The 66,093-nt window shown below is 31.6% G+C and overlaps 1 protein-coding gene across 9 annotated transcripts; it reads right to left on the bottom strand.

The window, feature by feature from the left end:
• Positions 1 to 1,099: 1,099 nt before the first annotated feature.
• LOC148615075 (dynein axonemal heavy chain 1-like) lies at positions 1,100 to 54,306 on the bottom strand. 9 transcript variants are annotated; one of them, XM_088589739.1, is made up of 73 exons: positions 54,201 to 54,306; positions 51,751 to 51,924; positions 51,513 to 51,585; positions 50,959 to 51,044; positions 50,577 to 50,665; positions 50,028 to 50,311; positions 49,581 to 49,742; positions 48,640 to 48,892; positions 48,171 to 48,328; positions 47,772 to 47,986; positions 47,349 to 47,516; positions 46,907 to 47,037; positions 46,606 to 46,756; positions 46,104 to 46,297; positions 45,164 to 45,389; positions 44,752 to 44,954; positions 44,304 to 44,445; positions 43,780 to 43,935; positions 41,915 to 42,113; positions 41,406 to 41,518; positions 40,944 to 41,084; positions 40,367 to 40,744; positions 39,870 to 40,097; positions 39,519 to 39,698; positions 38,761 to 39,176; positions 38,403 to 38,493; positions 38,160 to 38,257; positions 37,747 to 37,852; positions 36,608 to 36,721; positions 36,105 to 36,341; positions 35,727 to 35,833; positions 34,715 to 34,794; positions 34,439 to 34,530; positions 34,140 to 34,294; positions 33,741 to 33,918; positions 33,291 to 33,485; positions 32,910 to 33,029; positions 30,211 to 30,258; positions 28,658 to 28,816; positions 28,371 to 28,487; positions 26,760 to 26,900; positions 25,875 to 26,035; positions 25,451 to 25,608; positions 24,999 to 25,172; positions 24,585 to 24,614; positions 23,162 to 23,334; positions 22,005 to 22,955; positions 21,454 to 21,645; positions 20,862 to 20,981; positions 20,515 to 20,640; positions 20,090 to 20,239; positions 19,667 to 19,840; positions 18,821 to 19,099; positions 18,486 to 18,617; positions 17,944 to 18,189; positions 17,654 to 17,803; positions 17,343 to 17,503; positions 16,991 to 17,216; positions 16,565 to 16,760; positions 16,127 to 16,278; positions 15,461 to 15,660; positions 14,916 to 15,219; positions 14,604 to 14,735; positions 14,120 to 14,293; positions 13,693 to 13,872; positions 13,222 to 13,398; positions 10,945 to 11,115; positions 10,281 to 10,556; positions 9,831 to 9,926; positions 9,428 to 9,538; positions 8,270 to 8,281; positions 4,319 to 4,553; positions 1,100 to 2,009 (listed from the first exon to the last, which is right to left on the bottom strand). In XM_088589739.1, the coding sequence occupies exons 2-73, from the start codon at positions 51,916 to 51,918 to the stop codon at positions 1,888 to 1,890; spliced, it is 12,693 nt and encodes a 4,230-aa protein (XP_088445865.1). In that variant the 5' UTR covers positions 51,919 to 51,924; positions 54,201 to 54,306; the 3' UTR covers positions 1,100 to 1,887. The 9 variants fall into 9 exon arrangements, with proteins under 9 accessions (XP_088445865.1, XP_088445866.1, XP_088445869.1 ...); XM_088589740.1 differs by lacking the exon at positions 37,747 to 37,852 and adding an exon at positions 37,360 to 37,465 and having other exon boundaries at positions 54,201 to 54,287; XM_088589743.1 differs by lacking the exon at positions 30,211 to 30,258 and adding an exon at positions 31,569 to 31,598 and having other exon boundaries at positions 54,201 to 54,287.
• Positions 54,307 to 66,093: the final 11,787 nt, after the last annotated feature.

Consider the following 66,093-nt stretch of genomic DNA (forward strand, 5'->3'; position numbering starts at 1 on the left):
ATGGCTGTGCCTGATTATTTTGTATACAGAAAGGCAATTTTGGTCCTAAAACTGTTGGATCCACAGAACATTTATATGTATTCACCAAGTTAGTGTGAGATCCACCAGACAGAGCAATCAAAATTAATTATAAGTTCCAAAATATATAAAAAATATAAAACAGAATGTTATAAGCGCTCTTTCATTATATCTGATAGCTATCTATGGAATGTGCCGAGCAACGATTTAAAAAATTGTACATAGGTGGAATCCATTAAAAAGTCATATTTAGAACATTACTTTGGTTAATTAAAATGTATATATCACCTGTATCATTTTTTAATTAGTATTATCATGTAATTTTAACAATTTTATAATTTAGGTTGTAAATATATATATATTGCAGGACCATATCATAAACTAGTTAGGTAACTAAATATGTCATACTGCTTAAAAAATAAACATCATTTTTAGATAACTCCTTGTTCCTAAGGTTTCCAAATTTCAGACATAATTAACAGCATTGTAAAAATATCTTTAAATATATTGCAGTACTATTTATGAAAAAAAATTATTTCATTTCATTAACACTGTAAAAACTGTTGTAAAACTTTTGGTTTGAAATGATTATATTCTAAAATAAATGTTTTATAAGCTTTTCCAAGTTTTTCACTATTTTGGAAAAATTTTGCCATTTTTCACCCAAAAAATCCATGTTCCCACTAAGATATATTGGTAGACTTTTAGTATGTTACAAAGGAAGCCTATTAGAATTGAAAAATACCAAAAATAATTCTGTTGCAATTTGTTTAGGTTGGCCACATTTTTCATCTATTTTGACAAGACTATATGACTGACCTTCTAAATATAAAAAAGGAAATGATCATTTATTAGTTCTGCATTATAATTCACAAAATCTTACCAGTAATGGTCAATATTAAAAGTAACTTTCAGAAATAATTTTTTTTTGGGCAATATTTGACCTGCTTGCAAAACCAAAGCTTGGTTATTATTTTTCTCTTGTTCACATCAGCAAAATGACATGGTAGCACCCTCCACCATGACATGAAGCCATTTTGGTTAAAGACAGAACAGGCAATACACAGATAAAGACAAAGAGTGTAGAAAAGACCAAATTTTATTATTCTTTGTTCAACATATTCTACATTGATCATATGTAGAAAAATATTTATAGTAAGTAATAGATATTAAAACAAAGTTAACAGTAACAAAAAAGTAAAATGATGGACGGAAAAAAACTTCTTAATACATGCTAGTACATACTGAAATTTTGTCTGCAGCATAAAAAAATTAAAGGAATGAATTAAGATAGATTTATAACAATACATAACCAATTACAAAGTGTAAAATATAAATTAGGCCTAAAATAGGGAAATAAAATTTTATCATTTTTGTTTCGACCTTGAATTTTACAATCAAATTAAATATAAAAAAACCGTTTAACAAATAATGTATTTTATTTTTTTTTTAAAAAGTTAGTTATTCAAAATTTAGAAATAAAATGAATGCCCTGCATATATAGGAGAAATTGAGTTAAGTTCAGAAATACAGATTTAGTGGACAATAAATAAGATAAAAATAACAAACAATAAATAACTGATATCACAGCAGTTCCAAGTTTAAGGCAAAGAACAAAAAATGTTCTAAAAAAAGTTAAATATATATGCCATGTCAAAACTAATGGCTTTTCTTTTTCATTAAAAAAAAAAATAATAATAATTCTTGTAAAATACATTGTGCTTTTTAAAGCTGTATATGTTTTTCAATACCCGGTACAAGTTTCTTCACATTAGTAACAACCTTGTTTAACTAAAAAGAGAAAAAGTTTCTTATTGGTCAATCTGTATTCTACCAATAGCTATTTATCCCAAGCACTGTTCAATAAAGTTAGTAATTAAGAGCACACAACATAGCAACACCACGTTTGATCCAATGTTTCTGTTCCCTTTCTGTTGGAAGTTCCACAGAGAAAACAAAGTTGGTTGAGTGGCCAGTAGTTGACAAGGTACCTGAAATTAAAAACAAAGAAAAAAATCAAGGAGTGGCTAAAACACAGTTATCATCCTTGTCAAATTGGGGAGTACATTCCCGGATAAACCAGCACATAATGAGAAAGATCTTGTAGTCACCTACAATTTTCTTACTGTATCTAGTACATATACAACAAAAGTTTTAGTAATCCTGCAATTGTGGTCTTCTTCCACACCTACAATGTGCAAATATTCAAACATGAAAAGCTTTCAGTTTAATAGGGGAGCCATCCCATATAAAATAAACATCAAGAGCTGCAGACACTGGTATTAACAGTTTGTAACAAGTGTGCATGTTTCAAACTGTTAACACCAATCTTATAAATTTTGTTGAAATCATCAATAACTTAATTGAAAATAATTGTTGTGAAATACTACTAACTTATTAAGAAATGACTTTATCAAAAAGCTATATCCTCCAAAAATTTATCAATGCTAGCTAAAACTAGCTAAGGTGCAATAGGGTTATTCAAATTTCTACTTGCATGTAAAACATATATAGTATACAAAAACATATTTGTGTAAGGTATATAAACTTTGTCACCTGGGCTTATTCAGAAGTGCTGTTTACTTAAATCTCCTCAGATAAAGAGTTTAATTGAAGGACTGCTAACAACTAAGTTTAATGTTTCCAAGAAACCTATAGTCTGTATCTTGGTATAAAGGAAGCATTTGAGATTTTTCTTCCCTACAACTGTGCATAGTTTATGCCGACAAATGGTTCCTTTGCTTTACAATGAAAAATAAATCTAGTTTTTTATGTCTAGTCCTTAACATAACTACCATTAATCAAAAATGGGTTAAAGACAGAAATGGTGAGATTGCCGTAAAGTCGGTAAACATGAAGTAGAAGAGCAGACAGATCTGAAATTGCATCCAAGGATATGGGACCCCATACTGAAGTTGCGAACCAAAAATCTATTGGATGTGATTTGTAGTTGCTGACAAAAATGCTACAAAAATATTTTCCCTGCGTGCTTGCCCACCCAACTGACATTCACCAATCTATTAGCCGATTTGCTGTGTAACTCAGCCAAATATGATTTCACAGTCCAGCATTATCTTGGTCACTTTGTCATCAATCATCTTTCTTTTTATATGAGATACCAATTCCAAACTTGAAATTAACTGCTCATAGACTAAGGGTTCTAACTTAATTTCAAAATAGGAAAGTCTCAAATTGCTGGTTCACTATAGGACAACTAGAAGTCCTAAATAAAGTGTCAATTAAAAAGGTTGAAGATTGAGGACCCAGGAAAATGATTTTTTTTTTCACATCAGGAACTGATGATCATCGACCATGGACCCACACTAAACTAAACATCTGCTGAGGTATATTAGAGCTCTGAATGATGATTAAAGAACATTGAAATACCTTACTTTAGATTCAAAAACATGGTTTCAACAGCTAAGTTAGGGATTGACGTTTTTTTCTGAATTTGTTCAAGTTGTTCTAAAGTGTCAGTTAAAAATAAATTCATTTTCAGTTGAAAAATCTCATACTAAGAACTTTTGTTTGGAGAATTCCATAATAAAAATGGTAGCACTTTTAAATATTAGACTGTTTATAATCTGCCAGTAGGAACAGATTATCAATAAAACATGTGCCACCAAGCTATACTAACTAATGTTACAATCAATATACATGTAGATAAATATCGAATGGATTTCTGTATTTATCAATATAAAACATGTATAGTGTCAAATTTGTTGGCTATTTTTCTTTGCATGGGAACTTGCTTCCTAACATAGGCTAAATACAGTTTCTTAAATCATTCAACAATAAGTGCTCAAGTACATGTACATAGTATGAATTTATTAATTCACTGGGAGTGCAATGTAAAACTTGAAAATTTATGTATCTTCCTAAGTAGTAAATAATCTTTCCAATTTTTAGCGGGTGACATTTGTTATACATGTACTATGGACCAACTTCACCATCAGAAAGTATAAGGAACAACAAAACAAAACATGACAAAGAAACCTCATTTAAATATTCTAAATTACAGTTGACAAATTTGTGCCACAGAATTTTAAGAAAAGAGCTTACCAGAAAACCTACAGAACATAACCGTAAAATAACAGTAAAACTTTTGAAAACTAAACCCTGAAATTTCAACCTCAAACCCATTTCATACATAATGAAACTTATTTGAGGGTTACCTTATTCCACAACATTTCAATAAACACTTAGTCCTATTTTCTCCCTATCAATATCAAATAGTTTAAAACACCAAAGTCTACTGCATAATGCTTGTTAAAGAAAATCTTATTTCATGAACACAAACCTGCTCTCGTAAGTGTCTTGTATACTGGACATTCATAAATTCCTTTGGTAGGAGGCTTCCTGTTGGACTCGGGCTGAAGCCAGATAACAGGCATCTCAGTATACAATTCCTTTGGTCTTGACTCGCCTAACATGTGACGGGCAAAGTCCCAGCGGCAACCTTCAGCAAACAAACCATAGATAAAACAACCGTCTTCGGGACTTTCCTTCAGCTCATCTTTGGATTCCCTCTGGACCTAAAATTACAAAAAAAAAATATTATATACAATTAAACGACAAATATACCAGATATACTTAATTCAGCACAAATAAAAATAAGAATGTTTTCTTTTAAAAATCATACTAAAGAGAAAAAAAATAGGCATAAATTAATTTTATATTTGTTTGCCCTTGCCTACCTAGCCCTCCCCCCAAAATTTATGTTTTAAGATATTACATTGTTTCAAATCCAAATTTTGGGTTATGAATGATAACATAAAATTATTTATCTACCAACACTGAATAGTTTGTGCCATTTAAGGGAAAACAAACATTATTTTAATTCAAACCTAATCACAAAACTATTATAAACAAGTAATCAAAAACAAAATAACAAGGCTTACACAAATATTGTACACAGCATTTCTTAAATAATACTAACTAAAATTCCCCAAACAAATTTCAGATTAAAAAGTTTTAAACCATTTCACCAAGAAGGAAGTCAGACCTATAAAGCCTAGTAAGCAGTATACAAATGCTGAGCTTGCAAATATCATAATGGTTTGAATAGCTATACATAAAAATAATTATGCATTCGCTTCAGATTTTATCTGTTGTGCGAAAATTTAAAAAAGATCTAAACTTAAATTAATTGTTAAATGGGAATATTAACATTATAAAAATATATGAAAATTGATCTAAGTGTGTAACAGATTGTCCTATTGTGAAGGACAAAGCAAATTATCTGAATAAAACTTTTCTGAATCAATTTGTCCAGTGAAACTAAGCAACAGGATGAAGGTAACTCCTGTTGGGCCTACTTCTCATCCTTGACAATAACAGAGGATATAATTCATGACCTAATGCTTAAGCTTTGTTCATTATAATCATGAAAATAGAAATAATAAGGACAGCAGCTGTGAGACTGTCAAAGTTATTGGTGGTGTGACATTTGTTTATTCCTGTCTCCTGTGGTTGATAGGTGGAGACTACTGTGATTAATAGTTCAATCAATAAAACAATCATTTTTCACGCCAGAGTCAATGGAAATAAATCGGGCCAAGCAAAGATCATCTTAATAAAAAAAAAGTTATAAGGGTTTTGCTTTTAAAAGTTTAAATCTATTTAAAAACTGTTCATTTAAGAACTGATCATTTTCTAATCAGTTTGATAGACTTTATTTTATCAAAGGATATATATATGAAAATAAAACTGAACTTAAAACAAGTCAGTGAGTAAATCTCTGAGCACTAAGGAAACTCTAATTTGAAAATCAAACTGTTATAATAGAAGAGATGGTGATCCTTTCTGGATCACAACATACAATCATGGATATGAAAAAAAACCTTATTCACAACAACCTTCCTTTAATGGGATAAAATGATGTTTGAGCTACCACAGTACTTTGCTTCAATGAAAAGAACTACTAAAAACCATGTGTCAAAAGGTATGCAAGAAGTTTGGCAGACAGACAGACTGATTGATAATTGAAGTGGTAAAGCCTAAATGAATACAATAATTTCTTTTCATCCCTTTAAAAAGATAACTCCAAAGTACATGTAAAGATTTAAGATGTGATTTGAAGTCAATATAGCCCAAGGAATCTGTTCTAATGTATTTTTAAAGAATACATAACATTGACAAATAAAAGTATTGAAATATATCACATCATGATATCTACTTTCAAATTATAGTTTCGTACATTTACCTTAAATGAATCTTAGTATAGTTACTTTTAATGACTGGTGAAAAGTGTGCTAAATGGAATGTGTTTCAATTCAATCTGAGTATAAATGCATAGTTTTCATGGATACCTATATACATGTGGTAGCTAGGAACAACAGCTCAATCCATATCTTCTGAAACAGGTCTCATCAAATCTACATCCCCCCTTTTGTTTAATGTAGTATGTAAAATGCAAACCAACAGATTTTTCCTTAACAAATTCTAATTTTTGGTAGGAAAGAAACAAGTGACACAATTTCCAGATGATATTATGTAATAGTTGCAGATTTGTTTTGAACAGCTGTATTGAATCATAACTTCTCCTTTCCTAACCACAAATCCTACAAAACTTAATAACATTCTATGGGAAAGTCACTGAATAATTCACCTAAAATAATTTAGAAGAATTATATGTTGTATAATCAACTAAAAAGTGATCATGTTTACTTATACATTAAATGCAGTTCATGATTAAACTATCAACAAATTTAACTTTCCACAAACAACTGGCTCAAATATCAAATAATACTGTTATCTATTAAAATAATTGATTCTGTATCAGGGTGGAATCAAAATTAAAGTTTTCCCATGTTGACGGACATCAGATTAAGACAACATATCCTGCTCTAGGCTACATGTAATTATACTTTAAAATGTCAAAACTGGGACTGATACCTAATTAAACTTTCAACTATAAATCTTTAATACATTAACAGTACGCATTTCAAATAATATTGATAATTTCTTTGTTCAAATTAACTACAGAACTTAAGTTATTACAAGCCTTAAAAGAATAAAATCAGAATCTCTTAAACAGTAATGCAATAATGAATTGATGCCAATCTAAGAAAATGTACAGTACATTTGTAATATGTTATCTGTATATATGAGGCTTTTCAAGAAAACTGAACATCAACCCTACAGAGAACTTATCCAAGTTGTTGGACTTTTATTTAGCACTTTACAATAACTTATAATGGAAACATTGTAAAACTGCTTTGGACTTTACTGTGAAGCTATAGTAGTATAAATTTGAATGTTATTCTAGTACAGAAAAGCAATGCTGAACCTGAAGCAAATGGGTCTTAGATATGTAAAGGGATTATCTTTCTGATCCAAAGCTTGACCCATAAAAAAGGTAGACAACTCATTAGTAATAATTCATGTTATGACCAATATCTTTTCTATGAGGAAGAAGTAAAATGCTAATTTCATTGTACATCATTATAAAAAGGTAACATTCAATTCTTCTTTTTTTTCATTACCAGGAAGCTATAGTTACCTATTTAGTGTCAGTTTTTGTATCAAATCAATATGTTTTCAGTTAAGTAACATATGATCTATCAATATATGATTTACATTTTTCAAAATTTGTAGAAAAATCATGCTGAACAAAGAACCTTAATTTCAAGGTTTATGCTCACACACTTATAAACAAGTTATAACAATGATAACCTGATACCAAACAAGCAGGATAACAAGGCATGACCTAATATAAATGCATTATGTACACAATTGCTTATGAATGCAAGTGAGCAGGATTAAAATCTTGAAAATGTGCCATTTTTGTTGTTGTTATAAATTTCAATGGCCCCTACTTCTTTACATATTCCTCAATATGCATCTTATAACAGAAGTTCTACATAAAAATATGATATCACAAGTATTGTATCTGATTTAGAAAGAGCTAATATATTCTGGCTAAATATTGAGTAAAAAGCTAACTACTCTAGTTAATAATGAATTGATTTTTTTTTATTAAATAAGAAAAAAATTAAATAAAAGACAATATAAATATAAACTGTTTATATACTAAAGGAGAATACATAATGGTATGTATAGTTCTAACTAAGTTTAGCATTTTAAGTGCTGTTTATGATACTATATAAATAAATTTATAAGAAAAAAGTCAGCAGGAAAAGTTTAAAGTATAAATATAATAAACCAGAAATTCCCAAAGCATATAGCTTTATATCTTCTGAGTGCTCGGCCAGCAGTATGGCATGCACTGTATTCTCATGCAGTTTACCTTAGGCATAATCTAAAAACAAGTCACACTTATTAAATAACTAGAACATCATAGTTTGTTCAGTGATCTAGGTCCAATTTCAATGAAGGGTAACATGAATTCTAAAACTTTCAAGCTATACATAAATTCACACTTGTCATTTTGCTCCGAATGACCCCAGATTAGTCTCCGAATAACCTTTTGATGTCAATAAAACAATGTAATTTTAAATTGAGACGTCATTGATCTTTAAGTTGACAGAGGTTTCAGTACGAAAACAATCGGAAAATATATTATTTTTGTCAATGGTGTCCACAAGTGTAAATTCGTCTATTGCTATAAAGAAAATACAAAGCATAAATGTCAAACTGGATTTGTTCTTATCCAAAATTAAAGTCAAATGAAAAAAATAATGTTCATAAATCACTTTACATGAAGTGTCTTATATTTTTTAATCATTGGACATTGAACATGGAATAGAATAGAATCACCAGCAAAGTCTTTGGGCAACAGATAGCTCAAATAGAAATAAATAGGATTCAAAGTATGATAGCCAGTGACACATGAGCACAGGAAATTACAGATTTGAATAGCTGATATATATATATATACATCATTAAAAAGAAAATATATCAAAAGTAATGGGGATATTTCACAAAATAAGAGCAGTCTTTTCTGGATATCAGCAGAACACAGTGCTTCAGTAAATAAATATATAAAATCACATCTATGAAGTGCTGGGAAATGATTAAACACAAAATTAAACTATATCCATACTTAGTTCATTTAACCAGGTATGTCATACAGTTCTTAAAAAAATACTTCAGTCTGAGAATCTTCAATGGTAACTACAGTCAAAGACTTTGAAATTCTCAGACTTAAGTATATTTTACATTTTGTGGCACTGGGATCAGGTATACAGTGTTGAAAAATAAACAACATTCTGAGTAGGGGAAACAGCTTATCTTGTAAACAGTCCAAAGATTATTTCTACAGCCACAAAAACTATTTTTATTTAGGTTACTTTAAATAAGCTACTAGCCATTAGCTATCACAAATAATGTTGGAGACCATTTACAAGAAATTTTTATTAATTTTTTTCAGTCATTTCGAATGGAAATGATTTATATAAGAAAATATAAAGTAGTACCCTTTTAAGTATAAATATAATAAAAATACCTTGAAACCAAATGATATCGTATCTATGGAGATGACCTTGCTTCTTGCAAAGTTCTGGAGGGTACCAGTCAGGAAAGCTTGAGGGAAGAAGAATCCTGATATCCAGTAACACTGTAATGAAAGAATACAAATATGACCAAAAAATTCCAATAATTTCAAAGTAAAGTTACCAAAATAATACTTAATAGAAATAATAGTGGTGATTTCTCAGATTATTCAAGCATAATATATTTTGACACTACACACATTGGTAAGATATATGTAAATATAAGGTATTTATTTTTTTCTTCACAAAATGTTATTAGTTTAACAAATTGCTGAAATTCTAGAAAATTAAGAAATAGGCTTCTACTCTATTTAATCATTCATCAAACCCGATTAATTCAGCAAAACATTTACTCACAGTAGGATTTCCATTGTCTATCCAGTTTGTAATGAACTGCATCCTCATTTCTAAATCTGCCACCCACTGTGCCAAAGGTTTTAGTGATGGGTAGGCCTAAAATGTATTTGATAAATAACATTTAGAGGACAGATATTTTATGTATCATACAGTCATTTTGATTATGTCCTTGAACAGTTACTTGTCAAAGCTGCTGCTTGATTAAAACCTATCATCCATTTTATTGTCTTGTGTGACATTTTTCAATTTTTGGATTTGGATATTTTATTCAATGTTACTATCAGTTTTGTATAATTCATAAAGGAACATAAATCTCTTCCGAAAGCTTGAATTATATTGACAATTAATTTCCACTTCTTCCGAAGTTGTGTTAGACATGTCACTTTCATATTCTTGGTTTGGTATCTTGTGATATTTTCCTACAGACATATTTAACTATACATCACTTACCTTCTTAGACCAAAGTCCAGGAACACTGTTATCATAAAGACTATTAGCCATCATTTCAAGTTCTTGTGACAACACAACCAAACCCTTTAATGCCTTCAGAAGGGCTTGTAAACTGTTGTGAATCTCTTTCAACAGTTTGTTGTATCTAATGACTTCTTGTGTCAATACAGTATTCATGGACTGTTCATACAATACAGGATACTTCTCAATTACAGAATTGATGTTGATAGGTTTGGGAACTCTTTCTAGAATATCCTTAGCACTTTCTTCCATTACCTAAATAAAGAAAACAATGCTTGTCTTGTATAAATATCAAACAAACTTTAATTTTGCCAGAAAGTTGCCAAATGTATGAATAATCTTTTTTTAATGCTATATAAGTTCCCCATCAATGTCAAGTTTACTCATTATCTATGTACTTCGATTCATTAAAATAACTACATGATGGTTGGGATTTTTATCAACCTTGAATACCAATACTGGTCTCTCACGGTGGTGGTTAGTGGGATAGTAGAACCACCTGGTGTTGGTAGCGGAGTCTAGCCTTAGGTACCTGACCAAAGAACTCTACCAGAGTATGTCCTACTACCAGCTGCTGTGTAGACATCCTGGCCTACTCCCAGACCCCTCACTGAACACAGAGTATTTTTGTACAAGGACTTACCTCTTCTCTGGATTTTCCACCACCAGCAGCTGTCTTGGCCTGTAACTTCAGCAGGGAACTCAACATTGAATATGTCTCATTCTGGGCAAAGGTGATGTTAGCATTGTCATGGAGACCAAATACTTCAGGTGTGTCGTTAATCGGCAATGATCGTATGTATGACATGTATCCCTGTTAAGTAATTTATACATTAGCATACATAAAGCAGTTAAGTACATTTCAAAGAGAATTTAAGCGAACATCTGATTGAGAAAGATGAACATTATGAATTATGGATTTCTTGGTGAATCCTTGGTTAAATATTTCAACTAGTACTAGACTCCTGAGTGGCTTGAACCAGTATATTTAAGTACCATTCCATGTAAGAATCAGGCAAGGGGTGGCACATCTTAATTCTCAAATTGGTCTTTTTTGCCTCAAACATATTAAAATACATGTAGAAAACAACTACAATTAAGCTATTTAAATTTCTCCTGAAGCATTGTTGAGGCAGATATATTTTTACTGCTTATAGAAGGAAAAACTTCAGGAAAATTTTCCTGCATTTTTCCGTAGTACATTTCAACTAAATTTGACCTATAAATATCTTGAAAACTCTACAAACACTCTGACAGTACTTTCTTGAGGTGATGAGGTATAAATACTTGGATAATGCAATAAAATATCTGTATTTTTTCTTCATGTGCCACACCTTATACACATTTTGCCTGACTCTTAGATGGAGGAGTACTTAAATATGCATTTGAGTGAACACACAACACACTGTTAATAGAAATCACAGAAGCAATCATTTATCAATAAACTGTTCAAAATCTGAAGACTTTCAACATTGAAACTTCATATAACACTGCACCTACATAAAATCTTGGTATGAAGATATAATTTCATATTGAAACATAAGGGGAAAGTTAATAGCATTCCAGGTTAAGACAACTATTTCTATTACTCTATATTCTTATCTTTAAATATGAAGTTTCTAGAGATCTGAAATCTGTGGCATGAAATTAAAGCTGATCTTAAGTAATTTGTATTTCACTGTCATAATCAATATTTCTTAAAAAAGATTCCTTTTTTCTGAGAAATAGTTCTGCCCTGAGAACTATACCACAACTTAAAAGTTTACTAAGTTTTATCCAGTGATTTTATAGTGTAAGCAGTGGTACTTAAGGTGTATATCATGATGTACACATTTAGAATCAAGAAACTACATGTACAATGAAAGAAAAATATGTATGTATACAGGGCTTCATTTATTTGTTAACTTTTTTTTCACTTATAGGAAGCCAAAACAAAATCTTATTTGACTACTGAAGAAAAGATAGAAATATACAAATTCTTTCAAATGAAAGAAGACTGGTATTCTAGTTACTTCAGACTACACTGCATACATCTTTATCCTTGCACGCATATTTCACAAAACCCCTTTGAAAGAAATATAAAGAATCTAATTCTAATATAAGAATCTTGAGAACTACAAAGATCTAGTGATAGTACAGTATTCTATGTAGAATCTAGAGAACTACAAAGATCTAGTGATAGTACAGTATTCTATGTAGAATCTAATGCTAAAAGTCTGAAAACAGCCTAAGAATAAACGAATTCTATGTTGTTAGTAAAACAGCTGAATGCTAAATATTAGCCTCATGGAGTTTAGTTTAATCTTCAAGAAAAACGGTTGTTTTTATTCTGATAGAACAGCTTTTGAAATATACTCACTATTTTATAGAAAAAAATAACTTAATTGTAAGGTTATGTTCCATGTAAAAAACTGAGACCAATAATACGGTTTTTTGTGAGACCAAATATTTAGCATCAACAGCAAGATATAGATAAAGCAGTGAACTAAACTCTTTCACACATATAAAAAAAACATTCATTTACAAATGCCAGTACTGTAGATCTTTATTTGATAATTCTTTGACTGTACTGATTGTATTCAAAATTGAAGCAAAAATCCTTTACAATCAGGAACTCAAGTTCATTAATGTACTTTAAAAACTGTCTAATTTTTTAGCATATTACATAAAAAAAAAACATTTAATCTTAAAGGTTTTTTTTTTTTAAATTAAACTTTAATGAAAAGCCATTAGCACTATTTAATGTCTTTAGCCTAGATAATTAGCCACACATCTTCGATTAACAGAAGACAACACACAACATCAACACAATGGTTGATCTCTCTCACACCCATGTCCATAAGATAACCGTGATACATGGCTACTAGAGAAGTATTAAGATAGTACAACTATGTGTACATTTCATGCATCACATAATTACATTATGGTCATTGGTCGTGGGGATCTGGTGATAAATTCCAGACTCAGAATACTTATAATCCTCATTCAACACGTCAAGGCTGTAGAAATCTGCAAGAATGTTCATCATACAGCGTCTGTCCCAGTCATCTGATACACGACCACCATAATTAATATGTCCTCCCGTGTACCTCAACACCTAACAAAACATAAGATACATTTGGTTGAATAAACATTCTTTAAAGAAGCTTCCAGTTCAAAGCTGTATTTATTTTTAAAAAATTGCCATAGGTAACTGAATATTAAAAAAAATTAACAAATGACTAAAAAGAAATAGTGACAGAGGAGTACAGCTGTCTGAATCACCAAATGGTTAATCAATTTACTAAAGAATCTTTTCTTTTCTAGTTATACATTACATATATAAAAAAAAAGATTTAAAAGCATCAAAAGACAAGTTATGAGTTAATCACATAGAAGACAATTAACAAACCTTCAGTGGTATATCTTTGTAGTCTGTTAAGAACATTTTTAGTTGACTAACACAGATACGCAAGTCACCATCAGTAAATTCATACGGAATGTTGAATCCAAGAGCACCAAACTTTCTCCTCTCTAATAGTACTCCGTGGAACAGACACAGTGATAGCAAAAGGTGTTTAAACTCTGATGGCTGCAGAAAGTAAACAAGGAAGAATTTAGAGAACACATATATAAGTCAAAGACATATATCAGAAAACTATACAATGCTATATTCAATAAATCACGAGTCCATAAAATCTTCAATATTTCCCTAAAATAAGACCATAAAAAATGTCCTGACTGTTTATAAGTTAAATTTAAAATACAACAAGCATATATAATTCAGAAAGATATTATTTCATTTACTAAGCAATCTACTTATATTACATTATACTAACCCTGGCTTCACAAGAATTAAGGAAATCATCAGTAAATCCTGTGTAAGACTTGAGAAGATTTGCCTTGATACCTCTAGGTGGTTCCACTGTCATCTTAGATCCATTCTGTAGGATGTATACAGGGAACTTGTTACTAGGCATACTAGTCAGCCACAATCGGAAATCTCTGTGTACCTGTAATAACAAAATAATCAATTATAAATCAAATATCTCACAAATCAGCAATTTTTTAACAAGATGCTCAATCAAGTATCAAAACCAGATTAAATATCCTTCTTGGATTTTTTCTGTACAGAATCATAAGTTGATTAAAAGAATCAAAATGATGTTTTGTAAACATATTTATGTGTGAATAATCTTCAAACATAGTTCAGGTATGTCCCAACAACCAATTCAATTTACATAAATAAAGTAATAAGCAAGCATACTCCTTCAGTACAAAAAATTACCATATGTTCTAGATCTAGACTAGTTTTATCCTTACTTTATCTGGATCAATTTGTTCTACAAGTCTTTCTAATGTTGGCATAAAACTAGGAGCCAAGTGACAGTTCTGGAAAAAGACCCATTTGCCTCTCTCCATGGCACTTCTCATCATGGCTTCAGCTCTTGGTCCCTAAAACACAATATGTCAACCGTTATAGTTTTTTTCCATTAACAACATTTACAAAGTCACAAACAAGGACAGAAAATATGATGGAGTTAACCAAAAATTAGTATTAAAGACATGAGAAAGTAAAATGTTATTCTATTAAACATGGTTATTAAGTCATAATAAAAAATCCAGAGTACAGACCTGTCCCTGACCAAGAGAAATGGCACTCAGTTTCTTGGAGAATCTCAATTTGTCAGCAAATTTATACAAATCAGATGCTGGATCAGTACCAGCAGACAAGACAAAGATAAGTGGAATGGTTGGTGAGGAATCTTTAAAGACTAAGTCCAAGTCAGCTGTCTGAGGCTCAATAAATCTCTGGCCTAAGAATTTAGCAACATAGTTCTGCATGACATCAGTCACTTTATCTGGACGCAGACATTTGAGAACAATCATTTTCTGGAAGTCATCCAAGTCATCATTCCAATTTCCAGGCAAATCCTCACTGAAATGGAAAGGTGCAAGTATCTTATCCCCTTTGCATGATGTAGAAAAATTGTTTCATTTATGTAAACAACATCATTTGGAAAGCGTAAGTTTTAAGTTACTTCATCTATCTGTCATAAATTCTGCATTTAAATGAGTAAACAAACCTATCTATCTGAATTCATGAAAAGTATTCTTTAGTATAGTATCTGAGATAAACTGTTTCATAAATGAAAAGCAAAATGAATTAATATAATTACGTATGAGGTGTCTGGCTGTCGAATATTCTCTTATATCCATCTAGATGATTTTTGAAATCTTCTGAAAATTTGGAAAATTTATCTAGGACTTGAGTTGTAGTGATTTCTAGCCATGATCTTCCAGAAATCCATTCAGGTGCAGGGTTAGGAAGATCCTTTATTACATGAGTACCACCGGCTAACATAAAACGCCATTCATCCTGTAGGAAATACAAACATGTAACAATGATTGATTGATTAAATTTTAATTTCATTCATTTCAGAACGAGAACATTTGACCAATCAAACAGACCCTGCTTTTCAATAGTCTGATAGGCTAAGCAGGATCTTTATTGTGCTAGTTAAAAAAAGCAACAGCCTGGAGATAGGCATGTCACCCCACTCTAACATATTATTCTGACTCTGAGCCAACCAGTCACCTCCCTATCTTCTAGTAAATCTTGTGTGCTTAGTTGAGAAGTAGTGACTATCATTTTAAGTCATTGGTGTGAATCCGCCATGGAACAAACCCACAATATTATTCACTTGTGATGAGCACACTAACCTAAGACCAAACTAGTTACAAAACACAGATATATATAAAACATTACTTGCCGTGACTAAAAGATCTCTTTACTTACTAATGTTGTATTTAAAACCAAAAAAGAACAAGAATTTTCTGCTTACCATGTTAATTTCTCCTCTATACATCTTCATCCTAGTACATACAAGGAAGGCAAACAACAACTTATCCTTCTCAAATAAAGATCTGCACACATTGGAGTATAAACTGAATGTAAAGAAGTTGTTGATGTTGGTCACTCTCTGTGGAATATTGTCTAAAAGAGATGTACCAAAATGTCAGCTTTGATCAAGAGAGTCACAATAAAATGCTTATTTTATGGCACAGATTATGTACTGTGGTTTAATCATCTGATACATGTGGGATTCTTTTTAATCATGAAAGTCCTAATTAAAATTTGCATGATTCAACAAATTAAACTTCAATAGAAATAAATTGATTTAAAAAGTATCTATCACATTTTAGAAGTTGTGACACACTTTTGATAATAAGCAAAAGGATAAAAAACATGTTAAAATTTCAAATTGATGACATATGATTACCTGCTCTCTCAGCCTGTGCTATACCACCAAGGAATATAGTAACAAACCATTCCAGAGAATATTGGTACATAGGATCAATATTGCCCATGTCTGATACACAGAAAAACAAAATCTGTGTGTTAACAGCCACTGGAATATATTGACTTCTGGTCTGGTCAATATCTTTCTCTGTTTGCTCAGCCACTAACACTTTAGCCTGTTTAAGAAAAAAATATTACATTACCATAAGACAAAACCAAACCTTTCCTAAAATAGATGTCCATAAACAATTCATAATATATACTTAAAATTATATTTTCCCAAAAAAAGTTGAATACTAAAATGAATTTATTAAATTTTCTCAATACTTAGACTATACATTTAAATTGTACAGCATGACTTTTTTTTATGAAATATTCAATTTATTAACTGAATGCAGGAATTTACCTGAATTTCCATAGATTTGATCTTAGAAGCATCCAGGGTGGCGATGAGATCAATATCATCAACCGGGCTGCCTTCTGATGAACTGAGTCTCTCCAAGATTCTGTCCTCAATCTCCTTCAATTCTTGCTTCATCTTAGCATTGCTGATAATCAGCTGATTCTTGGCCTCCTCTAAGTCAGGACGTTCCTCTGCTACTACTATACCTAACATCTGATCTTCTAATCCACTGCAAATATAAACATAAATATACATAAAACTTGCTTTGTGCAATTCAAAATACATTCAGTTATTACTTCATCAATAAAAATAAGAAGGAAAAAAAAAAGATATGACATCATCTAAGTCAACTTACCTTGGTGACAATGTGAAGTTGACTAGTGTGACTTTAGTGGACACCTCTGGTGTGTAGTGAGGATTAGGTAACTTGGTGGTGATGTAGAACTTGAAGTCATGATGATATGGAATAACAGCATCTCCCAACTTGATAACCAAGCTGCCTTGCTGTTTAAAAGTCTGAAATAAACATAAAATCAATAAACTAATATTCAACTAGTTCCATAAAAATTTTGACAAAAATATCCATTTTTTATTTAGAATGCAGATAACAGTAGAACATTGTTGAAATAATACTTTTCTGGCAACATAAATCATTACTAAACTAACCTGTTTAAGGAGAATGGGTTCAAGTGCAGGATCCAACTCTACTCCAACATTCTCCAAGAGACAAGGTTTACCAAATCTTACAGCATTCTCCAATGATCTCAAGAAATCTTTGTCTGACAATTTGATTACATCCAAACCTGCATCTCTTTCCTGGAATGTATATTTGAGTAAGTTATTTCAAATTCATAAGTTGCTTCATTAGATCAAAAACCTTTGATAATGTTTTATTGTCATTGCTAGTTTCTATTTACAAAATATACTGTATTTAAATGACTTGAAAATATTCTCACCATATTCTTGACCCATTTGTTGGCTTGTCCTTGAGGATCTATAAAAAGAGGCCATCTACGGGAGAACTGTACAATAACACCATTTTCTACTGACAAATTATCCTTAGGGAGCCCAGCAATCTGCCAGCTACGAACTTTGACAGGATCACTCATTGTAGTGATCAGAGAGGGATCATCTGTTCTTGGTACTTTGTTGGCATCAACCTCTTTCTTCCAATCTTCAAACATTCTCTGTCTGAAGTCACCCTGTTTACAAAATAATCAAACAGTGACAACTGTGTAAAGAACATTATTTCATTATTGTTTCAAAAAAAGAAAAGCAGAAATGTCAAATTGTTCATCAGGAAAAAAAAAATCAAAGGATACTGAAAAACTTAATGGGAAATAGGAAAATATCAAAAATTTTATTACCAGATACAAATTCTGGTTAAACCTTCTTGTTGCTATGAATTAAACCTGTCTTTTCCAGACCTCAATTGATATATCATAATTGAAAGAGAGAACAACCAGACTCTGCATGGTGACCTCTTGATTTAACTTACAGTGAATGGACCAAGATAAGCAACATATGCTGATGAAATGAGTACATCTCCTACAAAGTTGTTAATCACTGATTCTAATTTTTCCACAGATTCCTTCCATCTCTCTTTCTCATCAGCTAACCCACCGATAAGCTAAAATTAGAAATTAGCAATATAAATAGAAAGGCATTTCCATGAGACTACTATGCTAATGCAAACATATTGTATACATTATATGGCAGAAACCCAATCAAAAAAATAGTACAAAAAGAATTATTCATCATAAATTTGATTAATTTCCATCTTAACTAGTACAAAATGTCTATCAAACTTTCTAATATCTATTAAATACCTACCTTATCTGCTCTGACCAGTCTCTCTTCACACTCTTTACATTTATTTTCTAAGTCATCCTTCTTTCTGACGACATCTTCATATTTCTCTTGTAAGGTTGCAATACCCTCTGTAACCTCCTGTAACCTTTTCCTAGCAGCATCTAGAATTCTCTGGGTCTCAGCCAATTCTTCAGAGGCTACTCTAAGCCTTTCTCTCTTTGGTGCTACACCTCTGGCAACAAAGTGGTACTTGTGCATAGCTCTGGCCCACATGCAGATGGAAGTACAAGCTTTGGATACCTAAAATAAACAAACATGCCTTTTTAACAGTTCACTAAAATACAAACTCCGTAGGTTACTATAATAGGTTTTTAAAAATAAATATACCAAAATTATTGACCAAGCTTGAATATGAGACGCTGCTTTCAGCTGCCCTACTTTAAAACCTGAATATGAGCTTGAGTATGGACTTCTTGATTGGACTGATTGATTGATTGTGGTTTGACTTCCTGTGCATTTATATTTAATGCATTCAAACATGAGAACGTTTAACCAATCAAACAACCCTGCTTAGTACTAGTCCAACCCACTGAGCCAAATTTTTATTGTGCTATCTCACAGAAGCAATAGCCCACGAAAGGACACAATATTCTGAATCGGAGCCCTTAAGTTCTCACCCTATCCCCTGAGTACTGTGTACTTAGTAGAGAGAAGCAGTGACTACCAATTTTAAAGTCTTAAGGCTGGGGATCCAACCCACAATCTCCTGCTCTCCAGACAAGCACAGTACCACTTGACCACTGAGGCAGTTTCTTTACTGGAAAATCTGACTAAGTATAGTACAAACTACGCTTTGTAGATGTTTACCTTAGCAATGGCAGCTGGAGTAAATGATTCATCATCAATGTAAGGCTGGATCCTCTTAATAACATCATCAGGAATATTATCCTTATCATATTTGAATAAACTCTCCAAGAACTTGCTAGGTTCTGTCAGCTGAGCTTTACCAACATCCCAATAGTCATCTACCTTCTGTCCTGGCTGATCAAAGAAAACAAAATTAATGCAATTACCCTGAAAAAATTCATAGTTGTTGAATAAGTCTCTTTTTGAACTATAAAAAAGTTATTGCATGTAGAAGTAATATCATTTTTGGCTTCAATACAACAAAAAAAGCCTAACTTAGCAAGAGCATTTTTGAAATTCATACCACATTTTACTATACAGTAAAAGTTTAAGATAATGTTATGCCACTACTATCCCCACTTGACCTATCATAAGATCACTGACCTTTTCACCTGCCACTCTCTTTGGTTTGATTCCTTTCATGATACAGACAGCCTCTATAACCATCCTGACACCCTGAGGTGGATTGTTCAAAGACTTCACTTCTACTACATCTGTCTTGGACAACGATTTCAAACTGGCAACAGCAGCATCCTTTAAACAAAAATTGTCAATTGTAAGTGCATATTACAAGCAATCAGCTTTTCTATGATTACATCAGAGAATCATATTGTAGTACATTAACAATTTGCCCAAGCAAACTTGCAGCAAAAAGGTAATTACACTTTCATTCATACAGTTTTCAGCTAAAAATATTATCCGATACAAGACATTGTTTAAGTACAGTAATGTCTTTTTTATTCATTGGTACTGTCACTTTTATATCCATTTTAAATTTCTTCTGATGATCTATAAATCTATCAACTTACCAAAGCAGGTAAAGCTTCGTTTAGATCTCTCTGAGCATCGTCAGCGATGGCCTGGGTTTCCTTTGCTTTAACAGTAGCAGCAGCTTCTTCCTTTTCTACCACTGCTTTAGTCTCATTAGCAACCACCTACAATGGACACAATATATGAGAAACTAACCAAAGAAAGTTCCATAAGAAATCACAATAACTTATTATATCTTTGTAAAGTAGCACAGGAATGAGATAATGAAAGTCTAGCAACAAGAAACAAATTCTCCAAAACATTTATTATTTATTTACTTCTAAAAAAATTGAATTGGTATACATATCTACTACTTGTGACTCTATAATATTAATCAGCTACTCACGGTGTCCTTAGAGATCTGGTCCATGGTAGATACAGATTCTTTAACAGCCTCTTCCAATAAAGGTTTCATTGAAGCCAACTCATCCTGTAACTTGTCTACCTCTTCAGCAGTTTTCAGCAACTTATTAAAAAAAGTTCACAGAAAATTTAGAAACTTGAAGATGCATGATTTACTATGTCAAGAAATATTACACACATGTAATCTTCTATTGTTGGCATTGTCAAGTCAGTGATGTTGCAAAGGGTAAAGCTATATATATTCCTCATTGACTTGCAGTTAATTTTCAGATATAATAAAGGAATAAAAAAAATTTATAAGAAGATTTGCTTGCAATCTTAAAAGAAAGAGTACAAGTTGACTACTGTGAATGTACTATCAATAGTTGAGTACCAGTTTTTGTGGTTTTCTTGGGTTGATCAAACCACAAAAATTTTGTTCCCATTGAATAGTAGATTCCCACTGATGTGTATACTGAAAAGTTCAAAACCATGAATTCAAGAATCCATGAACTTGTATTTCTTCCCTGATCCAAGAAAATTAGTATCCATGAATTAAAGTACTTTCACAGTATATTGTACAGTTAAAAATGTACCTTATCAAGACCAGTTTTAAGTCTGTTCCTAGCAGTGTTTAGTTCTGTTTTCTTTAGTCCCACCAGTCGTGAGAAGATTCCAAGCAATTCCAAATAACTTGTTGGTGTGACATAGTTATATCTTCCCAATTCTGCCAGGAACTTTTCTGTATATTTAAACACTGACATCTGTATCTCTTGACACATTACAACCTAAAACAAATAAAGATATGTTTTTAATGTCTGCCACTCAGAACTGAACTAGTTCTTTTAAACCATCAAACCAAAGAGAGTGGAAGGTGAAGCTTTTATTTCCTATAAGCATATGTTATACTCCCAATATCATGAATCTAGATAAATCAATAAACTCAAAGGTGTGACTGATAAAAGATGAGCTGTAGCTCAGTAGGTGTTGCTTGGTGTGGATAATGGAAATGTCTTCAAATCTTCTTGTTAGCTTACCCTATTTTTCTACCAGGAATTTTTGTCAATTATTTTTGCTTCTTACTATAAGCACATCAAAATAGGCTTATTCTGAAAAGCTCAATTCTTCAATATGTACATAAACTTACCAAACCCTCCATAACTTGATCAGTGCAGTCCAATTCAGGAATATCACTGAGGAACCTTAGGGCCACAGATCTGAGAGCATCGGCTGGCCACTCACTAAACCAGTCAATTGTACAACAGTTCACAAGGGCAGGGAACTGACGTAAACGAGCACGGAAAATCTCACCAAGGGGACTCATTGTGATAACAGTGTGTAGATTACTCTTCACTCTCTTTGTGTAGGCTGAAAACAAATTAGTTTTAGTAGGTGGAAGACCCATATCTTGTACAATGGGTTTCATAGAAGTGTATATCTGTTCAAGGTCATCAAATGCATAAATGTTTGGAACATCACCAGCATTCAGAATATTATTTACATCCTCAAGGAAAGATTCACTCTTAATCTGTGTGTCACTAAACAAGAACACCATAGCTTTGTTTTCAAGACCAGCTTTCATCATCACTTTCTTCAAATCCTCTTTCCATTCATTGATGCCATAGTTCTTAGCCAGTTCAATCTGGAAACAGTCAAATTCAGCAATATGAGCTGAGAGCCTTGTTAAACTCTGACGACCACTACCACCCATACCAAGAAGTAAGGCATTACCCAGTGGCTGTCTTATAACTCTACTAATTCTACTGATGTGCTGTACAGCATCCATAAACAATACAAGTTTCATCTGAGCTGTGTTAATCTGGTTATAGTCATCTAAACTGTCTTCAAGAACTTTGACCATTTTAGAATGATCATCAATCTCAATGTATGGTTTGTTATCACCCATACTGGTGGACATAAAGTCTCCATAAATAACAGGTTCTTTTGTAACAACCTCCTCAAATTCTATATTAAAATCTGCCTTCATTTTCTCCTTGATGAGGTTTAGGAACCAACTTCGATCCTCATCATTAACCAAACGATCCTGAAACACCCTAGAACTCTCATGGTACCATAGTCTCAGTAAGCTTGGTAAACCCTGAAACCAGTTAACATGATACATTGAAAATATTAAGCTGTAGAAAAGAAAGAATGGTACACATTCAAAACAAGTGTTTATCTAGTAAAAATTATCAGAGAACAGTTGTTCTATTGTATAAAAAAATTTCAAAAGATACTTCAATTTTACTTTTTAACAAAAACACACCACAGCTTTTGGATGTGTTTTTTCTGCCTGTAACTTACATCAACCTTGCCTGGATCTACCATTAGCATTCCTTGGAAGACTTTGGACAAATCTCTCAAGTTGAAAGTGTAGTGTGACTTGACAGGAGTTGGTAAGAGTTGTGTGGTAATGGTGTTATACACAGCTATACATGTGTTTACCAGTTGGTCTACATGCTGTGACAAAGCAGGCACTGCAAAATAGAAGCCTTGTAATATAACATACAATACTGATAAAAAGTAATTCACTTGTTAATTGTTTCCTTTCATAAATTTACATACTGTTTTTCATTGGCACATTAAATTCTAATAAAATATTATTAAAATTATGTGTAAGAACAGAACTGTAAAGGCAGTCAGAAGTTACAATTAACTCTGTTTCTTGAATAGAAAAATGATAAATTTCTAATAAACATACATTTGTAGACAAGTTAATATAATAATAGATTTTACTTCAATGACCTTAATCTATCCATGCTAATATGTTAAATTCATGTTACATTGTCATATTTTTTTTACAGTAGAGAAAATACAACAGCTACAGCTAGATTTCTAAAATACTTGAGTATACAAAAATAAAGTGGAAACCAAAAAAAAGAAATTTCCAACTATTTCAAATTAGAGTTCATTTCTTACATGAGTTCATATCTAAGAACAGTTCAGCTCACTATATAAAGGAGACGTTTGCTACTCTCTTGGTCTAGCTTAATTTTAGTTGACTATACAAAAGTTTGGTTCAATTAATGGCAATAAATTGAAGCCTTGTGAACCAAGCTAAAGTATATCAAATTAACCTATATTTCAACTTTCTTTTAGAGCAGGCAAAGTGGTAAAATGAATATATTTTGTATTCAACAACATTCTAGACAACTCTCCTAATTAAATATCAAGTTTTTGAAAGAGTGATAGAGGCAACAAATCAGTGCTTACAGCAACTACATTGACCTGACATCTGAGATTTAGAATAAGTTAACTCAGGAGTCAATCAACAAAAGAGTAGCAACACACATTGACTGGGTGATATTCTAACTACTATCTAATAGGGATTGGTTATTCATAATGAATACTCAGACAATGAAGACTCTTTACACTGGACTTGGATCATATGTCCAGTAAATTGTGGTTTTCTGTTTCAGATCAAGGTCACCTTTACAGATCACAAGTCCTCTTATATGTATATCAAATCACAAAATAAAACAACTTAAAATTCAACCACTAAAAAATTACATGTAACTTAAAATTTTGAACATTTTACAAAAATATTTGACCTGTCCATAGTAAACCAACTGATGACATGTAGAATTATTAAATTTACACAATTTCAAAGATAATCAAAAAAATACAATTCAAAAGGAGGCAATGTCTGAAACAAAAGGTCAGAATACTTTTATCTAGAGGCATTCTACATAGCAAGAAATCTACAGAATGTTTACTCTGAACAAACCTTCATTGACCAATGATAATAATTCTGTATCTAAAAATAAATCAACACAACTTCTAACTTACTTGATGATTCTTTTTCAAAATAAATAATCTTATTAGTAACAGCACAATTAATTATAAGTAAAAAAGCAAGTTGTTGTTATTGGTATTATATTAAATTGCTTACATTAGTATTAGAAGAGAATTACAAACTAAAATTTTGATCCATTGAATTGTCCTAACAAGAAACTAAACAAGATTAAAATGAAATCAGTACAATTCATTAAAAAAACAAAATTTGAATTTTGAAAAGTAATTACAGTAAAAATGATCTCTTTATCTGGATGGTAAAATTTGTAGTAATTGGTTGATAAAAAACAATATATTAGTACTGTATTGTATCAAGCATTAAAAGGGAATAAGTCTGGATACTTACCAACCCAGGACTTGAAAATACTTCCAAAAATCTTGCGTTTGCTTGTGTCCTCCATTTCGGCAAAGGCTATGAAATTGAAGTGACGTAATAATCTGGCTGAAACTGGGTTTCTACCTCCACCAGGTGGTCCCATAGCACAACAGAAGTTCACATCTACTAAGTTTCTGAAGTCACCTATAAACAGATCAAGTAAGAGAATAAGAGAGCCAGAATTTTTCTTGTAGTACATATCAAGTTTAAAATTCTAAATAAAGCTCATCTGATCTGGAACTAGCCATTTGACAACTGTTGACCATTTCTGCATTTAACTTAAAAGAGTTGCAAGTAGTTAGGAAATAAAGTGACTTTGTAACATCTACTCAGACCAGTGTAAAAAAAAATACTTCCTAAAAAGCAAAAATTGGAGGTAAGACCTAACTAATTATATATCAATTGATAGTAAATAATCTTACCAATCTGTCTCCTGTCATACCATCCTTTGAAGTCCATCCATTGCCTGATCAGCTCTATTGGAGGCTGAGCACCATACTCCTCTAATGCTGGCATGTTCAAATCATCAATGAAGAAGATGAAATACTTCCCTAAAGGAGGACCAAACACTCCTTTACGTCTATAAAAGGATTAAACAATTAGTTTTTTAATGTACAATCAAATAAACTCATTTCATGTAATTTTAAAGCATGTTGCACAAAACCAAGTAACATACTTAAGGCATCATAGTCATGTATACTTCTTAATAAATTCTATTTATTTACTATATTCTTTATTGTAATAAAATTGTAAAACATAACTTGTTATTCATTCAGTAATAAGACAAAGTATGAAGTGGAAACAAAATTAAAAGAGAGATCATAACTATAAGTTATCATAGCTGACCTCTTGTCCAGCTTGCCATCAATAAGATCCTGTGTCTGATTAGCACTAGTTTTAGCAGAGAACACCATGAACTCTGGGATGTACTCTTTCGGCATTTTAGTTCCTAGTTTGTCAGCAATGGTCAAGGTTTTACCAGTACCAGTTGGTCCAACACATAGAACCTGTTGGTGAACATGAGTTTTTTTTCATAAATCAACCAAGAATATGAATTGATCAATATTAATCTTTTTATAAACACAAGTCTGTAGCAAAGAATTCAAAATAAGGAAAATAAGAGAACAAAATGATAAACAGTAGAGCATACTTCAAATATAAGTCAATATCAATGGTAATGACAATGGGTCAAAACTTTTTTCAATATCAAATGAAGATCTCCTCTAATGTTGACTTTTAGATTAAGGTTTGGACTAAAATTGTGTCTACACATGTGTGATAAATGTGGCTTATTACATGGAATGTTCCATTTCAGCCTCCATTTCATCCCGAGACCATCATATCATATGGGTTGAGGGATGATACCAAGGTCGATATGGAAAATACCATGTAACGATCTATTTATCACATATTTACAAGAAGGTGTTTATGGGTTTCCTATAGTTAATCCATATTGGGCCCTAAAATATCCATATCAGATGGGGAGCTGATATGGGTTTCCTATGGTAAGTAAATCCACATCACGACCTGATGGCATGATATGGTATATGAAATCTTGATCATATCAAGCATACAAAACTGCTCATAATACTATCATTATGTGATAAACATCATTAAATATGGTATTTACATTTAAACTACTTTTAGAGACAGTAGTTACTGACAAGTTAATTATTTGCTATCAACAAAAAAAACCCAAAAAAAAACAATGGATACAGAACACAAACTTACAGATTTCTTGTTTGTCATCAGCATCTCAAGGATACAGGAACTTCTGATGTTATCAATGGTAGGGACAATAATATCTGAGAACTTTGTGTCTGGTGCAATTGTAAAGTCTGGTGTTCCTACCAACCAGTTCTTCCATGTAACCTATAAAATAGTCATATGTTTTAGCTTGTTGAATGACTAAGGCAAACTGGCTAAGACAAATAAATAAACGAACCACACAATATGATAAATGTGACCTTAACATGTTTCCTTCACCATCAATATAAACCAGGGTTGTGTATACACAGGAACAATTTATCCTTGATTAATATGGAATAGGCATTACCTATATCAGCGAGCACGGTGAGCTTTACCTTTACTTGTACCATCTGTGCGAGATCGAGTCAAGAACATTAAAACCCCTTAGGCACAAAGGTTTAGTGTTGGATGAGAACTTTTTTTCACTAGTGCAACATTCTTATTTATATATCAGTAGCAAGTGAAATATTTCCTGTAGAATAATGGGGAAGTGGCTTCTTTTTCAATGAATGTGTAATAAAATGTTTTCCAAAATTTTGTACATTTATTTACATATTTTTTTCCAAAAAGATCCCAGCCCACCCACCCCCTTTCTCCTATCAATTTAACAGTGATCGATGACTTAGTAGCACTTTGCCATACTGTTACCAGAAATAGTACAGTTCTCCATGGATGATGGGAACATTTTACTCATATCATGTGACGTAAACAAATTCAAATGCAACTGACAACCATAATTCCAAAAAAGAAAATGATTGGCTTTCCTATCTTAGAAAAGCTATGCTTTGATTCAGAAAATACAATCTGAGTTACATATTTTCCAAGGCAGGTCAGGTTCTTAAAAACAGTAACAGTTGAACAGTGGAGATACACATATGTTTTTTTTCCCCGAACTTTTTAAAAACACATCATATTCACTTCTTTTTATAAGTATGGTAAAAAGACCCAAACACTATCAGAAGAGATGAAGTTATTTTAACTGAAATGTTAGCTTAACCTATATATATTTATTTGTTTGATTTAGGGAAACTTAAAAAAAATTTTCTCCATAAGGACAGTCACTTTTTGTTACTTCTGGGTCATGACTTCTTTTTTTGTTGGTATCAAGGAAAATAAGAGAATACATGTATTTGTATTAACCGCAGAGCTCACATTGCTTGGTGGTGCTTGCTATTATTGTAATGTACATGCCTTCCAACACATAAACACAAACACATTCAAATGAGAGTAAAACTTACCTTGACCATCTAATTGAGAAAAAAAAATTTAATAATAAATGTTGTTATTCCAATTTTAAAAGGTACAGAAAAAAAATAATAATGTTTTTGTCAAACCATTTTTGAAAGTTTCACTATTAAAGATAAATATTTCATAAACAAATCTTTGCATGTGGACTTTGTAGAATGATTATCATACTACTATTACAAAAGAAATCTGTAAAAAGTATTAAAATTACACGATTACTTACAGATTGAAAAAACAGAAATAACACTGAACATTTTCAATTTCCCCAAATTTTGAGAACATAAGACAATTTCTGGTTGTAATGGTCTGGTTTTTATAACAACTTCTGGCTTTCTTGTAATAAATTACCTCTTTCTTTTCCTCCACCTCCTCCTCAATGAGGTCATCTCCTTTTGTACTGCTGATGCCAGCATCATCTAACTTGTAGTCATAAACAAGGCCTTCAGCAGGAAAAAGAACTTTGAACTGAAATGCAAAATATCTTTTACTTATTTCAAGGTTTAGTTTAGCCAGATGTCTGGTTCATTTATATAAAAAATCATTTATTTTAACAGATAGGGACTTCAGAAGATGTCTAGATATAAAAAAAAACAGGTTTTTGTTGTCATTTTACCAATAAGAAAAATAATCCTTACATTCAATTCAGTCATCTTTTCTCTGGTCCACTGAGAGAATTTAAGCCAGCTGTCATTGTCACCAGTACACCCGACTGACCAGATCATTGAGAAGATGAACCAGGACTCTATTAAGTCAGCTATCCTGTCTAACTTCTCCTGGGCAATTGGTTTTTCACCCTGTAAAACATAATCAGACACTTCATGAAACTTTTATCATACTGAAATTATTTCCTAATTTTTTTCAATGTAATTCAACTTTGTGTTCTTACTAAATCTAGGAACAATTATTTTTTTAATCTGTCAGACGCATGATTATTGGGTACATTTAGTACACTCAGGAATAGGAAATAGGAGTGTCTAGGAAAAAAAAAAGTATTTTGTGCCAGTTCCCTTTATCTGTAACTTGTAATACTGAAATTTCATATAAAAATAAGGAAATCCTAATCAAATAAGAAGAAAATTATGTCTGAAAACAAGTACAGACATATAATGGAGTAAACTGTACTAGAAACTTGTAAATAAACATTTAGCACTGATCAAATTTAAGTGGAAATAATTGCTAAATGCAAGTTAAAATTCAATTTGCCAGTAGAAATTATTTCACTTGCTAAATGTTCTAGTGGAATCTTTATGTATTATAAAGTCCAGAAATAGCCCAAGAAACTTAAAGTTAGCAAGTGTAAATTTTTCTAGTGGACAAATTTCTGAAATTCAATCTGTAATCTGACAATGCTTGATGTCTGACAAATACTGATACTACAAACCTGGAAATTTCATGGCCATTTTATTTTTCCTTTTTTTGCAGTAAGATATGATATACAAATACAAAACTATACTATTGTGAATATTTTGATCCAAGAAAACTATCTTATTGCTTATTGAATGTGACTTGAAAGCTGCTATAAAAACCTACAAAACAAGATGGCATGAAGTTTTTCCAGTGTCCAGTCATACATGAAGTTATCCCAGTGTCCAGTCATATGTGAAGTTTTCCCAGTGTCCAGTCATACATGAAGTTATCCCAGTGTCCAGTCATACATGAAGTTTTCCCAGTGTCCAGTCATACATGAAGTTTTCCAAGTGTCCAGTCATATGTGAAGTGTTCCCATTGTCCAGTCATACATGAAGTTTTCCCAGTGTCTAGTCATACATGAAGTTTCCCAGTGTCCAGTCATATGTGAAGTTTTCCCAGTGTCCAGTCATACATGAAGTTTTCCAAGTGTCCAGTCATATGTGAAGTGTTCCCATTGTCCAGTCATACATGAAGTTTTCCCAGTGTCTAGTCATACATGAAGTTTCCCAGTGTCCAGTCATATGTGAAGTTTTCCCAGTGTCCAGTCATACATGAAGTTTTCCCAGTGTCCAGTCATACATGAAGTTTTCCCAATGTCCAGTCATACATGAAGTTTTCCCAGTGTCCAGTTATATATGAAGTTTGCCCAGTGTCCAGTCATACATGAAGTTTTCCCAATGTCAAGTCATACATGAAGTTTTCCCAGTGTTCAGCCATAATTAATTAAATCAAGAAAACAGTAAACAATTGAAGGAAAGTTAATTCCATGCATTCTTACAACTGGTTCTTCTTCTCCTTCTTCGTTGCTTTTTGTTAAAATCAAATCCTGCAGCAAATTTATTTTGATTCATGTAGTTGGTATTTAAATGTAAAAGTTGTAAGCATAAAAAAGTAATACCTTAGTATCACCTTCCATGACATTCATCCCAGGCGAGACAAAAAAAATACCAGCACTTTCATGTACATAAAAAACATGACCCTTTGAATAGGAGAAAGCATTTTTTTATGGGGTTTATCTTTTTGACATCATAAGCTGGCAAATAATTTTCAAAATTTTACAGGTTACTTTTCTTACGAAAAAAAAAATTAGACATATGTCCTTTTTTTACAAAACATACTTCTAATTCAGTGTGTTTTCAACCAACCACATTATCTATCTGTGGTTTGATGAAGACACAATAACAATCTCAGTAGGCCTAAGCTACCTCCAATTTGAGATGCCATATTGCTTGCTGAGTGTAAGAAGAAACATAATATCTATCACATACACATTATGATTATACTCTATATTTATAAAAACAATACACATACATGCATGCTACAGACATAAATTGACTTGAATAAGCATAATGATTATTGCAGTTGTATGTATATATAAAAGCTACTGCTAAGCATATGTTTAAGTCATAAAATATACTCCCATTACAAATATCATGCAATAGTGCATTTCTGTAGTAAATTGTGCCTCTTCATCCAAAAATGTTCACCATCACCACATGGACATTTGGTGGAGAGCAAAATTAATGAACAGATAGTAAAGATAGTAATAACCATCTGAATTCAGTGTTTTCCCAGTTCCCTATTTGAACATAAGAGCAGGTTTTACTGTATTTAGAATAAAAGAAAATTTTCTATCCCAAAGTACCCTTCACTCATTTGTCAACCTTCATTTGGATAAATTACTTATGTTTCCATACATCAGTTACACTTTTGAGACTAGTTAATCATTCTGACACAATGATTTGGGGAAATAAAAAGGACAGTAATCAACAGATCTAAGGCAAGACAGGGTTATGGATTGAATGCTTGTGGTCAAATTATAAAATCATTTCAGTAAGTGGAAAACCAAGTCAGATTTAAATTACATCTTCCCATGTGTAATACTCATTCACTTTTTAGTTTTCTCCTCAGTAAAAGAACAGAAATTTTATGATTATATAAGTGGCATTTTGAAAAGTGATTGGTCAAATCTGAAGTTTGACCTAAAACATCTTGAACTGGCAAGAACACCAGTTGTACCATTATTTCATTCAACATTTTATGCAGAGATGATTTTGAGCAACAACATACTACAGATGTCTATAGAAAGGTCTATCTATCAGTGAGTGACCTGTTTCCCCATGCCTAAATACTTACTCCTCTAAACTTAACATTAGATGGTAAACGCTGTAAAGGCATAGTAAAATTATCGATGCAACATAAAACTTAGAAAATGTTTTTAATCTTTAGTTCTGCAACCACAAATAGGGTTTAGACCTGCTGTATTGTTCTTACTGCCTGAAAATAACCTAGCCATAATATATATAGTCACACAGAATATGTTATTTGAAATTTAGCTGATCATGCAGCTAGGTACAACTTGCACCATTTCTTACCACACGATAGCGGGTTGCCTGTTGTTAGATTAAAAAGTTAATAAATCATATATTTACACTGACACACATTTAGTAACCTTTTAATGTACAGTGAAACCTTTGTAAATTGAACTCCTCATAGACTAAAGATTTTGTTGTTTATAAAGGGTCATAAAGCTTGTTTTGGGGTCAATATTATTTAATATTTTCAAGTGAAAGCTATCATTTGGTGAAATACTTGTAACTTGCTAAGTCAATAAATTGATTATTTCTACACTGATACTGTTTCAATCAACTCATGGTTAAAGTATTGTTCCGCACATGCAGACACTTTCATGAGATGCAAAATATACTTAGAAAAGAACAAGTTAATGTATTTTCAAATATATCACAGAAAACAATTATTATCAAGCACCTTAACTGACCTGAACATGCAAAACATATACAAAAATGTACAAGATAATAAATTACTACTGTACTATTTTCCAACACTTTTACAACAAATACTTTTGTCTAAGTAATTTTCAATTTATGAGCTGTTTTGATGTTCTAATTGACTTGATCTTATTGTACAGATTCAATATGCCTGATCTAAAAGGACTCAAAACAGGAATGTTTATCAAGAGTTCTGTTTAAATAGATTTCACTGTTCAAGTATATAATAACAATAGAATTATCTGGGATTATATATATTAAGTTCCACTTCTATGCAGCAAAAATAAAGACAAATGCAATAGGAATCAAAAGGGATATTTGGAGCTGGAAGTCTATAAAATAATAAATGGAATAAAGCAAAATAAGTCAAATAGCAAATACATCAAATCTGTGTTAACTAAGGTTCAAAAATAGTTAAATTTATTTCTACAAAATATTACACTGTGTGTGCCTATTAACAAAGTAGGCATGTAATAATCTTTTTCCACACAACCAAATTAAATTTTTAAATTTTACGCATCTCATGAAACCATACTTTTTTAAAATGCTTTAAAACCATATCAAAAATCCTTCTTATTACGTTCAATATAGATACCTGTACAACATTTTAAATATATTTACATTACATAGGAGTAAGGTATGAAAAAATCACACAGCAAATTTACAAGCTTAATAAAGTTTGTTTTACCTCTTGTGGTACGAATGGTGTAAAGAAACATTCCAGTAACTTGAGCCAGCTGAATACCAAGTTACAGTCTACAGTTCCTACAACTTCCTTCACATTTTTCCTGACAAACTTCACAGCAGGCTACGAAACAAAAAAAATAATTTTTATACATTTATGAGTAAAATTCCAGTTTGAGAAAGTATTGGTATCATCAGCCTTTCAGATAGAACATCGCCAGGCAAAGTGCATATTACACAGAAAAATAAAATTCATAAAAAAGAGAGAAATTACAAATTTTAAATAATCTACATAAATGTTTGCTTTCATAATTTTCATAACATGAACTACAACAGCCACCTAAAAAAATAGAGCTTTGAGGAAAGAAAACATTATGGAACCTACAGCTAAGAATGCATCAAACAGCTCTACAAATCTGTCATGGTAAGGTATGATTGGTTCTGGTAGTTTTCTCAGCCAACATTCCACAAATGGTGGTAGACCAATGTAACTGGGTTCTAGGTAGACCATACCACATCTACTGACTGTGGCAGGGGAGGCTACTGCTAAATCTTGTACCTCGAACATCATTGTCATGTGCTGAAATGAAAGTATAATTAAATTGAAAATATGTATTTGTTTAAGTGTTACAGATTGTTCAATAATAAGAAATAAATTTCTTATAAGTTTTCACATGTTTCTATTTTCTATTATATATGATGTAACTCAAAATATTGTTTTTTTTATTTTCAAAGATTTATAATATAAGTGTATTATGTTCTTTTTTCCATCAAAGAAATAAACTCCAGTAAAATTAGTACCTAGTTAACAATAAAATAACTAAGTTGTACATACATCAGTTAATTTGATGATTTCACCACTGCTGAGACAAAGTTTCTTGTTGTCATCCAATACTGTATTCATACTTTCAATCCAAATAGCATCTACAGGTCCATCAAACACATACCAACGTTTCTTTGTGTCAGTGGCAGCACTACCAAGTCTGATCAAGGTTGACAAAATACCATCAGTCCTGACATAAAAAGCAAATGTAAGATAGAGAGAAACTGCAAATATTGATATTAATAATTGCATTGTAACAAACTCTTGACATTTTCTATTTAATGTAAATATGTCACTTGTTTATTTTCTTGACAGGCATAAAGATATTGAAAGCTCATTTTCACATCTTAAATATATAATGAAATGTTTTCTTGAAATTGTTTCAAACAAATGGAATCTTAATTGCCTTACCATTCATGAGTCATTGGGTCAAATTCACCATACAACTGACCCATTGTGATGGACTTGGGGTTCAAACAGTAGGTCATGACTGGGTCAAATATAAAACCAGCTGGAGACATTTCTCCCTTCAATGCTGTACAGGAATTCTTTAAAATCTCATAACACTAAAATTTAAAATAAACCTCAAAAGTTAAAACCAGCTGAAAATTCGTGAAAATCTGAAAAAAATTCAAATGTACATGGCTATTTCATTTTTATTTGTTAGACTATTATTTGATGAATGTTTCTACAAATACAAATCACTGTACCTTAGTTTTTCCTGATCCTGTGGGTCCTACCAACATAAGACCGTGTCTAACAACAGTGGTCTCAAACAGTTGGATACATTTGTTAATGAAACCTGAAAAAATATGAAAAGGATAAAAATCTGTAACAAAAATGACAGAAAACTTAAAATACACTGTGCATGTAAATAAACTTACATGTTTCATTTAAAATTACAATTTTTTTCATACGGAAAGCAGCTTCAAAAATAGCCCTAAATGTTACAATTATTTTAAATAATGAGTAAATGAAAGTCTTACCATCAACATCTTTGATGCCACTCTTGGTACAGTTCTTCCTGAGAGATGTTTCCAATGATCCATAATCAATTGGTTCTTCCCTGTTAAAAGAAACAAAAAACACCCTAGTATTTAACTTTATCTTTGCAAAGTAAGAGTAAAGAACCAGTAACTTTTAAAATAACATATGAATCCATATTTCTGATTTTTAACAACAGAATCAATGCTGAAATAAAACATATTTTGATATTTTTGTAAGAGACAAGATTTTCAGTTAAGGAATGAGAGTTGTATTTTTCCTGTTTTTTTTTAAGGAAGAAAAAATCTTAACCACAAGGTGCTCATTTAGTAACATGCATAGCAGAAAAGTGTGCACCTTCAGGCATTCTGGTTATGTGGTTATTTCAAAGGACAGAAAAAAAACAGTCTTTTGTTATACTTCATTTTTATATCAAAATAAAATTTCAAATAAAAGAAGATAATCAAGGAACATTGATGACATCACAGTCACATAACAAAATTTTGTCCAAGAGATAATAAATAAATCTTTTTTATTCAACCAAAACGTGTACTTGTTCTAAAACAGTTAACTCACAGCCATATGACCCCTACTGTCGCAAAAAAGTTGGTCCAAAAGTCCTATAACTCCTGTAAAATTTGTTGAATCAAAATTTGAACAAATCTGTTGAGCCGTATCCAAGAAGTTGCATTCAAAAAGTGTTCTTGTTGTGTAGCATATACAAAGTCAACAAAGTCCCATAACTCCTTTAAAATTGGTGGAATCAAAATGGTGGGATAATATGATCAACTACAAATGGTGACTATCAATCCTACAAAATTTCAACAAAACCTGTTGATTGGTATGCGAGGAGTGGTGTCCACAAAGTGTTCCTATAGTGTAACATGTACAAATGTGCTTGTTCTAAAACAGTTAACTCATAGCCATATGACCCCTACTGTTGCAAAAAAGTTGGTCCAAAAGTCCCATAACTCCTGAAAAATTTATCAAATAAGAAAGCTTTGTGGGACTTACTTGATGTTAGGGAACAGATCTGACACAATACCACTGAATAATTTCAAATCTTCGACCAAGAATTTGGGTACATTGACATCTCTAATAGCTCTCAAGCAGATCAATTCCTGAAAAAGAAGTCGTTTCTATCATAAGCTCTCAAAGGCAACTAAGTCTGTGTTCCTTTTAAGAATAAATTCTTCAGTTAAGTTAATAACATATAATTGGCAATTAACAATTGGTAAACAAAACTTTTATGTTTTCTTGAGTAGGGTTAAACAAATCAAATAGCCATCTAAGTGAAACAGCGGTTTGTTAATACAACTGCGTACACCTTTAAATCATGGAAGAACCGTTGTCAATTCAAAAGCTATCAAATTCTTAGTTTCAGATTCTTACCTCATTCATGCTTTGGTACTGTCTCTTTAAGTTACCAGCAGCGGAAATGACAGACTTTACAGCTCTCATACCAAAGTCATAATGGTCCTGGGAACTGAGCTGTTCTGAAGACAGCTTAAATGTTGTTACAATCTTTTTGGCAAGTGCTCTAGCATCAGAGAAACCAAAGGAGAACAAACTGATCTCAGCAATCAAGGCATAATCTGGTACCATCATAGCTACAGGTCTGAACAGGGCCTAAAATAAATTAAATAAATAAATCATGCAAAAAAAAAAAAAACAGCAAGGTACATATAAGAAGAGATGACAAGTCCATAATAACTAAAACTAAAATATTAAATATAATTATATCACATTTATAAAGAATAATTTGGATACTCACATTCATTTTTATTTTCAGTCAAAAGTTGTAGGTGTGTATTATAACCGACATTATGGTAGATTTATTTCAATATATCAGCTGCAAGTGTCACAGACTGATGTAAGTAATGAACATTACCTACCTTCAGATTATCAGGTAATTCAGTTCTGCCAGCATAACCTGGGTTCATGGTGATAAAGACAGCACAAGAAGCCTTCAGAATCAATTCCACTCCTTCAAATATAAATCTGTCCACCTACAAATTATAAAAAGTTAAATGATGTTTATTATCATTCACTGTGTTCATTCAATAAATCAACATTCAAATTTGAGTTTGATTTGGGACACATTTTTCAATAGAACATTTTAATTAATACACCTAAAATATTGGTAACGAATCAACAACTTTTTTTTAATTCAATATAAGAACAAACTTATATTAATATAAAAAAAATATTGGACTTAGTCACAGTATAAGTAGCAAATTTGGGTGAAAAAAGAAACAAATATACTAGGAAAAATAATGAACAAAATAAATATCAAATACTAAAACATGCAAAAATCAAACATCAACTGGAGCCAGAAATATGAAAATACATTAATTTATAAATCTTTTCTACAAGTATTTTAGGCAAATCATGATGAATGTACATGAAAAGGCAGAATTACTGAATGATCACAAGATTTATGGTATGTTTAAATATTTAATCTTTTAATAAATCAAAGATAAGCATAAATGTCAAAATACAGTTTACAAAATTAAACAACAGTTTCCCTTTAAAACAGGTGATTTCAGTATTTAAAAATATATTTTATGATAATTTGATCCCAAAAAGTCCTTTGCATATATGAACTTGACTATAATTTGTTTCTGACTCTAGTTCTCTTTGATACCTTCTCTTCCATGGCTCTGTGGATAACCATGATTTGCATAGCAACCACAGACAATACTTCTATGTTTATACGATTAAACTCATCAAAGCAAGCCCATGCTCCAGTGCTATAAAGACAACACTACTAACATTACTCAATAGCTACTAAAAGCAATAGAGAGCCAGTAAAAATGAGTCAGAGAAAGGACTTGAATAGAAATTTAGAGTGTAAAACAGGAGTAACATGCTGCTTGCTTAAAGGTTAACATATTAACAAAATTCTGGAATTGGAAAAAAAAACAGGAGAGCAAGGGAAGGTTATATGTGTAAATATACATTAAAAGCAGAGAACAGTGAAGAAAGTAATCTACACATGACATGTTAGTAAGGGAAGGCACACAATTCCTACCCTTTGTTGTTGGGCTTTCTGGATTGTGGTAATTTGCTGAGCCACCACAGACAATACTTCAATATCAATACGATTGAACTCATCAAAACAAGCCCAAGCTCCAGCACTGAAATAGTTTACCAATCCATAATTGCTTCATATATGACAATAATTAATTCAAGTTCTGTTGAACCTGACATAATTGTTTTGGGACATTTTATTATTTTGTTTGTCTTTCTCTTGAATCTTTACTATTTAAAAGTAATTCAAAACAATTAAGTTAAAAACTCACATTCATTCTCTGTTTCATTTCAGAAGCCTGTACTACCAGTAGGCATATTTAAAATGCTTGATTATTCTGATTCTATGACTATAGAGATTATCTTGTTACTCTTTTGCTAACTATTTTTCTAAATAACTGGAATTAATATTACCTGGCAAGTCCTTTGAAGAATTTTCCCATACCAATATAGTCAAGCTGATCAGAGCAGTTAAACACCACACACTGAATGGCCATAGCTTTGGCAAGATCCTTAAAAAACATATATCAACACATAATGCCATTTATCCTTATTATACACAGATTTCATAATAAAGTGGACAACAATTCCAAATAAACGTTAGAACTAACTGTCTGTATTTAAAAAAAAAATGATAAAACTAATCAATAAAGATACCTTAGTTGTTTCAGTTTTCCCGGTACCAGCAGGTCCAGCAGGAGCACCACCAAACTTCAAATGCAGGGCGCCAGTTAGTGTAAGGTAACATCTAAATGAGAAACAGATCAACTTCAAATACAGGGCACCAATTGAAAAAACAAGTTTACAGATGCATATTTTTTGTCAAAATATTAAAAAACTATTTTCTCAGATACTTTAAAAGTTATAAAAAATTCTTATATTAAAAGAAGTTTGGACAACTTGTACATGAACACTAGGAAGAAATATAAAACATTTTAAATTAATGCTGTTCCTACTCGATATATATATGTACCAGCAAAGACATTCTTTTTGTATATTTGTTTACACAACTCACCTATCTGTAAGAGGTGTAATGACCAGACGTAGAGTATTTCCCAAATATTCATAACCATAAGCAAATTCTGCATTGACGGCACGGAGCCACATGTTGTCATCATGCCAATAATATCTAATTTGGCTAACCCATTCAAAATCATTGGGTGAAGTGACTTCTTCTTCTAACATCTTATTTACTACATCTCTAGCATGCACTTCAATGACAATCAAAGCTGACATTGTCATACGGCCAATTTTAGATAAGTCTGTTCTGACTAATTCTCTGAGATCATTTAACTGTGATAAAAGAACTTCAAACAGTTCCTTGAGTTTTCCATCAGCCAGTGCCTGTGACACTTCCTCAGTCCAGTAAGTTTGACAACAACAAATAACAACTTGACCAGGCCATTTCAATACCCATTCTGTCCTTGGAATCTGCAACAAATATAAACAAATAATCTCTAGCAAACTTTTGGAGAAATGGCAAATTCAAATGAGGAGTACACACATTTTTTTTTATTGGCAACTAAACATTCCCTGCTTCTAGTATCCTGATATATCCTAGACTCAGGATACTGATGCAATGCAGAAAAAATATTAGCGATTGGCAATGAGAGCACCTGTAATATGGTGAAAAGAATAACTTAAATTTGTCTTCCCATCAAAATACTGATTTGTAGTGAAAATTACAGCTTTTCTGCTTGAAAAACAAATTCAAACACTTTCTTTATTTTTATTTCCATGGCTTGATAAAACAAATAAAATGATAGTACTTACGGCTTTATAATCTACCAGGGCATCTTTAATGATGAGTCTGATAGACTCCTTCATACAATTCTCTATTTCTAACATCCATTCCTCTACATTTCCAGTTGGATACATAGTCTTGGCAAAGTCTACTTCTTCATCTTCACCTGAGAACATCTTTGTTATCTTCAAGTCATCTTCAAATTTCAGCTAAAAGATACAATTTTTAAAGTGACTATCTATGTAATTAGCCACAGTAAAATAGATTTCAACCTTTAAAATTTAGAAATATGCATCAACAGGATTTCAACATTCATTTTGATAAAGAATAAAAAGATGTATGTTATATCCCACTAAAAAGCATTAACACAAATCTCATACCCTAGCAATATTCTCAAAACATTTCTTCAAGTGAGGCTGTACTGCTTTAGGATCCTTGGTCTGAGACAAGATTTCCAATAATTCATCATCAGATAAGAAGTAGAATCTTGGGAAGGCATTTCTCTTGGTCTCCAGGTATTCAGTCAAACCCTTCTGTACTTGTTCTAAAAGTTTGTTGCTTTCACGGAGATTGTCAAGTAAACGATTGTCAGGACACAGTGATATGACCTACATAAAATTTGTCAGGTTATTTTTGATTGCAATACATTCATATAACACAACAGGTTCATTTCTTTCAAACAATTAAGTACTAAATTACTGTTAATTGTGAAAAACAAAACCAGCTTGATTAAATTTCTCAATTTTCACAATACATCTAGTGTTTTTTAACTAAGGAAATAACATATATCTATACCAATTCAAATTAAAACATACATGAATTGTCTTAAGTAATAAAAGCAGATATATATGATGAACAGTTATCCAATTCTCCAAACCTGAGGATTGTCTCTAGCTGTTTTCATAATCTTTCTCCAAATTCTGTCCATGGTCTGGTATCTTTTACTTTCAACAGGTAACTGTCTCTGAATGTCATCTGAGCTAAAAATAGGCTCTAAGTACAACCAGGATCTCTGACAGGCCAACCATTCATCTAATACATCCTGAGTGGTCTTCAATTTATTTTCCCAGTTACTGATACGATCCTCAAATGGTTTCTTGTATGGTGAGAATGACATACTCTGTGTCATGACAATGTGATCATCCAACAATTGAGATGTTTCTTCAGAAGCTTTCAGAATATATGTACCAGTATTCTTGTATTCCTTGATTTCAAAGTAAACTGGCTCCCATTCTTTTTCCATCTTGTCTAAGGCCTACCATAAAAAAGCAAAAATCTTGACAGAACAATTTTATATTTTTTTACCATTTAACATGCACGGTGAGTAACTCTTTTATGATCTTTGGGCATATTAGTGTTATAATATTGTGTGTGTGTGGTAATAACAACAATAATTGCAGACATTAACAAAATGAGCAGTTGTAGGACATTCCTATTTCCAAATAAATACACACCTGTTCAATTGAATATTCCTTTCCAGCCACCTCAGCCACTTTGGTAATTGTGGCCATGTGTTTGTCCAATCCCATCTCTAGACATTTAGAAAAGGTCAGATTCTTCTTTGGTCTTACAGCCATTCCTATATCAGCTGATAGCTAAAACAACATGAACAAAAAAACCATAATTAAGTCTTCCTGAAATTTTTATTTTAGTATAGAATTTGATGAGATGATACAGATTTTATTTATATGTAACTCTAGAATTCAAATAAGAAATGTTCTACATTAATTCCAAATACTCCACATATAGAGTACAATGTATTCATTACTCATATGAATTTAGACCTTCTAAAATATCTAATTTTTGGCATAGAAGCTGTTAGAGTGTCTTAAAAAAAACAGAAAAATGCTACTTTATATATACTGGATAAAAGCATTCAAAAACATTTCTAAAAACTAATGCAATGCACTACAGACCTGTTCCCAATGTCTGTTTCTCATACCAGGATTTCTCAGGCCTTGGATTAGAGGAATGTAAGGCTTAAAGTCTTCAATATTGGCTTTGATTTCTGCTGCCACTTGTTGTACACCTGAAAATAAATGTCATTAAAATCTTTTAACTTTTAGTGTAATTATAGAACAAAACTACCATAGAAATAAAAGTACAAAAATCAAAAATTTTTTTTTCTTTGATGAGTAATAACCATACAAAGGGAAATGTCTACAGACCAAAATTTTTTGAGTTTAGGGGGGGGGAATAAAAAAACAATTTTTGTTGTTTCTTTAAATTTCCAGTCAGGAGACAATAGCCAATGGAATGCAAAGACAATTCGTTTTTCTAATTTAATTTTTTGTGGTTCACATGTGGTTTCCTTATAAAATAAACAGATACATGAATAATTGACTAAATCAAATTTATTACTATGTACCAGTATCATCAAATATTGTTAATGTTATTTAGGTACGGTACTGTATACACCACTTGCCTGGCATTTCAGCAAACACTTTGTTAGATTTATGCATAGTTTTGTAAGAATCATTGACATTTCTCTCCACTTCTTCTGCATTAATGGCCTCTAGTGGGTCATTCATCCAACTTTCATGCCAACGTAACCAGTCTGATGCTGTTAGCCACAAGTTACGGAATGGTTCAAAATCCTTGACAAGTTTGCCTAATTTGTCATACTATAATAACAAACACAGAGCAGTGGTAACGTGCAAGCTACTGGTACATCAATATATAGTGAATACAGAAATTATTGTTTATGTAACCAAATAAACATATCATTTTTTCTGCCAAAGTATGACTTCATATATCATTTATGACATTATTTTGACTAATCATGTTTTTTTTTCAGCATTGTAACAAGAATTAATGCATATAATTAACAATAATTTCTGATTTTTTTTTTTTACATTATAACATAAAATCACATCTATCAAAAATACAACTAAATATTAAGTTCTGACAACTCCAGTATCACCCTATAAACATTAATACTACACTATAGTCATAACTTAATCATGTCAATACTTGCTTTAAAATATAGGGACCAGTTTGATGCTCCAATTGTTGAACACAAATTAATATTAGTATTCAGAAACAAGAAAAAATACTAAAATAGAGAAGTAATTACCATAGTGAGTGGTCATAATATTAAGTTTTTCTTTTGGTTTATTAGTTTGTGGTTTAAAATTATTTGATTTTGTATTCTAAAATCCTTAAACAACAGCAGCAGTAAACATTTCTGGTTTCAGAGATTTTTTTTCTAAGATATTCTATGTTTGAATATGTTTTGAACATTGAAGCCATACTCTTGCTGACTACTAGAAATACACTTATTTTCTACCCAAAATTATTAGCCTTCAAATAACTAGAGTTGTCATAATATACAAAACAATGAAGCATATAATTAGTTATATCATAAAACAAACTAAATACACATATAATACAGGACACACAACAATATAACCTACTGTTTTTGTTGCAAAATTAAGGATATGTAGTAACTTAAAAACCTACTGAAAATAAAGAAACTTATTTACACTGATATAACTACTCTTGTTGGAAGAATTTATAGAAAGAGGATAACTAGATAATAAAAGCATCTAAAATGTGCTAAAGAAAAATAGTTGTGAACAGAAGATAAAGGGTGAAATGGAGTTTAGCAGGATATAAAGAATATAAATGCTACAGAAGGCTATTTCACATCAGTATGTTGACAATATGACTTTCATGTATAGGACTTCTGACAAAAAGTCACATACACTGTATAAAACAAGTCATATAATCAGCTGACTGATGTTAGCTAAAGCAAAGATCTAATGGCTTGTTTTTACAGCAGAAAGAAATCAGGGAGACCTATCAAGGACTTGTATGACAAATCTAAAAATCTGCCACCAGGGTTAGCTTCAGAGTTATCTGACTAATCTATATATACATAGCTCAGATGGAAACGATATATCTGAAAAAGATAAACTGCCACAGGGTTTAGCTTTAAATTTATTGGACTAATTTAAGTTTATATAGCAGAGATGGAAATGATTTGGGAACCCTTTACCATAATGATAAGTGAGCACTGAAAGTAGCTTTTTCATATAAAAATATAAAGGAAAGAGAAAAAGGAAAGATATATATTCTTAAAGTCTCTTAACCACTACAGAACAGTAGACAGATATATATATGACATGTAAAGATTTGTATTCAAATCTGACTTTTAATATGAAACAAATATATAGTCAATAAATAGCTAACATGTGAGAACTGACAGCAGTGTCTACCTTTATAAACATTCATATAAATTTAATATGCCAATGTATTGACAGCCTTGAACCTTGGATTGGTACTTACGTTAGTAACAGGCATACCAAACAGTCTCTCCCTGTTATTATAAGTCTGAGCCAGACCTTGTGCTTCTTTCAACTGTTTGTTGATTCTCCTAACTTCATTGGCAATTTCCTGAGCTCTACTTATATCTGTATGAGCAGCCATTCCAGCTACTACCATCTAAATATCATAATAAATATTGAGTTAAGTGCTTACAATGATTCTGTTTTAAACATCTTCTAACCTCAGAGGCAAGCTTTATTGCATTCATATTAAGTATAAAGTATATGTGAAACTAGCCATAGATAAAAGTAATTTAACGTCAATATTCAACCTTATTTTCTGTAGTGGGCATATTAATCTGGTAAGAATTTGGATATACTATATACAAATATAGCAATAAAACACTTTCTTAAAATCATTCATAACTAAATATTAAAGTCTACTTAAAACTACATTTGCCTTTAAACTTAAGTAAGGACTGTAGAAATCAATTGCCTTAGAACATATTTAAGAATTATAGAAATCCTTTTCTTTAAAACTAGTACCTGTAAAGTATCAAGACGATCATTGAAGTTAGCCTGGTCAGAAGACTGTAGTTTACGGAATCTTTCTTCATCTTCATCAAGCTGTGTATATGTAGCTTCCATCTGCCTTTCTATTTTGTGTGGCCATGCTATGGCTGTCCATCTGAAATCACCAGGATATTATAGGAGAAAGGAAAGAAAATTTAACAAATACTTCATGAGCAAATTAAACTATCAACTTACAACTGTCATCCTGATTGCTGTAAACAAAAAGAATACACACATGTAAAATCCTACTGGAATAAATGATGTAAACATCTTCTGACGTCAGTAACACACTGATTTGCCAGTACTTTACGTATAAAACAACACAATGGAAAAAATAATAAAGTATCCCAGCTGCATACAGCTGTATATACTAAACTTACATTGTTAATAAATAAACTTAGAGCTTAAACAATAATCATACTTTGCATTAAAATCATCCTGAGACAAGTTGTAGAAGAATTCCTCAATAAGTTCATAGTCATCCATGGCTTTATCTATTTGTTCTTGATGTTCCTTGAGTTTCTCTGGTATACCTTTCATCCATTCTCTCATGTCAGACAACTCCTCTATACAATTACATTTGTCATATAGCTTTCGACTGATCTCTTTAAATGACTCACAAGCCTGTTAAAACATAGTAACATAAAATTTCATTTACACTGTATAAAAAAACTCCTAATATTCCCCTTTCCGAAAATTGTATCCATTAAAGTAGGTAAGTCTTTTTTACTTTAAGTTCTTCTAATTACCATGAATCATAGTCATGGTTCTGAATTTTTATGTCTATAATAAGTGAAAGGGTATAAGTATACAAAGTTAAAAGATAATCTTACATCATCAGCCTGTTTTCTGAGTTTCCTGGCCAATAGATCCAGTACAGCCAAACTCAGTTCTTTCCTTTTCTTACAAAGTTTTTGTTTGACCTGATCAGTGTTAACCCAGAATGGACCAATAACTACACTGCTGGGTAATGCATCTTCTAGAATCTCCTTTTCTTTCAGATGTAACTCTACCTCATCTTTAACTTCCTGTGCAGTGTGTTCTTGTGCATCATAGTCACTGTAAAAAGAACAAACATTAAGGAAAACCCATAAGTAATTTAAATTATGAATAAAATAACAGCATTCCAATGTCCCCCATGAAAAAAAAAAGTGAAAAACTGTAAATTCACAGAAATTTTCTAAGTCCAAGGGCCATAACCTCCATAAAAATTCATTCAAGCATAACCAGTCATACTTTATCGGTAACGTCTCATAGTAAGACTATATACAAAATATAAAATCAATTGGTAAAAGCATTACAAAAAAGTGCAGAAAACTGTAAATTCACTGAAATTCTCGAAGTCCAAGGGCCATAACTTCTGTAAAAGTCATTCAACTGTAACCAAAGTCAAGTTCATCTGTAACTCTTCATGATAAGGCCATACACCAAAAAAACAAACTTATTTGGTCAAAGCATTACAAAAAAATGCAGAAAACATGGACGGACGGACACACAGCACGACGGACAGTCGCCTGGCATTTCCATGTCCCCTCGCGACGAGTTGAAGGGGACAACAAGCACAAAAGATACTCAGCAAGATCTACAACTTGTAAAACAACTTTATTATGGGAAAATGAAAATTTATAAGATTTCACATGCTTTACCATCTTGGTTTCTATTTTTCGTTTATCAAAACAGGTTTATATATTAATAATTAGTTTCGTTTAAAAGCAAGCTATCATATTCTTACCTCCTGTAAAATCTAATTTCACACATCAGTACAATACTTACGCTATATATTTGTTAATATCTGTATTCATCAGCTCTAAATGCTTTTCATATTCTTTGGCATAAGCCTTCATTGGTATTAAAGCCTTCCTAATAGAATTACAGATAGTGTCTCTTAATTCTTCTACAAATGGTTCATGTTCACCTACAGATTCTAATAATGGTGTTCCTGACCACACAATATCTTCAAGAATATACTGAAAATGAAAGAAATAAGTTATAAAAATCATATACGGAAGTTGAACAAATCTGAATATTTCATATTATTTTGTTGAGTCATTAGCATAAATGCAAGTTACAGTCTTAAAGTGCTGATGCATGAACTGTGGCTTTTTCTTTTACCATGTCAATTGCATTAATGTGTTATGGTTACACATCAGTACATCCTCTTGCCCTTAAAAACCATAAAAATTGTTAAACCATTTCAAAAGAAAAAAAGATAACCAATAAAAATGTCTATCACTTTTTAACATTCATGTACTAAGCTTGATCTAAACAATATTACCTTTTCCAGCTGAGGTATGTTCTGGGTTGACTGAATTCCCTTGTCGAACAGACTGACCAACATGGTCTCAAAGCTGTTCAGGTTTGTACTGTAGTGAGCTCCCTGATTGTCTAACATCAAATCAACTAAGAACAGTGCATTTCTCTTTGGCCTATAAGTAGGGATAAGATATATGTAGAATAAAGTGCTCTCATTCCCTACATAAAACATCACAATCAATTCATGTTTTGGTTTTACATCCAAGGTAAAATGAGTAAATGTCCATGTAAGAGCTACAGTAGTTCAAAAAGCTATTACTTACTTGAAAGGACTGGTAATAAAGTCATTTCCCCAGACAAAATCTTCCTGAGATTCTAGTGTGGAGTGTGATGCATCAACAACCATTTGTGTAAAACTCAGCAGTGAATCTTGTATCAGGAATCTCATAGAATCCTGTAAATATAAACATTTTGTTTTATCTATTCATCTATTAAGAAATTTCCTACTATGGAATGTTTTTTTAAAGGGGTTACAAAATATCAGATAAATTACAGTTACATTACAGTTGCAAATTCATTGACAAAGGGATTAAAGTGGAGATGACACAAAAACAATTATGGTTCAGATATAAATCCTGTTGATGAGAAATGAAAAAGGAAGCAACCGTGAAATAAAATTCATGGAGGTACAGGAAATACACTTCAATGTCCTTACAATCCTAAAGTATTCAATCAAAATATTACAATTCATTAATTCAAACATACCTGCATAACAAATTTAACCATTTCCATGAAAGCCTTCAGCTTAGAGATTTGGTAGACTTCCCAGTTAGTTTCATGGATGTTAAACCATCCTTTGCCTACATCTCTAAGTGATGTTCTTATATGTGTTCTGAGTATGGTGATCCAACTGTCTTTTAAGAACAGAGACACCTAAAACAAGAAAACAATGAATGAAATAATCAAAGTCAATAAGCAAAATTCAAGCAACAGAAGTTTAAATTCTTGTTGTGGTAATAGGAACATTGCAAACAAAATACCCTGTAATATGAAACTTGTGTAGATATGTAAAACTGAAAACATACATGTTGACATTTATAACTAAAATCTGTCTCACTATACAAAAAAAGTACATTCAGTATTGAAAAATGTTCAAATTATCACACACAATGTATTGTTTGGGCTTACCTGAGATGTAGCTTGTGATTGGGTCTGTTCAAATTCCTCCAGCCTCATTGGTTTTGTGGTAGGGATATGGAATAAGGACATGCCACACACTTTGTTACATTCTGTCCTGACTTTACCAGTGGCTTCAATACTTTCTTTTCTTGTGAGTAATGAGTGGAAGGCAAACTGATCATAGTTTTCATCATAAGGGTACTCTGGAACATCTAATACACAGCCTGAAACCAAATCAAAATGTGAAAAGTGAGTCAAATTAACCCAAATTCATTAAAAAGTAACTATTCATGTTATAGGACAAGTAAAGTGTAATACACAGATGACTTGTTCAAGCTATTGTGTATCAAATAGATTAATAATTCGAAATTTAAGGGGGATAAGAAAACAATCATTAAATTTCATTACCTTTCTCTGGTACTTCTTCATCCAGCTTCTCTGGTTTGGTTACAAATGCAAATGTCATAGGATCCTCATCCACTGTTTTGTCAAATATAATTCTGTTCATTGACCAGCAAAAATCTATGTTAACTTCCTTTTCCAAGACTTGAATGTAATCATCCAAACTGAAAACATAACAGTCATTCATTGAAAGACCTCAAACTGACAAAAATAAATAACTCTATCTGTCGTGTAATAACCTTCAATGATGTACAGTCAATACATCATGTTGTACATCAACATGTAAATCAATGTCGTTTTTATCTTCTTACTTATGGAATTCAATCAATGCTCAAAAATATGTATTAATTATCTTTCTAATGATATATGTCCTCTTACAAGGCAAAGGGTTAAGAATATTTGTTTCCTAATATGTTAAAGTATAAACAATTACAGAAAGAAATTCTGAGAAATCAAAGTATGAAACAAGCAATACTTTTTGTCCTTTCCAATGCCTGGACTATTTCTAGCACAATCTGTCATCCTTTTTAGTGATGCCTGATCTAGCTCACCAACTCCATCCATCGGCATACAGTCAACATAAAGATTATATCTAAGGAGAGCTTCTGTTTCTTGTCGAAGCTTGAATGCATCTGCAACTCTAGCAGCAAAGACTCTAGGATCCTCAGCTTTAAACATAACTCTGATCCTTGGTACCCAGTACTGACTTTTCAGAGTCATCCTAGAACCTGAAATATGACAAAACAAACATTGTCAGAAATATCCCAATACTTCAAGTAGATCATTGAAGAAAGTCTTACTTGCCAGTGCATTTTATAATGTTGTTTGGAATATCAAAGTACATTGCATTCAAAACTGTGGTTAAAATATTGTGATTAGACTTTTTCAACTCCATATTTTTGCCACATTCCATAATTGGTTTTTTTTTTTTAATAAAATCATAAATCATTATATCGGTAATTAATATTATATTTTCATTTAGCAAATATTTCATGATGCTGAGGGTCATAATGGCAGTACATGGACCGGTTGATCATCCCAAAAAATTATATGGACCAAAGCATAGCTGAGGTCCACTGAATTTTTTGGGGGCAACCAACCGGTCCATATATTACAATGACCAAAAGTAGCATAGACTACTTGCTATTTTATACTTTTTATTTATAATTAACTCTCCATTATTCGTGTGGAAAAAAGAGAAAAAATACACAACTTCATAAATGATGACATCACATTCTGAAGGTAAAGTGATCCATATAACTTGTTACCCGTCCATATGAGTTAATAAATAAAACTCATAAAATTATATAAATATTAAAATATATTATTTGATTTTACATATCAAAGTGTTGGTCATTTTGTAAACTTTATATATTCATATGTAATACAAAAATGTATAAATATATAACATTTTACCATCAGACTGTACTCCACCATTAACGACAGCTTGTCCAGAGTCATCTACAATTCTACCAGCTGCATTGCACTTCTGTACAAAATATTGTTTATCTTTGCGGTCATAATCTAGTACACCAACCTCAGTCCACTCATATTTAATCTTAGGATCAGTAGGATCCACTACAATAATGAATTAATTTTGAATATAAATAATTTTGAGTTTTATACAACATATGAAAAAAATTGCACTGATGTCACAAAACAAGACTATTATCAGTCTAATCAGAGTTACCGTGAATTTTAAAAATATTCTAAGACTTAATTACTTTTTTAATTTATGGTGTAAGGGGCATACATTACTAAAAGTTAATGTAAAACCTGTACTGTAACAAAACATTACCTCAAAAAGTAAAGATGAAAAAAAAGTCTCTTAGGTTTACTCCAAATAATTCAAATAACACATACACTCTTTATCAGAATCTTTGCTAGGCAACAAGGCGATAGCTGGAACAGGTTTCCTACTACCATTGTCTTGGCCCATCTGGAGCCATTCTGAAGGTAGACGACAGTCATGCTCTTCACTGTCAAACAAATGGAGGGGCAAGTAAGGTGGAAATGGGGCAGGGTCATTAGGATCCATATTGATCTGTACTGGCATGGTGTTCTGTTTTGGCATTAGCTGGTCAACCTTGATGCCTGAATCTTTCAGTAGGTTCTTTAATTCAAGTGTAGCATATAGTCTCCTTCTCCTGAAAAATCCAAACAATCATGATTTACATGAAGTTTTAATTAACTATAAATGATATAATGATTTTTTAATTAAGATTGTAAATTTTTTTTAAAAACCACTTATTGAACTCAAAATTTGCTGAGCTGGTCACTAAGAAGTGTGGTATACAGGAAATAAATGTGCTGGAAACCTGGTTTAAAGGGGAGGCAAAGTAAAAGTGTTGACAAGTTCATATACCAAATGTTAATAAAAATCATAAACTTAAATGGGGATATCATCTTTACCTTTCCACTTCAATTTTTCTTGGACAATCTCCAGGTTTGGTATAAAATGGCAACTGGACCTTAGGTTCATATGACTTTCTTGGAAAGTCCTGTAAAAAACATAATACCATAAAAAGTTACAAACCGACACCAGTAATGGTTGTTTTCTTTGTAAGATATATGTTAATCTTGTTTTCATTTTAACAAAAGAAACAAGTTAAAAGAAAATTACATGAATAAAAAGGGTATTTAAAAAAAAACAACCAATCTATGAAGTATATTAAAACTAACTTTCAATAATCATATTTTTTTGTTTAGCTTGTTTTTTTTTTTCTGAGAGAAAGGATGGTGGTTGGAAAGTCTTTTGAATAAATATAGTACTTTTTTCCTAATTTGAACTTACAGATATTGCAGTAATTTCTGTTGAAGGCCCAAATGTTGTACCTTTGATTTGTTTAAGTACATCACCCTTCTCTTCATATGATGTTACTATTAAAATAAAACAATAGCAATACTGATATTCTATCACACAATGAAAAGTTGAAATGCAGCAGAATAAAACATAGCAACTAAATCTGTCTGAAGAGTGTTAGTAATTATGTGTACATGCAGGTGTTTGGTTGACACAAGTTCAAAATGTATTGAAAGTAACTACTTATATAAAGTTGTTCATGTTTTTGGTTTATTCAGGGTTTAGGCCAGTTTTTAAAGACTCAAGGTTGGCCTGACAATATTCAGAGGGAAAGCCTGCAAAACAATTCAGCCTAAGCATATGAGGATATTTTTTATATCAATTTTAATTATAAATAAAAGTTAAGTATAGGAAAGCGGTCTTCATGCAAATTAAATAAAAATGTCTATTTTTTATTTAAATCATAAAAACAACCATTATAAATGCAATTTATTCACCTATTGTGAAAGATTTTAATAATCTTTAATACAAAAAACTTGGCTCACCTTTTGGTGTGTGTTTTTCTTTGGCAACATTCCATAATGTATCTTGATCAGTTGTTGGCCCATTTAAAACATACTGCAAAATAAAACAATCTTTAATAACTTCATTATAAATGACAACTTGGTATTGCATAATAATAATAATATTTATTTATATTACACTCAATACTGGTACAGAATAGACAGACAGAAAAAGATATTCCCCTAACTTTCTTCATAAAGAAATAAAAAACAAACTTACATCTAACTGTCCATCACTTCCATCAGTTCCAATAATATCAGAATAAAATCCTCTTTGTTTTATTTCAGGGTATGTCTGTCCGCTTGAAGAAATTTTACCAGGAGTACCAATTCTTGTCCTATTGGAAGAAAATGGCCTCCCGCCACTCCTGCTTGGTCTTGCTGACATTTTATTCTGAAATGTAAGAAATACTTTTACATATTACATATTTCAATACATGTCATATTTAACTTTTTTTTTTTTCAATGCAATAATGGAAGACACAAAATTTACTGCCTATTTTCACAATGAGCTACTGGTAACTGATAAGACATCTATATAGTTTAAACTGTAGAAAAATTTGTCTGTAGGATTTGCTATCCCTAAAATTCAAAGAAACTTTAAACAGTCCGTAAGTGGATTTGCCAATGAGCCTAATTCTCACTGGAAGTTGACATGCACTTTTATAGCTGGTACTTTGTAAAACTTAAGAACCTCATACAAAATTTCAACTGTTACAAAGTACTAAACTGAAAAAGTGGATGGCTAACAAGAAACTGATTGGCAATCATTGGCTAAAATCTAACATACAGTACAACTTGATTATCATACTGAAGATGCATACCAATTGTACAATTGAAGGGTTGCCAAGAATTATTCAAAAACCATACTTAAAATTTCATTTTACTTCCAAGTACAACCCCATCAATATCCTTTTTTTTTTTTAAAGTTTCATAATAAGTACATTTCTGAAATATTATCAGTTCTCCATGGAAAGGGTGAATATCTAACACATAACCTATGATGTAAAAAATGCACTGACTGACTATCTCAAATGACTATCTTTCCTATCTTAGAAAAGTATATATTGATTTGGATACTACGATCATAGCTATATTTTTTTTTATTTTTTTGGAAACGGGTTTGGTTCTTGAACAATCCAGACCAGCTGAGAAAGATACATACATACATATCCTTAACCTTTTAACCATATTCATTTAAATTAGAAAAAAAAAAAAGATCAATGCTCAGTAAATATTGTGTGCTCCAGATTGACTTGATAGATAAATAAAATTTTGTATTTTTTTTTCACACAGTGGGAACGGGGAGTTGCACGGCTAATCGTCCCAAAGTTCTGATTTCACTAGTTACCACACGAAAAAATGTTAAAATGGACAAGAAAGGACACAAATTATTATCTACATGAATACCACGTCATGTCTCTATATTGTATAATTGTGTAATGTTTTATTTATTATGTCATCTGATGAATATACATTTTGAATGTAAATGCCCCCTGCGGGACCATGATTGGAAGAATTTGAATCATCAAAAGTTGGTAATAATTATAAAATAATTGCATATATGATGGGCCTGATGTGTTATTTTTGTTCTTCATGATTGGTGCATTTTCGCTATCATGATCCATTTTTCTACAAATTTATTTTTCGTGATTCGTGATGGAAGCATAGTTCATGAATTGTTTTCATTGGAGTTTTAAGTTTGTTTTTCGTGATTGAGACATATATTTCGTTCTCGTGATTTTTTTTTCCATTTCGAAATAAAAAGTTCCATTGAGTTGTCTTTCTTGGCTTAAAAAGTTGAAGTAGCGTGATAATTTTTAAAGTGCAATTAGAATCTGGGAGAATTCAACACATAAACAAGTAATGAGCCAGTAATGTATTTGATTGTAGCTTAATTGAACCAATCTACAACACAAACAACCAGCTTCTGAATCTCTATTATCGGATTAATTGGGGATACTTTTTTAATATTTTCGTGATCCGTGACCATGGAAATTTATTTTCTGAGAATCATGATTGACAAAAAAATCAACCTGTGAATTGAGGTGAGACAACTCCCCCCCCAAAAAAAATCAGGCCCCTCTATGTACTTTAAAAAAAGTTTGTAAATAAATATTAACGTAAACTTATTATAATTTTTGTTTTATATTTGAAATATAAGTCATGAATAAATAAGATTGTACAAATTTTGTATGTTTTGCCTGAAGAGATTCCCTGAAGAGAACAATGAAAACTACAAAAACAACAATCTATATTTCGCTTCATACACAAAAATCTCAGACCATAAATAACTACAGAAAAATAGCAAAGAATCATTTGTTATCAAGTTTGAGTGCGTACCATGCAACTCGGACTTGCATGCACAGCAGAGTGTCGTGAGTGACGGTTGTCTGACATAGACTGTGTTAATCTAAGAATATAATCTTTTTAAAAAAATGATGAACAATTCTAAATTTAATGTTTAGATTTCATAACCTTCTTTCTTGTCATTTAACTAGTTTTTTAATACTATTATCATATTTTAAGCGATAAAATATCTTGACTAAGTTCGCGATTTTCACAATGAGTTAAAATTTTCCGTAAAAAGAGAAAAATAATCTACCACCAACGGCTTGTTAGTATACAGCTTTTATATATGATAACAAAGTAAGCGAAAACATAATCTACCTTCAAGAAAACATCCAGATCGTAGAAGTTTTGCAGGTTCTTGTTCAGCGTTTACAAATGGCGTCTCGATCTTGGCAACAGAATGACCTAAAAGGAGGACGCGCTTCAGACAACATATGATAAATCTTTTATACACGGGTATTGATAAGCCTAATAGAATGCTAGAAATTGTCTTTTTGCATAATTTATTTATTTAAACGAAATGCACAAAATAGCAAAATATTTAATTCTAAATGTTGCGCACGTTACTGTAGTGTAATCATAGTTTTAATCTTATTTCAAAATAATAAAAAAAAGTAAAAAAGCGGGAAAATTTAAATGATTCTGCATGACTCGGCTGGCTAAATATTGATAGAATATAAACAGGGGTGTTGCTGCCTATACGCAAATACGCAGTCGCGTACTTTCGGAAAAAGTAACAAAAATAAAAACATTTTAAAGATGAAATAAAGGTTTTATGCAATGACTCACTGGGGGCCTTGAGCGCCCCCCCCCCAAAGACCCCTCGCCGTAATTTTGCGTACAAATAAAACAGGCCTAGCTACGCCCCTGATAAAAGTGGCAGCGAAGCAAGTATATATAAAATATAATGTACCCGTTCTTCTACATCTACATTGGTAATCCGTAAAGAGCCTGTCCGACTCGTCACACGAATGGGGAAAAAACTAGTGAACGTCATCCAAAAAGGTGCTTTACAATATTTACATGTGAAAGGTGAAGTGCAGATAAAAACATGGCTAGCTCTCTACGGATTCTGGACATAGGATATGAGGCTGGTCTTAAATGCCTCATAGTCTTCCTGGTCGATCAGTTGTGCTGGTAAGGCGTTCCAGTCTATGAGTGTTCGAACAAAGAAGCTGTTTTTTCTCTGCTCACTAGTAGAGCCTAGTCTAATGAAACGCCTTTGATGAAACTATCTGGTCGTTCTAGTTGGTTGTTGAATGTAATCCGGTATTGGTATTGCTACTATTTGATGTACGATTTTGTAAAATAGTAGTAGACGTGATGTTCTTCGTCTATCCTGAAGTGTTGGTAATTTCAGGTCTTCTAGGAGTGTTGTTACTGTCCCTGGATCTCGTGAATATTGATGGCCGATGAATCTGGCTGCTCGTCGTTGTATCATCTCCAGCTGATAGATGTGCTTCTGGAGGAAAGGATCCCATACACTACTGCTATATTCAAGGGTTGGTCTTACTAGGCTTATGTAGGCTTGTCTTTTGATAGATGATAGATATTCTTAATCTGTCCTTTGAATGCACAAGACACTAACACGGTCAAGATTTTTTATTGCCACTGCTGTCAAAGGCTCCATAGGGAAAAAAATTGCGATGAACCAAAAATATGATAATGAGTCGAGGGGATGGCAATGGGGTACCATACAGGATCTTGTCCTCACGTACATGCGATAAAATTATGAAATATTCATCTTTTTCAACCATATCGGTTAACAGGAAACTGTAAAGTATATTGAACAACAGGATGTTGATTGTAGAAGAATAATCCACGAACTGAGAATGGGACAATACACTGCTCAGTTACTCAACCATATCGGTTAACAGGAAACTGTAAAGTATATTGAACAACAGGATGTTGATTAGAAAAGGAATAATCCAAGAACTGAGAATGGGACAATACACTACTCATTTACTCAACCATATCGGTTAACAGGAAACTGTGAAGTATATTGAAAAACAGGATGTTTATTAGAAAAAAGAATATTCCATAACTGAGAATGGGACAATACACAACTCAGTTACAAACAGTCTCGTCACGTGACTCCGTGATTTCATGCGAATGGGTCCTCATCTCCCATTCAAATGCATTGAGATTCGTCATTAACATAGCATTGAGTTCAATGTTAAAAGCAAAATATCTTTTTGTTAAAAAAAAAATACTGATAAAAAAAAATGACAAATATCTAGTTCTACTGGATAAAAATGTTAAGAAAAGCATAAATAGAAGATTTTGCATAGCGATACAGCGTTTTAATTTCCCGGAAGTGAACAATAAAATGCAGACCGGTCTTCGGATTTCAATAGTTCTACATGTAGGCTAAAAACCACTAATTCCACTTTCCATAGGCTTCTATGCTAATTTCACAATATTCAATGGCTTCTCTGGACTTTACCTTAACTTTAACCTGCAGAAGACTATATATCAGCATGATTCTACATATGTCAGCTCACAATCCTCAGAATGGCATGTGGGGTTAGCAGACTTGCAGTGCAGTACTGGTCACCGGAAGTGAAGGGTCTATAAATAGCATGGGAAATCCCAGTGTTTTCACAAGATAGGGGTATATTTAAAAATCATTATGGAGATTAGGCTTCACATCACAAGAAGCAAAATGCACCTATAAAATGTACAGAAATGTTTTTCCTTTCAGAAACTGTTTAAATTTTTTAAATAAGATGAGAACTTTTTTCACAGCACTATGAGGAACAGGGGTAATTTCTGCGTAGGACTATTTTTGCGTACGTTCCAAATGCTCATTGGTTGAATTGGTGGTCTGTAACCTAAAGAGTCACTTTTTGTCTTAGAAAAAATAAATAACTATACAGGTATCTTCCTACACACATACTGAATGCATTTGCAAAGTTTCAGTGAAATGTGACAAGCACTTTTTTAAATATTTGATTTTTAAATATAGGGTAACCAAGTTGTGCGAGCAAAAAAGTGACAATATTCTACCATACTTAAATGTATTAAATATTTGCAAAGAACTTTTTCTGACTTTTCAAATAAAAAATATCAATCACAACTTGTTTTTTAACAATATTAATGAAAAAATAGTTTTAAAAGTAATCATTTTCTGAGAAATTGGTCTATTTTTAAAAAATTATTTCTGACATGCCTCCCCCTTTTTCTTGATCACATGTCAAAAATCCTAAATCTTTAAATTTTCACAAAAGGTGATATATTTGGCTTTAAATTTGTAAATACAGTGTTTTCACATTAAAACATGACCAGTAAAGGGCACCTAAAGCAAAAAAAGTACTCAATAATGGATTTTCCATGTTGCCATAGGGGAATGCTGATATGGCCTTAACCACAGTAATGAAAGTGAGTTTTTCCTCATTTCTAACCTAATTTTTGCTCAAATCTACACAAAACTTGATTTCAAGTGCTTATTACCACCATATTTAGGTAAATATAGCCCTCAAAGTTTAATATTTGATATTTTTACTAAATTTTCTACACTTTTTACAAGATAGGACATAAAAATCAGCCAAAAAGACCAATTTTCAATAATTTGGACCTATAACTTAAAAAAATGCATATTTTGAAGGATTTTTGTAGTGTATTCCTCTCATGGCAAAGTTAACAAGATCTTCAAGTAGTTTAAAGCTATTTCAAAAAACTTTTCATTTTGCCATGGCTTCTCCTTAAGGCTAAAAACCACTAATTCCACTTTCCATAGGCTTCTATGCTAATTTCACAATATTCAATGGCTTCTCTGGACTTTACCTTAACTTTAACCTGCAGAAGACTATATATCAGCATGATTCTACATATGTCAGCTCACAATCCTCAGAATGGCATGTGGGGTTAGCAGACTTGCAGTGCAGTACTGGTCACCGGAAGTGAAGGGTCTATAAATAGCATGGGAAATCCCAGTGTTTTCACAAGATAGGGGTATATTTAAAAATCATTATGGAGATTAGGCTTCACATCACAAGAAGCAAAATGCACCTATAAAATGTACAGAAATGTTTTTCCTTTCAGAAACTGTTTAAATTTTTTAAATAAGATGAGAACTTTTTTCACAGCACTATGAGGAACAGGGGTAATTTCTGCGTAGGACTATTTTTGCGTACGTTCCAAATGCTCATTGGTTGAATTGGTGGTCTGTAACCTAAAGAGTCACTTTTTGTCTTAGAAAAAATAAATAACTATACAGGTATCTTCCTACACACATACTGAATGCATTTGCAAAGTTTCAGTGAAATGTGACAAGCACTTTTTTAAATATTTGATTTTTAAATATAGGGTAACCAAGTTGTGCGAGCAAAAAAGTGACAATATTCTACCATACTTAAATGTATTAAATATTTGCAAAGAACTTTTTCTGACTTTTCAAATAAAAAATATCAATCACAACTTGTTTTTTAACAATATTAATGAAAAAATAGTTTTAAAAGTAATCATTTTCTGAGAAATTGGTCTATTTTTAAAAAATTATTTCTGACATGCCTCCCCCTTTTTCTTGATCACATGTCAAAAATCCTAAATCTTTAAATTTTCACAAAAGGTGATATATTTGGCTTTAAATTTGTAAATACAGTGTTTTCACATTAAAACATGACCAGTAAAGGGCACCTAAAGCAAAAAAAGTGCTCAATAATGGATTTTCCATGTTGCCATAGGGGAATGCTGATATGGCCTTAACCACAGTAATGAAAGTGAGTTTTTCCTCATTTCTAACCTAATTTTTGCTCAAATCTACACAAAACTTGATTTCAAGTGCTTATTACCACCATATTTAGGTAAATATAGCCCTCAAAGTTTAATATTTGATATTTTTACTAAATTTTCTACACTTTTTACAAGATAGGACATAAAAATCAGCCAAAAAGACCAATTTTCAATAATTTGGACCTATAACTTAAAAAAATGCATATTTTGAAGGATTTTTGTAGTGTATTCCTCTCATGGCAAAGTTAACAAGATCTTCAAGTAGTTTAAAGCTATTTCAAAAAACTTTTCATTTTGCCATGGCTTCTCCTTAAGGCTAAAAACCACTAATTCCACTTTCCATAGGCTTCTATGCTAATTTCACAATATTCAATGGCTTCTCTGGACTTTACCTTAACTTTAACCTGCAGAAGACTATATATCAGCATGATTCTACATATGTCAGCTCACAATCCTCAGAATGGCATGTGGGGTTAGCAGACTTGCAGTGCAGTACTGGTCACCGGAAGTGAAGGGTCTATAAATAGCATGGGAAATCCCAGTGTTTTCACAAGATAGGGGTATATTTAAAAATCATTATGGAGATTAGGCTTCACATCACAAGAAGCAAAATGCACCTATAAAATGTACAGAAATGTTTTTCCTTTCAGAAACTGTTTAAATTTTTTAAATAAGATGAGAACTTTTTTCACAGCACTATGAGGAACAGGGGTAATTTCTGCGTAGGACTATTTTTGCGTACGTTCCAAATGCTCATTGGTTGAATTGGTGGTCTGTAACCTAAAGAGTCACTTTTTGTCTTAGAAAAAATAAATAACTATACAGGTATCTTCCTACACACATACTGAATGCATTTGCAAAGTTTCAGTGAAATGTGACAAGCACTTTTTTAAATATTTGATTTTTAAATATAGGGTAACCAAGTTGTGCGAGCAAAAAAGTGACAATATTCTACCATACTTAAATGTATTAAATATTTGCAAAGAACTTTTTCTGACTTTTCAAATAAAAAATATCAATCACAACTTGTTTTTTAACAATATTAATGAAAAAATAGTTTTAAAAGTAATCATTTTCTGAGAAATTGGTCTATTTTTAAAAAATTATTTCTGACATGCCTCCCCCTTTTTCTTGATCACATGTCAAAAATCCTAAATCTTTAAATTTTCACAAAAGGTGATATATTTGGCTTTAAATTTGTAAATACAGTGTTTTCACATTAAAACATGACCAGTAAAGGGCACCTAAAGCAAAAAAAGTGCTCAATAATGGATTTTCCATGTTGCCATAGGGGAATGCTGATATGGCCTTAACCACAGTAATGAAAGTGAGTTTTTCCTCATTTCTAACCTAATTTTTGCTCAAATCTACACAAAACTTGATTTCAAGTGCTTATTACCACCATATTTAGGTAAATATAGCCCTCAAAGTTTAATATTTGATATTTTTACTAAATTTTCTACACTTTTTACAAGATAGGACATAAAAATCAGCCAAAAAGACCAATTTTCAATAATTTGGACCTATAACTTAAAAAAATGCATATTTTGAAGGATTTTTGTAGTGTATTCCTCTCATGGCAAAGTTAACAAGATCTTCAAGTAGTTTAAAGCTATTTCAAAAAACTTTTCATTTTGCCATGGCTTCTCCTTAAGGCTAAAAACCACTAATTCCACTTTCCATAGGCTTCTATGCTAATTTCACAATATTCAATGGCTTCTCTGGACTTTACCTTAACTTTAACCTGCAGAAGACTATATATCAGCATGATTCTACATATGTCAGCTCACAATCCTCAGAATGGCATGTGGGGTTAGCAGACTTGCAGTGCAGTACTGGTCACCGGAAGTGAAGGGTCTATAAATAGCATGGGAAATCCCAGTGTTTTCACAAGATAGGGGTATATTTAAAAATCATTATGGAGATTAGGCTTCACATCACAAGAAGCAAAATGCACCTATAAAATGTACAGAAATGTTTTTCCTTTCAGAAACTGTTTAAATTTTTTAAATAAGATGAGAACTTTTTTCACAGCACTATGAGGAACAGGGGTAATTTCTGCGTAGGACTATTTTTGCGTACGTTCCAAATGCTCATTGGTTGAATTGGTGGTCTGTAACCTAAAGAGTCACTTTTTGTCTTAGAAAAAATAAATAACTATACAGGTATCTTCCTACACACATACTGAATGCATTTGCAAAGTTTCAGTGAAATGTGACAAGCACTTTTTTAAATATTTGATTTTTAAATATAGGGTAACCAAGTTGTGCGAGCAAAAAAGTGACAATATTCTACCATACTTAAATGTATTAAATATTTGCAAAGAACTTTTTCTGACTTTTCAAATAAAAAATATCAATCACAACTTGTTTTTTAACAATATTAATGAAAAAATAGTTTTAAAAGTAATCATTTTCTGAGAAATTGGTCTATTTTTAAAAAATTATTTCTGACATGCCTCCCCCTTTTTCTTGATCACATGTCAAAAATCCTAAATCTTTAAATTTTCACAAAAGGTGATATATTTGGCTTTAAATTTGTAAATACAGTGTTTTCACATTAAAACATGACCAGTAAAGGGCACCTAAAGCAAAAAAAGTGCTCAATAATGGATTTTCCATGTTGCCATAGGGGAATGCTGATATGGCCTTAACCACAGTAATGAAAGTGAGTTTTTCCTCATTTCTAACCTAATTTTTGCTCAAATCTACACAAAACTTGATTTCAAGTGCTTATTACCACCATATTTAGGTAAATATAGCCCTCAAAGTTTAATATTTGATATTTTTACTAAATTTTCTACACTTTTTACAAGATAGGACATAAAAATCAGCCAAAAAGACCAATTTTCAATAATTTGGACCTATAACTTAAAAAAATGCATATTTTGAAGGATTTTTGTAGTGTATTCCTCTCATGGCAAAGTTAACAAGATCTTCAAGTAGTTTAAAGCTATTTCAAAAAACTTTTCATTTTGCCATGGCTTCTCCTAAAGAGTCACTTTTTGTCTTAGAAAAAATAAATAACTATACAGGTATCTTCCTACACACATACTGAATGCATTTGCAAAGTTTCAGTGAAATGTGACAAGCACTTTTTTAAATATTTGATTTTTAAATATAGGGTAACCAAGTTGTGCGAGCAAAAAAGTGACAATATTCTACCATACTTAAATGTATTAAATATTTGCAAAGAACTTTTTCTGACTTTTCAAATAAAAAATATCAATCACAACTTGTTTTTTAACAATATTAATGAAAAAATAGTTTTAAAAGTAATCATTTTCTGAGAAATTGGTCTATTTTTAAAAAATTATTTCTGACATGCCTCCCCCTTTTTCTTGATCACATGTCAAAAATCCTAAATCTTTAAATTTTCACAAAAGGTGATATATTTGGCTTTAAATTTGTAAATACAGTGTTTTCACATTAAAACATGACCAGTAAAGGGCACCTAAAGCAAAAAAAGTGCTCAATAATGGATTTTCCATGTTGCCATAGGGGAATGCTGATATGGCCTTAACCACAGTAATGAAAGTGAGTTTTTCCTCATTTCTAACCTAATTTTTGCTCAAATCTACACAAAACTTGATTTCAAGTGCTTATTACCACCATATTTAGGTAAATATAGCCCTCAAAGTTTAATATTTGATATTTTTACTAAATTTTCTACACTTTTTACAAGATAGGACATAAAAATCAGCCAAAAAGACCAATTTTCAATAATTTGGACCTATAACTTAAAAAAATGCATATTTTGAAGGATTTTTGTAGTGTATTCCTCTCATGGCAAAGTTAACAAGATCTTCAAGTAGTTTAAAGCTATTTCAAAAAACTTTTCATTTTGCCATGGCTTCTCCTTAAGGCTAAAAACCACTAATTCCACTTTCCATAGGCTTCTATGCTAATTTCACAATATTCAATGGCTTCTCTGGACTTTACCTTAACTTTAACCTGCAGAAGACTATATATCAGCATGATTCTACATATGTCAGCTCACAATCCTCAGAATGGCATGTGGGGTTAGCAGACTTGCAGTGCAGTACTGGTCACCGGAAGTGAAGGGTCTATAAATAGCATGGGAAATCCCAGTGTTTTCACAAGATAGGGGTATATTTAAAAATCATTATGGAGATTAGGCTTCACATCACAAGAAGTAAAATGCACCTATAAAATGTACAGAAATGTTTTTCCTTTCAGAAACTGTTTAAATTTTTTAAATAAGATGAGAACTTTTTTCACAGCACTATGAGGAACAGGGGTAATTTCTGCGTAGGACTATTTTTGCGTACGTTCCAAATGCTCATTGGTTGAATTGGTGGTCTGTAACCTAAAGAGTCACTTTTTGTCTTAGAAAAAATAAATAACTATACAGGTATCTTCCTACACACATACTGAATGCATTTGCAAAGTTTCAGTGAAATGTGACAAGCACTTTTTTAAATATTTGATTTTTAAATATAGGGTAACCAAGTTGTGCGAGCAAAAAAGTGACAATATTCTACCATACTTAAATGTATTAAATATTTGCAAAGAACTTTTTCTGACTTTTCAAATAAAAAATATCAATCACAACTTGTTTTTTAACAATATTAATGAAAAAATAGTTTTAAAAGTAATCATTTTCTGAGAAATTGGTCTATTTTTAAAAAATTATTTCTGACATGCCTCCCCCTTTTTCTTGATCACATGTCAAAAATCCTAAATCTTTAAATTTTCACAAAAGGTGATATATTTGGCTTTAAATTTGTAAATACAGTGTTTTCACATTAAAACATGACCAGTAAAGGGCACCTAAAGCAAAAAAAGTGCTCAATAATGGATTTTCCATGTTGCCATAGGGGAATGCTGATATGGCCTTAACCACAGTAATGAAAGTGAGTTTTTCCTCATTTCTAACCTAATTTTTGCTCAAATCTACACAAAACTTGATTTCAAGTGCTTATTACCACCATATTTAGGTAAATATAGCCCTCAAAGTTTAATATTTGATATTTTTACTAAATTTTCTACACTTTTTACAAGATAGGACATAAAAATCAGCCAAAAAGACCAATTTTCAATAATTTGGACCTATAACTTAAAAAAATGCATATTTTGAAGGATTTTTGTAGTGTATTCCTCTCATGGCAAAGTTAACAAGATCTTCAAGTAGTTTAAAGCTATTTCAAAAAACTTTTCATTTTGCCATGGCTTCTCCTTAAGAGTCACTTTTTGTCTTAGAAAAAATAAATAACTATACAGGTATCTTCCTACACACATACTGAATGCATTTGCAAAGTTTCAGTGAAATGTGACAAGCACTTTTTTAAATATTTGATTTTTAAATATAGGGTAACCAAGTTGTGCGAGCAAAAAAGTGACAATATTCTACCATACTTAAATGTATTAAATATTTGCAAAGAACTTTTTCTGACTTTTCAAATAAAAAATATCAATCACAACTTGTTTTTTAACAATATTAATGAAAAAATAGTTTTAAAAGTAATCATTTTCTGAGAAATTGGTCTATTTTTAAAAAATTATTTCTGACATGCCTCCCCCTTTTTCTTGATCACATGTCAAAAATCCTAAATCTTTAAATTTTCACAAAAGGTGATATATTTGGCTTTAAATTTGTAAATACAGTGTTTTCACATTAAAACATGACCAGTAAAGGGCACCTAAAGCAAAAAAAGTGCTCAATAATGGATTTTCCATGTTGCCATAGGGGAATGCTGATATGGCCTTAACCACAGTAATGAAAGTGAGTTTTTCCTCATTTCTAACCTAATTTTTGCTCAAATCTACACAAAACTTGATTTCAAGTGCTTATTACCACCATATTTAGGTAAATATAGCCCTCAAAGTTTAATATTTGATATTTTTACTAAATTTTCTACACTTTTTACAAGATAGGACATAAAAATCAGCCAAAAAGACCAATTTTCAATAATTTGGACCTATAACTTAAAAAAATGCATATTTTGAAGGATTTTTGTAGTGTATTCCTCTCATGGCAAAGTTAACAAGATCTTCAAGTAGTTTAAAGCTATTTCAAAAAACTTTTCATTTTGCCATGGCTTTTCCTTAAGGCTAAAAACCACTAATTCCACTTTCCATAGGCTTCTATGCTAATTTCACAATATTCAATGGCTTCTCTGGACTTTACCTTAACTTTAACCTGCAGAAGACTATATATCAGCATGATTCTACATATGTCAGCTCACAATCCTCAGAATGGCATGTGGGGTTAGCAGACTTGCAGTGCAGTACTGGTCACCGGAAGTGAAGGGTCTATAAATAGCATGGGAAATCCCAGTGTTTTCACAAGATAGGGGTATATTTAAAAATCATTATGGAGATTAGGCTTCACATCACAAGAAGCAAAATGCACCTATAAAATGTACAGAAATGTTTTTCCTTTCAGAAACTGTTTAAATTTTTTAAATAAGATGAGAACTTTTTTCACAGCACTATGAGGAACAGGGGTAATTTCTGCGTAGGACTATTTTTGCGTACGTTCCAAATGCTCATTGGTTGAATTGGTGGTCTGTAACCTAAAGAGTCACTTTTTGTCTTAGAAAAAATAAATAACTATACAGGTATCTTCCTACACACATACTGAATGCATTTGCAAAGTTTCAGTGAAATGTGACAAGCACTTTTTTAAATATTTGATTTTTAAATATAGGGTAACCAAGTTGTGCGAGCAAAAAAGTGACAATATTCTACCATACTTAAATGTATTAAATATTTGCAAAGAACTTTTTCTGACTTTTCAAATAAAAAATATCAATCACAACTTGTTTTTTAACAATATTAATGAAAAAATAGTTTTAAAAGTAATCATTTTCTGAGAAATTGGTCTATTTTTAAAAAATTATTTCTGACATGCCTCCCCCTTTTTCTTGATCACATGTCAAAAATCCTAAATCTTTAAATTTTCACAAAAGGTGATATATTTGGCTTTAAATTTGTAAATACAGTGTTTTCACATTAAAACATGACCAGTAAAGGGCACCTAAAGCAAAAAAAGTGCTCAATAATGGATTTTCCATGTTGCCATAGGGGAATGCTGATATGGCCTTAACCACAGTAATGAAAGTGAGTTTTTCCTCATTTCTAACCTAATTTTTGCTCAAATCTACACAAAACTTGATTTCAAGTGCTTATTACCACCATATTTAGGTAAATATAGCCCTCAAAGTTTAATATTTGATATTTTTACTAAATTTTCTACACTTTTTACAAGATAGGACATAAAAATCAGCCAAAAAGACCAATTTTCAATAATTTGGACCTATAACTTAAAAAAATGCATATTTTGAAGGATTTTTGTAGTGTATTCCTCTCATGGCAAAGTTAACAAGATCTTCAAGTAGTTTAAAGCTATTTCAAAAAACTTTTCATTTTGCCATGGCTTCTCCTTAAGGCTAAAAACCACTAATTCCACTTTCCATAGGCTTCTATGCTAATTTCACAATATTCAATGGCTT

This window comes from Perna viridis, chromosome 6 (genome assembly GCF_037379345.1).
Source record: "Perna viridis isolate PV_CMFRI_1.1 ecotype Kerala chromosome 6, ASM3737934v1, whole genome shotgun sequence".
Lineage (NCBI taxonomy): Eukaryota > Metazoa > Mollusca > Bivalvia > Mytilida > Mytilidae > Perna > Perna viridis.

Bases quoted from the DNA above. Each gene is read 5' to 3' on its own strand.
- LOC148615075 (XM_088589739.1), bottom strand. From the start codon at position 51,918: ATGTCAGCAAGACCAAGCAGGAGTGGCGGGAGGCCATTTTCTTCCAAT. The intron at 16,279-16,564 runs GTAATCATATGT...CATCTCTTTTAG, and splicing joins AGCACAGGCTGAGAGAGCAG to ACAATATTCCACAGAGAGTG. The intron at 13,873-14,119 runs GTTAGTATAATG...TACTTTCTGCAG, and splicing joins TTAATTCTTGTGAAGCCAGG to CCATCAGAGTTTAAACACCT.